The sequence below is a fragment of the Corvus kubaryi genome, unplaced genomic scaffold (assembly GCF_017639235.1).
Source record: "Corvus kubaryi isolate FWS band 111438036 unplaced genomic scaffold, C.kubaryi_AGA036_p1.0 37398, whole genome shotgun sequence".
In the NCBI taxonomy this organism is placed as follows: domain Eukaryota; kingdom Metazoa; phylum Chordata; class Aves; order Passeriformes; family Corvidae; genus Corvus; species Corvus kubaryi.
In genome coordinates, this window is record NW_024581137.1 from 26,783,843 (window position 1) to 26,855,931 (window position 72,089).

The 72,089-nt window shown below is 39.2% G+C and overlaps 3 protein-coding genes across 10 annotated transcripts in view; all 3 read right to left on the minus strand.

The window, feature by feature from the left end:
- Positions 1 to 13,501: 13,501 nt before the first annotated feature.
- On the minus strand, positions 13,502 to 42,055 carry STK31 (serine/threonine kinase 31; the record flags this gene model as incomplete). Its single annotated transcript, XM_042044462.1, is given in 20 exon segments — positions 13,502 to 15,415; positions 19,237 to 19,302; positions 22,101 to 22,113; positions 22,468 to 22,508; positions 22,554 to 22,676; positions 22,678 to 22,686; positions 23,168 to 23,201; positions 23,203 to 23,287; positions 23,428 to 23,434; positions 24,092 to 24,172; positions 26,545 to 26,665; positions 26,667 to 26,722; positions 29,389 to 29,507; positions 35,108 to 35,274; positions 36,127 to 36,241; positions 37,071 to 37,074; positions 38,147 to 38,259; positions 38,262 to 38,313; positions 39,981 to 40,100; positions 41,870 to 42,055. Coding segments are annotated over 20 exon segments (1,794 nt in total), but the record flags the coding sequence as incomplete, so codon positions are not given.
- Positions 42,056 to 47,645: 5,590 nt separating this feature from the next.
- Positions 47,646 to 56,140, minus strand: FAM221A (family with sequence similarity 221 member A). Of its 2 annotated transcripts, XM_042044034.1 has the most exons (7): positions 55,950 to 56,137; positions 54,167 to 54,340; positions 53,516 to 53,706; positions 51,271 to 51,477; positions 50,343 to 50,453; positions 49,605 to 49,693; positions 47,646 to 47,878 (listed from the first exon to the last, which is right to left on the minus strand). In XM_042044034.1, the coding sequence occupies exons 1-7, from the start codon at positions 56,003 to 56,005 to the stop codon at positions 47,816 to 47,818; spliced, it is 891 nt and encodes a 296-aa protein (XP_041899968.1). In that variant the 5' UTR covers positions 56,006 to 56,137; the 3' UTR covers positions 47,646 to 47,815. The 2 variants fall into 2 exon arrangements, with proteins under 2 accessions (XP_041899968.1, XP_041899969.1); XM_042044035.1 differs by lacking the exon at positions 51,271 to 51,477 and having other exon boundaries at positions 55,950 to 56,140.
- Positions 56,141 to 62,892: 6,752 nt separating this feature from the next.
- CCDC126 (coiled-coil domain containing 126) overlaps positions 62,893 to 72,089 on the minus strand; it is a 16,634-nt gene continuing 7,437 nt past the window's right edge. For all 7 annotated transcript variants that reach the window (XM_042043370.1, XM_042043367.1, XM_042043368.1 and 4 more), the window contains 3 exons: positions 67,799 to 67,932; positions 66,776 to 67,179; positions 62,893 to 64,503 (listed from right to left, as the gene is read on the minus strand). In XM_042043370.1, the coding sequence (XP_041899304.1) occupies positions 64,322 to 64,503; positions 66,776 to 67,013 (420 nt within the window). In that variant the 5' untranslated portion in view covers positions 67,014 to 67,179; positions 67,799 to 67,932 and the 3' untranslated portion in view covers positions 62,893 to 64,321. The remainder of the gene's footprint in view (positions 64,504 to 66,775; positions 67,180 to 67,798; positions 67,933 to 72,089) is intronic.

Genomic DNA, 72,089 nt, shown 5'->3' on the forward strand with positions numbered 1-72,089 from the left:
AAAGCACCATAAAGATTGTGTTTACAGGTCTGTCTTCACACACATGCCTTATAGGCTGAGATTTCTCTTCTTCCCTATATTCTGCATTCAGTTCAGCTTCTTTTCACATGGAAAAAGTGACCACAACAGTTTAGACATCCCAGCAGACTTGTGCTTGCTCAGGTAGTGTTCAGACACAGTTCTCATTAGATATTGTACAAAAATAAGCTTGATATTCCAAAGATTAACTCCACAGCTTTTGTACCACTGCTCTGTTTTCCCTCAGCACATCTCCACTCCTGTTTTTATGGTGCTTCATCTGATGTTCAGGATCTGCAGACCTTCAGCATCCTCTCTCTGCTGATTCTACCCATGCATGACCAGTGCCTGCAGCCCCCTCTTTCAGAAGCTGGAGAAATCATCCTGCTCAGAGAGGTTTCTTCAGCACCACAGTCTGTCCAAACCTACCATCTCATGTTTGACCATCTGAATTCCCTCAAAACAGCCTCTATACTGTTTTTTCTTACTGTCTACCATAAACGCTCCTCTCTCATTTAGCTCAGTTCCTTAGATACTCCCTGCATGGGAACCCAAACAGATCTGCACTGGCCATCCAGCCTTTCTTACTAATTTAACTCTTACTCACTCTTCTGTGCATATTCTTCTTTCACAATTCATTTATCCCATTTCTTTTTTTAGTTTTTAGTCTCTGTTTCCAGCCATTACCAATCCAAATTATTTTCTCATCCTTTTAAAGATTTTAAATATTCTTTGATGATTATTTACATGTTGCTCAGTTGGTTTTGGTCAAAGACCCAAATAACAGGTCAGAATCAGCACACTGTAACATCATAGCCTATCCCTCTGTCCTCGTTTGTTAACAAGACTTCTCACCAGCACCGTTTCAGGGTACCAACCCCATTCCCCATTGTAATTAACGACCATTTGTGAACTCCTCCCGCTGCTTACACTCCAAGAGGACTGTGTGGGAAGTCAGTGCATGTGAGTTCTTACCTCCAGCTGCACACAACAGCCAGAGGATGGATGGACACTGGTGTTGAACGTTCTCATGAGTGAACAGTTTTGACTTCTCCCTGGAAACCTCCCAGCTTCAGAAGAGATACCAAGCAGTCCTGTCACCTGGAAGAGTTAAACACATCACGGCAATGGGTAGCAGAAGGTACCTCAAGTACCAGGAGGGAGAAAACTGGAAAAGGGGAATAGAAACAAAAATAAAAATCACTTTATCTGAAAGACTCTTAGTCAAAAGCAAACCTTAACAGCAATGCCCCAAAAGCACAATGCTCCTTCAATATCATGTCCATGGTGGCAATTAAACTGAAGGGAAAAGCATGATAAAACATTTGAGTTTGGAATTGTAACAAACCTTTGCCTTTAGGTCTGTACTAAACCCAGTTTGCCTGCATTCATACAGGAAAAGTAATCAAGGATTGGAATTACCTCTATTCATCTGTTTGGGTTATTCTTGCCTCGTGGTGCTGTAACAGACACAGAACTCCCTATTCATTTTTCCCAACAAAACCAAATGATTGCCAGTTTGTTTCCACATTCAAACCTGAAATAAAAACAGGGATCCCACACACTCCTTGTGCAGCCTCTACAAAGGGACTCTTTCTTGGAACAAATTACAGTAATATGGATCTTCTAAGGCAGGGACTCAGCAAACAAAAAAAAGCAAGGGTTATCATCTTTTCTTTTTTTATGTACTGGAAAGGCAGAACAAATGGTTTGTTTTGCTGGATGTAAGACTTCTTTCTGTATAGCAATTTGTTAAAAAAATTTAGGTATGTGAAAAATGTTACATCTTCACTCCAAAACAACCCAGAAATATCAGGTAGGAAATAGGGTTCTGCATGTTTAGCATTGACAGCTTTTCGTCCATTTGCCAGGACTTTAAGATAAATCTATTTTATAGACAACCTACAAAAGAGAACTGTAAACAGTCTTAGAAGAAAGAATCGGCCTGCCTCAAACCAAATTCATTTGTTTATAATGTATGATCCTACTAGTACTCTAGTCTTTAACAAAAAAATGGGGTAGGCAAGATAATCTCACATTACAAAAAGAAACAAAAGCAAAAAACTCTAGACATCATTTTAGCACATCTTAGAACAGCAACAAGAAGCCCTACTTTTTCTATTTTGCAAATGATTACATCAGTAATTTAGGAGCTGCACCATCATTTCCAAATGCATTATCTACAACAGGAAGCCTCAATTAAATCAGTTATTAAACCTAATTAATTAAAGTTGCATGATTTCTTCACAGGTGCACTTGTTTTTGTTCAAGGGAGTCTTACTCACTCTTGGTCTTTTTTCTAATCGACCTAAAAAAGATCAATATATGAGAGTTGATACCACCTGTTGGTAGTTGAAGAATGAATTCCAAGTCATTTAGTTACAATTAATTTGGAAACACTTTCTCTACGACGGAAAGCCTACTGAAATTGCCTTTCTCTGATCTGAGAATCAATCATTTCACTTGAAGATGGGGAGGGTTGAGGGGATACAACCCTTCACTCTGCAGTATTAAATGACCAATTAATGTTTTCTAGGTAACATTTGAAGTTAAGAGGAAAAGGAGAACTTAGATGATAACAACTTGTCAGAGCTTGAGGAAAAGCTCCTCTCACACAAATGGCCATGGCTGTTTAGCCAACACCAAGAACTCCCACGAGCTGCTCCACACAAGGCATAACACAGGAAGGTTTGCCGTAGTTTTGACTCATCTTCCCTCTCTTCCCACTCACACCCCGCTAGCTTTTCCAAGTATTTTTCATTTAGCTCTTCCATTCAACAGCTCCTTCAGATTTTTCTCATGGCTCCTACATTCATTTCTTGTCCCCTTTATATTCTCTCTTCTCTCCCTTTGTCTCCTACCTTCTCCCAATTTTTCTCCTCCAAGATAATTCCCAGGCATTTTAAAAGTGACTGCTCAGCAGTCAAGCAGAAAGGGAAAACCCAGGCACCAAGGGAACCTTACTGGCTAGGTCTAACCTGAAATAGACTGACACGGGAGCAATTAGAATGTAATTTTATGTAATAAGATGATTTATTCATTAGTACAAGGCAGGGATAAAAGCTTACAGCTGATGAGAGAAGCAGGTTTGTTACAGCTGTCAGTTCCACCAGCAAAATGTATTAGTCATTTAATTTCTTTTTTTTTTTTTAAACACCAAAAGCATCCTATAATTACATGTATGTGCCCTGCCTTACAGCAGGAGATTTTGCGCTGAGTTCTTTATTTTTATAATGAAAGAAGAACAATTAAAATGTCATGAGATGATTTGTCTGTCAGTGAGTTTGATTGACCATGTACTACAAAAAAATGTATTTTTTAAATAAATAGTAAGATATTGGAATCAAAATACCCATACTTTTTCATAGAAGGAAGGTTAATAACTACCAGGTACCTTATCCAAGAGACCTATATGAAGATTCAGATGGTTTCTTTTCAAGGACAGCTGCTTTAACAGGAGTCAGCTCTTATTTCTTTACTGCTTTCAAAGCAATTTCAGTATAGAAGTCTGATTATCAACATCCAAAGCACTTCTAAAGTTGGGCTTCCAACCCATACTGATTAGTCCCAGCAAAGATTGTCATGGAAAGCATCTGAATCCTTGATGATGTCGAAGAGAATAAGATGGTCAAGGCTTTGGTTCATCATCTCACACACCAGACAGAAGGCTTGAGACTCTGTAGAAAGTAAAGAGCACTCTGCTTCATCTCTCAGTGATCAAAACTGGAGAGCACACTTGCCACTTTACAGTACCTCCAGGTAGAATTTATGGTGGATAGGAGTACTCAAAGCTTGTCCCTTTCCTATCTCCTGGAGAACAGGAATGCTTAGTCCTCAGCAAAACCATAGCTGAACAATGATTCAGTACTTAGTGGGACTTAGCTGGCAGCAAAACATTGCAGAAAGGACCCTTGCCTAGTACCAAGTTTCCCAGGTCCCAGGTCATTCCACTCTCCCCCTACTTCCCTTCTGCCCTCCAAGGACTTGGTGTTCTTCAGAATATGAAATTATGGACTAGACACCAAAGAGAGGTGCTTATCACAGAAACACTGGTGATGCTTCACTTTAGGCAAGATTCCCAACCTGCATCAACCAGATCCTGCTTCTGCTATTCACCACCCAGCAGTGGAGCAGGAGCACCACCACTGTACTGTTGTGGGGGGATTGGGTTGTTTTTATGTGTCAGGTCTCAGTAATTATATTAGCATGTGCGGCCCTGTTAACATTTCAGGCACCAAGATGAAACCACAAAGAGCCAGTCCATGACAAAAAGGAAGGCTACTGGTGTCCTAATCCTCCCCAGGGCTGTTCTTTCTGGAGTGGGGTGGACATCTTTACTCCTGTTCCCCTCCATAGTTTGCCAGCACAAGCTGCCAGCTCATGGTGGGACCTTGAGCTTGCCTGGGGTTTTCCTGCATCAGGAAACTGCCCCCCGATCATCATGATCCCCCTCTTATCTGCTGAATGTGCCTGCAACAGAGCTGATCACCTCAGCAATCCCTTGTCATTCAAGCGACAAAAGATTTTTCTTTCAGTTAAACTACACCAAGTATTTTCAGATTCAAACTTTCCCCCATCAGTCACCAAGATCACGAACACATACAAAGTACTTACACGTCTGCTCAGCTCTGCAGGTGTGCAGCAATCCATTCAAACACCTCCTCCAAGACATCTCAGGTGGGATCTTCCCTTTACTGGGGCAGAGGGGAAGCACCTGCCTGTGCCAATCACCAGCAGCTCAAGAGAGGTGATCCTTCCCCTTTACTCAGCACTGGTGAGTCCTCTGTACCATGAAGTCCAGTTCTGAGCTCACAACTACAAAAGGGACATGGACATACTGGGGGAAGTGAAGCAAAGATTCATGAAGATGCTACATAGATGCCACACCTGGAGAGGTGGAGAGCTCACAACCTGAAAACAGGAAGGCTCAAGGGTGATCTTACCAAAGTGTATAAATATCAGATGAGAGGGTGTAAAACAAAGTGAGCCGGACTCTTCTCAGTGGACCCCAATGAAAGGACACAAAGGGCACAGACTGAAATACAAGAAATTCCATTTAAACGTAAGAAAAAGCTTTTTTTTATTGTCAAGCTGGTCAAATAATGAAACAAAGTGCATGGAGACATTTGAAGTCTGCATCTTTGGAGATAATTCACTACCTAACTGATCATGGTCCCGAGCAGTCTGCTGTAGTTGATCCTGCTTTGGGCAGGAGAGAGGACTAGACAATCTCCTGCTGCCCCTTCCAACCTTGCAAAGAGTGAGGTGGGTTTCTTTACCTTCCTCTGGTTCAGCATTCCCCCTCAGCCTCTGATCTTCAGTTTCTATTAGAAAGACGTTAATAGCAAAAATACAGTATGAGCTAATGGTCTGGAACGCTTTGCTCCCTTTAAAAAACAAGTCTGCTTGCATCATACTTGTGCATTATTATTAATATTACTCCTACCAGGAACAGCTGAACAAAAGCAGGAGGTGTATTTCTCAGAAGTTCCCCTCCTTCTGCTGCTTATTTCTCTGTCTGAAGGCAGCTATGACTGGATCAACATAAGTACCTCCGCAGCAGATATGCCAAACAAGCACAGTAGAGGGAAATCAACAGCAAATTATGACCTGTATAGAAAGAGACACTGTTTTTGTAGTCAGGTACTGTTTGTAGAAAAAGAAGAGGCATAAGAACAGCCTGTAATATTCTGGTAAATTCTCTCGAGGGACAAAGTCAGTCGTGTTTAAAGCAGATATTTGGGAGGCAGTTGGGTCCCATGTGAATACTCATGTAAATGCAGTTTCCTGCCCAGCCCGATGACAATTTTCCAGAGGGCAGTGTGTTATCTGGCAAATGCTCCCCTGTGAAAGACCTATAGGCAGCACACACTAAATAGAATGTTTTCCAACAGGGTGAGGCACTTGTGGGTATTTTGAGCCTTGTATCCAAACAAAGCTCAGTATCTTACTAATCATCCACCCATAACAGTCTGGCCAGTGCAGCTTGCAGCAATGGATTTGACAACCAGCTGAGGACAACAGGCCTTTGCATAAAATAGATTAAAAACTTTTAAAACTGATTTAGAGATGTACTGAACAAGACTTTATAATGGAGAAAGCCTTTGTTGAAATCATCCTTGCAAGTAGAACCTATTAATTGGAGTGCTGCAGGTCTCTGCAAATGTCAGGTTGCCTTTGGTACAAAGCAACTTGTGTGCAGCTTCCAATGAAGGAAAAATGTCAGCCACTTTTTAAGCTTTCTAGGGCTGACAAATCTCAATTGCACACAGTTAACCAGGGCTCTGTTCCCTACCATCTGCAAAAGAGAGTTTATGACACAGGTTTCCTCTTTTTAATTTACCCACTTCAAGGTATGTCGAGTTCACACACTTTTTTCTTGCTGATACCAACCTACCTAATAGTGATGGCTTAAGGCAATGTGATACATTAAAAAAAAAAACCACAAAAGACAGAGCCAAGTAGAACAGAAAATATAGTTCTCCAGCCCAGCTTCCACTCAATACTAACTATACATACCTATGTCACTCTGCCAGACAGTTACCTTATCTCACTACTAAGCCATACATTCCAGAGTTTAATTATGCTGAATTAGAATGGGGTTTTTTTCCCACCAATATCATAGAGTCTTAGAATGATTTGGGTTGGAAAGGATCTTAAATATCATCTAGTTCCAACCCCCACCAGCTATCACTAGACCAGGTTGCTCAGAGCCCCATCCAACCTGGCCTTGAACTCCTCCAGGGATGGGGCATCCCCAGCTTATCTGGATAACCTGTTCCAGGGTCTCACTCCCCTCAGAATAAAGAATTTCTTCCTAATATCTAATCTAAACCTACTCTCCTCCAGTTTGAAGCCATATCTAACTTTAACTTCCTTTGCTGTAAAATTCAATCTATTAATCCCCAAAGCAAAAACATAAGAACAACAACTCCATTTTGTTCAGCTCTGTTCTAGGTTTCTGCCTCTTTGAAGAATTAAACCTTCTCTTTACCCAAGTCTTTTTTCTAGCCCATAGATCCCAGTTTGTAGACATTTGACTTTCTTATACTCCTCTCTAAACTGTCTCTGGTGAGTTTTTATTCTTCTTTGGTGACTGATGTCAAAATCTGGAAAAGGTACCTTGGCTAAAAAGAGTTTCTCTGTTATTTTACTGAAGCAAGAGATCATAGCATTGAGGTCACTGCCTATGTTTTAACTCTTAAAAAATTCTGTCTTCTCCAATTGTTTTTGCTGGATACTTGGCATTTAACTTGATGAAGCTAACTTAACCTGGTTTAACTTAACATGCACTTAACCAGTGCATGGTCAAAATACATGATTTTGCATACTCTTTAGAAGTGACATAGTCTTGCACAGCAACTTATGAATGGAAGTTAGTTATCATACTAAGATTGTTCGTAAAAACAAGGAAAAAAATTGTAGATATTACACAGTGGCTGATAGTTCACGGGTTATTCCAGAATTAACATAGCTTTTCTAATGGCACAATTGAACCACTTTTCACAGAGCCCCACAGAGCAGAGATGTAGGCGAATGAAATGAAAACCAGAAAGTAGCAGTCATAGAGGAATCTAAATACAAACACCAAAATGCATACATGTATGCATGCCAGTGCAGGATAGTTTCAGCTGTCATGGACAGACACGTGGCAGAGAAGGACCCTGCCAAGCATTTTAAAAACCCAGGGTTTGGGGCAGTGAAAAGTGCTGCCTCTTCATGGCACACTGTGATTGTATTGTTAATTTGCCAAGAGCCAATGACCCAGCACTTTCAGCTTGTATGACATTTACCTTAGCATAAGCTTATTTATTTATCAATGTCTATCAGTATCTGAAAGGAGGATGGCAAGAGGATGGAGCCAGGCTCTTCTCAGCAGTGCTGAGCAATAGGACAAGAGGCAATGGGCAGAAACCGATGCACAGAAGTTCCACCTGAATATGAAGAAGAACTTGTTTACTGTGCAGGTGACTGAAGACTGGAACAGATTGCCCAGAGAGTCTCCCTCACTGGAGATACTCGAGCTATCTGCACATAATCCTGTGCCTGTGCTCTAGGAAGGCCCTGCTTGAGCAGGGAGGTTGGACCTGATGACCCACTGTGGTCCCTTCCAACCTCATCCATTCTGTGATTCTGTGAACTGAGGATATTGATTTTATAATGAATGACCAGGGCTTCAAAGACCCTGGTCATATATTTATATGCCCCTAACTTGTTTCTTCTTGCCACACTGGTTCCTGAAAAAGCAACATTATTAGAGCAAACTCATTCTCCTGAATTAAGGTAAGTTCTGATTTAATAATGTATCTCCAACTACCTATCTATCTAAAGACTGATCCTTTCTGTAGGGCTTTTCAAACTTCAAGTTTAGTAAGTGGCAGGTACTGTGGCTGGCATGGCACCTAGAAAGAGGGGACATTCCAAAACAAATCACATCACTTGAGGATTTTAAATTGGAAGTGAATCCACAGAGAGCAATGGGAAAAGCACAGTTTCTGCAGTTAAATTAGAGACATCAACTATTCGAGGGCCTGACAGTACTTCTGTAGTAGCACTGACTTAACATTAAGCAAATGCTGATCACTTCCGGCTTAAGTCAGCCCAGGATCACTTTGTGTGTGTCTGTGCACTGATCCATGGTGGAAGGTCACCTTCAGAAAATGAACAAATGCACTTCTAAACAATTTGAACAAAGTATAAATTTTAGGTTGAGGTAGTGGTCATTTGATAATCTGAAAGCCTTAATGAGCTAGTGCTCCACTGAAGCACAGGAAGCTGTTTTGCAGATTTAAGAGGTCAGAGGGACAGATTTACTATGTTTGTATAGGAACAATTAGACCTGCCTTCTCTCCTACAACCGGGGTGAGACAAGACAATTCTGCCACCTTACTGTTGAGCTGTTTATCTGACGACACGCTAAAAAAAGAAATGAATAGATTTATGAATCATAAAATTATACTAACTGCAGCGGATGATGAAATTCATGACTCAGGCTACTAAGATTACCATGTTCCAAATTATACTACTTGCATTTCTTTTATTTATTGCTTTGCATCTAGTATAATTTATAGTTATCATCAATTAAATGACAGTCATAAACGAAACTTTTAAAAGATAAAAAAATTGATCATGATGTTGAACGGAAAAGCAAATAAAAATGTCAAAAGATTAACTTTATAAATTGCCTGAGGTATTAAAATATTAACGCAACTTGCTGGCCTGTCAGTGTGCTCTGACTAGAAAATTTTCAATACACCAAGTGTTCAGGTTCAGCATTTTGGCTCACCTAACAGCACACACAGGTTGTTTCCTGACACTGTGTTCTTGCAAAGGACTAAAACTGTAACTTCTGATAGAGTTAGGAGCAGCAGGAGCTAATACTCCCCCCCCGTGTTTGAAACAGTGTATGGGTGATATGTATAGGCACTATCAAGTACACCTCATACGAACCACTTAGAGCAAGTTCCAGTGCATATTTATTAAGCTTCCTATCAGAACCTGTCTTTTTAGAGAGGCTTTCACTGAAACAAAAATACCCAGGAAGGAAAAAGAGGCATTCAAAAACCAAGTCATTGGTATCCAGTATCTCCCCAAGTTCCCCACACCGTTTCTGTCTGCAGCAGTAGGAACAGAAGACTATAAATAAGAGTGAGATTTTTGATCCTATCTTTAAAGAATAGCTCTTCCCTAGTAAAACAGTGAGAAAATCTGCAGCACACATGCAGGCAAGGCTGGATGTCTATTACTAAGTTGGAGGGGAAAAGGCTGCTCCGTGGAAAATCACTACAGAATATCCAAATGTTCAGGCTCACATTTTATGCACATTAGCAGTCACGTTACTTGCAAACAGCACCATCAAATAAATAACACTGTCTCTAAGAGAACACTAGCACCAAACCATTCTCAATCTACAATAATAACATTTGTAGAGGCAACATAGAGAATTCATACTGAAATACAAAGTCTGTCGAGTCATAGTGACTGAACTATAAATCCCCAACAGCAAAAGGTGTCTCAAGAATGTAACGGCTTTGCAGATATGTCCCTGTAATACAATAAAGTCAGGCTCTGGTTAACAAAATACTTCAAAAAAGTATTAGGAAAAAGACATTAGTGTAAACATACTGTTGTCCAACCAGAACAACTTTGAAATATTTCTTTCTTTCATGTGATATGTTGGAAACTGTGGCCTTAACTGTGCCTGCAAGTCACAACCAGCCCTGAAGGAGAGCTTGGCTTTACTTTCGTGGAATCACCATTTTGACAGTTATGTTAAATTAGGAGAAGGAAGAAAAGTTGCTGTGGAACAGAACTGCCTTTCCCAACTGCAGATTTCAACTTCAAAGTTCTATGAGGAAAAAAGTTTTTGAAATAACACCACTTCTACTTCCAGCAGCCTTCACCTGCATCTCCTGATCTAGAGGCCAGTGGGCTTTTCCTTTGGACTATTCACCCAGCTTTCATCGCAGTAGCTGACCAAAGCATCTTCAATCTGCTTTCTCCAAAAGAATTCTCCCCGTTTCTCTCCTGAGGGAGAGTAAATCGATCCTGCAAACTGAAATGCTTGTACACAAAGAAATCCTCTGAGTTGTGCTGGCTGTACAGATTCACACTGCATGTGACTTTTACGCTGCACAAGGCTTCTTGTGTGTTTATTCAGTGTTTCAGCTGGTAGGACTAGCACAGCTTGCAATTAGTACAGTTCATGCAAACACAGCATAAAAATTTGAAGTGTGTTAATTGCCACTTAAAAATCCTTCTACAGAGCTTCAAGACACTGGAAATACTGTCTACTGGATACATAGCTCTTATTCTCCTTCAAGAATTGTCCTTGTGTCTACTCTACTGCTGCCTTGGCAGGCCAATAACTTAACCCACCCCAGGGTACATCAGGTAACAATATTAAGAACTTGGATTTCACAGATTTTCAGATTCCAGTAACATCACAAGAGACTGTCTTTGAGAGCAACAGAGAAACTTTATTACCAGAGTAGGGAGAGAGAACAGAAGAAAAGTTCTCAAGAATTTAGTTAGAAAGAAAAGCTGCAGCAATGCATGGAGAGCTCAGTAAGTGATGGAGAGGAGGGTGTATATGTTCACTTAGCACTTGCAGGTAACTGCATGCAACCAAGGCTGTAACACACACTTTTACACCACAAGCATCCTAGGCCACATCTGGGAGAAGAGAAAACCCAAGACACACCTGATAAGGGCAAAACCTGCTGCTGAGGAATCTAAAGGAATGTCATCTTGCATCTCAAAGCCCCAAGGCTCACATTCACCATCTTCTTTGACTTCTGACAAGGACTCTTTCTCCAGAGCTGTGAAATCTGTCAGTATCCAGTATAACAATGCCAGGCAGTACAGCTCTTGGCTTTGCTGAAGCACCAGGCCATGGAGCTGGAAAAGGAGGTCAGAAAGAAGCCAGAGGGCTGCTAAGATGACAGATTAAACTTGCAATACCATATTCAGAATACCAGAAAGTTCTGGTCCACACTTGGACTGCCAAGATGAGACAGAACAGATCTGGTCTTCTTGACTGCGCTACCGATTGTTAAGGCTACAGGAAAGTTGAACAGCTGAAAGTTCACAAGAGAAGAAAGGTATGTCAGGGAGTTTTGGCAAGCTTTCCCATCTCTGCATTACAGCTAGTGGAAGGGGGTCTCAGCCACAGGCCTCAGGCAGCTAAATAGCTACTGGCAACACAGCAGGTGACAAATACAAAACAACATCACATCTTCACACAGCAGAACAAATCTTGTTTCTCTCCACCTGTTGGTAACATAGCTTACAGCATTAACACAGAGATGCTAGACATATATAATATACTAAAATACAATTACAAACAGTCCAATTCATCATTTTAACTCAGGCTTCTACATGGTGGGGTCTTGACATATTGCAGTCCCTGAATCTAAAGCTGCCAAAACCCAATTCCAACACTTGAGCCCATGTGCCACCACCACGCGTGGTAACAGCAGATTTAGGACAATTTGAAAATTGCTTATCTAGCCATGGTGTGTCTGCTGTGAAAAACACACAGTCCAAGACAACTCCTGCAGGAGCTGTGGCACAGTGCATTATCTTAACGTCTGTCAGCACACACCCAGAAATCTGAGGAAAGTTTTCACCAGAGTTTTAAATTATGTGAATGAAGATCAGGGTCTCAAACATTCATCAGTCTAGAAAGTCATAAACTTGAAAGCTATTAGACTCCTGATTTGAAATCAGGATAAATTCATGCCAGTTTGCTTGCAGATTAGGCGACTGGAGATGAAATCAATCTTTGCCCATTTAGGGGAAGTTCTTGAGGCAGTTACCTATGAAAGAATACAATTTAACCTGCAGGCTATACATACTTGCATGAAAAAATGGTTAAATTCCCAGTGAGTGTTGGTAAGAAGGGTTCTTATCTAGTAGAAATCTATTTTGAGGTACAAAATACCCGCCCCAACCCTTCTCAAAACTACATAGGCACAAGTGTTAAATATTAATGAAGCGAGCAGCAAACTACCTGCAAAGATGTAGTAATGTTATTATGGATGTAGGCACGAAGATTAAGAGGTATTGAACAGAAGAGCAGGAGTCTCCAGAACTGCGCAGAGGTGCAGCAGTCAGAACTGAAATAGTTCCTCCTGCTCCACCCAAACCATGGAGATAAGAAATGCTGACATTCTCCCAATCTGATGAAAGAACTCCTATTGCCAAAGAAAACCAGCCCTACCGCAGGGCTGCAGGCTGGGTCAGGCAGAGCCAGAGGAAGTGGTTGCAGGTGTCTGAAGAGAGCATTTCCTCCGAGGTAACTTTGTTACCATTTCTACACCCCAGAAGGCAGCTGCACTGGCCAGCTGGGTATGATGTACTGAGCAAAAGCCAAGACTGATACCAAGGCCCAACTGGTGAGCATCAAGGTGAGGAGTGCGGAGAGAACACAACTCTGAAGAAGTAACACGGGTAACAGTCCTGACGAAAGAAAGCTGCCAGTACCAGGGCTGGAACTGCGGGCCTACTGTTAAAGGCTGTAAGGAGCCTTGTGCCCATGACAGCTGAATACCTTACCTCCAAGTAAAGCAATAGCCAGCCCCTGATGGGCCCTCACCATCCTGGTGTGTGCAAGGACACTGCTCAAAGCTGCAGGTTGCTGATACCAAGAAAGAGTGAGGCAAGTTTCTTTTGGGCTTCTTAGAAGCAGCAGCAAGTGAGCAAGGAGGCAGACGGTCCCTACAGGATCACTTCAGCCTCCCTTCCCTATCCTCCAAGTACCCATTTCTAGCCGGAAGAGACACAGCTGAAAGAGATGTCTCAAACTACACAGCAGGCAGTCCATTACCATCGATTAGTATTCAGCTTTGGCAGGAGAGCTGTGCAACTTGACCCTGAACCAACCTATTTTCTTAAGGCCTCTGGCAAATAAGAAATGAAAAGAAAGCCAGATCTACAAAATTACCATAGAAAATATCAATGTAGAAACAAACAGAACTGGTGACACTAAAACTTTAATCAACATTTAATTCAAATAGAAAAGGCTCATACATAACAAAAGGTTTCGTAATACTTACAGCTGGTGAAGAACTTTTGAATAATCTGCAATTTATTTTTCTTTAATCAAGCATATATGAAGACTTCTGGTTCCAGAAAACCAAGAAGGTTAACATTTTGGGAATTTAAGTACACTTTAGTTTGCATGGACTCTGGAGCAGGAAAACCAGGCAAAAATTTATCCTAATATTTATTACGGAGCACGATACAAACAATCAGGTTAGTCTAACCTCTCTTTAGCGTTTAACATTCACTGAAATTAGAGTTAGCATTTTGTTAATAGTGAAAGACTGCAATCAGTATTTGGAAAGCATTCCACAAAACTTCTAAAATATTTACATTCATTGACAAGGTATTATTCTTCTGTGATTTCTGTAATGAAAATATTTATCACATTAACCAAAAATTCTACATAAAAGTACTTTTAACAAATATTTTACTGTCATTGGTTACACACACATTACTGAAATCAAAAAATCAGCATCATTTAATGAAAAGAGGATGAAGCATCTTACAAACTATTCCATATCGAAAAAACTAATTTCGGTTTAAGGATAGATATCCAAGTCTAATATCAAACAAGAGCCTGCCAAGGGTATCTTCTATCCATTGTGGACAGTATTACTGTACCTGAGGGCTCCCCAATTTCCCTGGTGCGGCTGCTTGCCTATTACATACTGCATTTTGACATTCTTCATCCAACAACAAGCAGCTTCAGTAATTCTTCTGCAAAACAGCAGTCTGCCAACAGCGCTGTCCAAGAGCAACACCCAGAGGCTAAATATACTGCTACAGCAGCACTGCACGCTCTGACCTGCTCCTTTCTGAGAAGAAAGGAAAACCTTCATAAAGATAAACAACCATTTCCTGTAAAGATAAAGAGCTGACAAAACTTTTCAATAGAAATATCAACAACAAAGTGGTGCAGGCACACAAACCCATTCATGAAAATCACAGCCTCATAGCTATCTCAAATATATACACAGACTGATGCAGAGCAAACAAAGAGTTGGTTTTGCAAAGGTGTGTGTAGAATATTTGGGTTGGCAGCAGCACAGCAAAGGAGCAACTAGAAGAATTACTGCTCTCTAGAAAGCCAATTGCATTTTTCAAAGGCAAAAAGACAGAAAAGAGGAAGGGTGCTCACCATTTCTTTTACAAGTTGTCAAAGCAGTGTATTGGGGTTTTTCCTTAAATCCTAAAGGCAGTTGCTGTAAGAACAACTGGTCTATGCAATAAAAACAAACCTTCAGCAAAAAATAATGCCCTAGAGCATCTTTAAGAGGAATATGTTATCTGGAATCAGAGCATGAAGAGGGATAGAAAACTCAATAAGAAACCAACTCACTAAAGCTTCATCTTAATCTCTGGCATCTAACAAGTCTAGTCTCTGTAAATTTAAAGCCCACACACAAGTAAAAGTAAAAGGCTGACAAATCAAGAACACAATCAATAAAATCACACTTATAATCCCAAATACTTAATTAAAATAAAATTTACTTTAAAAAAAACCAAAATGAAGACTGTATAATCTCAAAAATGAATGCACCTACCAAACCTTTTATTCTTTGATATTTCAGATCAGGTCAATTATTTCAAAACAAGTCTCAAACACACATCTGATGGAAAATTTTTCATCTATTGAGTAGGGTTTACTCCATTTCCCTTGGTAAATCACTTCTTTTTTTCCATCTGTTTTCTCAGAATTTTGTTTTTCATGTGTCTCATACTCTTCACCTGGTTGCAGTGAAACTGGAATCACACCAACTGTGAGGAAGCAATCATTTCTCAGCACCTGCTCAGGCATCAGTCTGTTACAGCAGAACAAATTCAGGAGAAGAGATTTAACTTTATCATCCTACAAACAGAGGAAGAAGGATTTCATCAGTAAGCAAAACAAACTCAATTACAAATAACAACCAAGCATTTGATGAACACATCTTGTAAGTGCTTAGGGCCCAAAGCCTTCACAAGATGTTGTGCCATAGCATTCCCAATGGACAGCAACACTTAACATCATAGTGCTCATTAACAACAAAATTCAAGCAAATGTTCAGCACCAGCTCTGTCATCCCAGTGGCAGCCAGAAAAGTATGAGGTTTTGAAATTTTGGAATATGAATTCACTGAACTACCATAAATTACAGAAATACTCAGTTTGGTCTTTTTACTAAGAATGAATGAAATAGGTGCCATTCACCTTCTATAACTTCATCTTTTAACATTTGTCATATTGTTTTATCTCTCTAGAGGAGCACAGGGGGGGAAAACCCAAAGTAACTCTAAACCAACAGCAGCTATTTTGCTATTAAACCATCACTTATACTTAGGCTCTTTGGATTTATCAGAAGGGATTACATGCCTAAATACTTAGCACATTAATAGCACTAGACTCCATACACAAAACATAAATCCACAGCTCTACACACATGCATAAACATCAGCTGTTGAGGAGGAAGAACACACACTGGATTTGGACAAAGGGACTACTAGAAAGACAATCTCAAATGCTGATCTAGAAATCTAGATTAACAAAACTCAACAGGAACAGAATCTTTCCATAAGAAGGCTTGCTTGTTCACAGTCTCCAAGCCAGGAACTCCTCTGACATGGGTCAATATTAACAGCAAAATACAAGACAACTGTACATCTCTCACCTATCCCTATTTCACACAGACAGAAGGATATGATGTAAGGGATTGTACACAAGTAGTCAAAAACTTGAAGACAGAAACAAGCGATTTCCAACTCTCACTAGTTATCAGAGTGACTCCAGAGAATTAGTCACTCCCCAGGTAACCTGAAATCTGGGTTAAAAGATGAGATCTGAAAACTGTGGATCTTGCAGGCATAAAGGATTGTTCAATATTTATAAAACATTTTAAATAGTCAAAGGAAAATCTCTAGCAAAGAGGATCCAAACACATGCAAAGAAATACAAGAGTGAACCACGGCTACACACGTAAAGTGAAGAAAATCTGAGCATCTGAAGAGCTTGAAAAGCTTTGTACTTGTGTATTTGCATTTCAAGATACTGTCAAATGTCTGTCAACAACACATATCCCCTTCTCACCCTAAGGAAACTGAAAATTGATTCTACAAGGAAAACGGCTGTAGGACAACATTTCATCGTGTTTACTCCATTTCATTGTGTTTGATCTTACTTGCTTCTTTTATTTTTTTTTAGTACACAAAACTGGATGCTGAAACACACTGAATATTGAATCTTGGTGTGGCTGAATGAGTGGCTGCAAGATCTTACTGCTAAACATTGCTCTTGCTACACAGTTACCTAACATTAATATCCCTGTTTTAAAGCCCTATGTTATTTTCCTGTGGCAAATTTGCATTTGCTGAAAACAACAGAAATTTTGCTAGTTACAAGTATACAATTCCTCTGGGCATGAGATTGAGATGGAAGGGAAATTACCAGTCTGTCAGGAGCCTGCAGATGGGCATGGAGATTAATTCCGAATAAGCTGATTATAGATAAAGCACTTTGAAGCAAAATAGATTTTCCCCAAGAACTGGGACAAGGATTAACAACCAGAGGTCTAAAAGATTCCCCAAGAAACAGCTGAAAGATATTTATTAGTATTACAGTTCTTGGTAAAACTCTCATCTGTATTTCTGTGCGCTGCAGGCAGCACAGATTGCTTTCTGGTGGACTTTAGTGGTTGGGGCACGTGCATCACACACATCCGGAATGAATCCTTAAAAACTGCCAGCAGTGCTATATTGATTAGGATTGTATCACCTGACAAAGTCAAGATCAAGTACTTCTTTTCATCAGGTAGAAAAAGTCAAAGAAATTTGCTCTTATTAATAGCTGTAAAACGTATTAATCCCTGCTAAAAACAATACCAGCTAAATTCATTAATGGTTCTTGAGATAAGAGCAGCTCTTTGCACTTCAGAGGGTACCTGTGACAGAAGAATACAGAAGTATAATACCCTGAAACTGGCCATTAAAATTTGGATTTGCATACTTCAGATCTTATTTATAAAACATTATCACAGCAGAAATTTTATGGAAAGCAAAAGTGAACCAACTAGCTTTAATGTCCCAAGAAATCTTTTCTACGTCCTTGAAGTAAGTTTCATTTATGCATGAGAGAAAGTTTGGGGGGGTTAGTATCTAAGGATTGTTATGCATTATCCTGACTGCTGCTCTGGGCGGATGGTTCTGTCCAACTTCTGTGAAATAAGTTTAAAACCCCCTAGCTGGACTAATATTCAGTCATGATGTACTGAATCTTCTTTCCCATACTATTGCGTGTTTCATGAGATTCACTTAATTTTTAATAAAAAAACCAATCAACTATTATGAACTATGACATACTATTTAGAGGACAACCTCCCTGCTCAAATGCTGCATGTTTTATTCTTCTGTTTTCTGTGGTAGAGCCCCATTGGAAATAATTTTGTAGAAGGATTTGTTAGACAGTCCTGCAGTAATGCAGACTTTCACCACTGCAGAAAACAGTTGAAGTGAAGCTATTAAAAGACACTGTGGAGAAGTCATGTAATAAAACAAGATTACTTAGAGTACTGTATCAGTGATATGCAGTGGTACAGTGCTGGGACACTGGAGCCACCACAGTGGTGTTGGCCTGGTACTGTATCATGACACTTTCTTAACCCAAACACAGTAGACAGGATACACTAAGCTCATAATGAACACAACTCTTGTAAGTTAGCTCTATGCTTAAACAGTCACCTCTGTAAAGCTGGCAAATCATTAATAGACAAGTATAACTAGGAAAGAGGGATTTATTTTTTGGTCTTAACTCGTGACCAGAAGACTGAAAGATTATAGGAAATAGTTACACAAGAAAATGAACCCAAGGAAAGACAAGCACTCAGGTAAAGAATGCATAGATATGAGGCTCTAAAATGATGTGCTTATGATTAACATCCAAGAGAAAGATAAGTCAGTGAAGATTGACTTCAAAGCTGGAGAGCCAAGCTGTGAAGCATGAAGGTGCACAGATCTACTTCTTATTCTCCAAGAGTCACTGAAACACTGGGCAAACATAAGCTTCAAAAAAGGGTCTGCAAACAGAGTTCAAGGAGACACCAGCTGCAGTTGTAAGGCAGGCGGAGAATAACAGTCGAGAGTAGAAAGAATGAAAACATCAACAACAATTTGTATCATGCAGGGTTCACTTATACTTGTAGATTTGTTTCAGAGGCATAGGAAAACTTGCTTCACAAAAAAAGAAACCCAAACCAAAGACTAAAGGGCACAGTACACTTTTTCAACTGCTTTTACGTGATTAAAATTGAATTTGGTGGGTTTATTAGTGCTCAGACACTGTGCAGTCATTGTGTTGTAAGACAGACGAAAAAAGTCAACTTCCTGACTTCAGAAAAAATAGATTTCTAATATAAATACATCTTTTGAGGCTGAATCTCAATGACTTACTCTCCAAGTCTATAACATGGTATCATTCAATTTGTAGTTGCTCCTTGTGAGATCTGAGTTAAATATTAAGAAAACTCTGGGGCTTTCTACCTTCTCAATTGTTTTATTTGTCCAGGCTATCTAGAATTATGCAAACAGGCAATCAGGAACATTTTCTCAGCCCAGCACTTAAAATGAATATTTCACTTTAAAATCCAGTCAACCACCTCTAAACAAGGACAATCTTATCATCCTCATCTGATAATTGACATACCATGACAATACCTACCTCAGGTGTTCCATCTTCTTTTATGCCAAATTCCTGGGTTTGAATGCAAAGCTGCAAATGAAAAGATATATAATACATGACACTGGTGGGTTTTCCCATTTAGTTTAACAAAAACCAAACATCAGTCAAGGAGATTCACCAGGTTCCAAATGAAAACAGATTGATATGAAAAGATGGCAAGGAAAGATTGTTTTCTAATTTTACAATAGGGTAAAACATGCAAGGGGCTCAAGTTTCCCTTACACAGAAACAAGAGGGGAAAAATAATGAAGAAACTTCTAGAGGTCAAAAGAAGTAGGCTTTTTAAAATATGACTGAAAAGTCCATGCCCAAGTTGTATGGTAAAGAAATGCTGAGGGGTAAGCACACTCTGACAAATGTGAACTTTGTACTCATAAACCAAGTAAAATCCCCCCAGTCTTCACTATTGCCTAGAAGCACGTTATGGGTACATCATTTTCAGACACTGCCTGCAGGTTAAGCTGAATTTGCCTCTGTTCTGAGAGATTACATAAACAGCAAAAGGAAATATGTTTAGTCAGTGCTGGGGTCTTGGAACACAGATCAGCAGAGATCTTGGAAAAAATCACTGTCTCCATTTTAGAAGTGCCACTGCTATTGAATGAGGGAGAGCACAATTTCAGGTTCCCAACATGAAACTGGCAACTGCTGAACACAATACTGAGAATTTTCCATCAAATGATCGATGCAGCACGAAGTCTGAGCTGAACATCAGTTACATGTGGAGCAATCTGAAATTCAACTGGCAAACTTGGATGAGGTTCCCGAATGCCTATCTCTCTGTATTCCAGATATTCTCTTCAAGAATCAGTCATTTGTAAAACTGTCTTTGTTTCTTTTGGGGTTTTTTTGGTTGGTTTTGGTGGGTTTTTTTACATTTTCTTTTGTCCTCAGTTGTATGTGAAAAACCCTCTAGCACAGAGCAAGATCTGAATAATGGTAGCAAAAGTGTTCTAACTAAATCCTACCATGTTAATAATTTATAAACATCCATGATATCAAGCTATACATTAGTTAATCTATTTCATCACTCATTCATCCAAATAGAAAAATTACTTAATTTTAAGCAACTGCTCTCTAAATGGGGAATAAAACACAATGAAGAGTGACTTCTATATGAATCAGCTTCATCCTCTCAGCACAGTGGTTACTGTAATGGACAGTGGTTACTCATCACCTTGCAGTCCACATCTCTGTTAGGAATTGTTCTTAAAATGCGACAGCATTTAAGGAGAGGAGGATTTACTGAAGCCATTCTTGTAGAGATGATGGAACTGCCAGGATTTCCCGAGAAGACCTGCCCACATAGCTGGAGCTCCAGCTGGTACTCCCTGAACCAGTTCAAATATATGAATTGCTCATGCAAAATCGCTGCATGGGAACATGAGCACTTACTGGGTAGCTTGTGGCTTTTCAAATTTGGGAGATTTCCTGAGTTGTGGAGGCAGCAATACAGTGCCAGAAGACAGCAAGGAAGTGGAGGAGATGCTGCCCAACACACCACCTAATGCAGGAAAGTAGGCTGCTTTCTCCTCCCTAGCATACCATGCACTAAGAAACTATTAAATCTCATAAGGTGGCAAAGAATACAAATTTCAAAACTTCTCAAATTAAAAAAAAAAAATATAAATACAAAAAGACTTTCAGCAATATTTTGAAGAACTTCAGTTGTGCCAGCTTACCTATTTTTTCTTCTCCACCTTTCTGCTTTTTACCTACTAATTGTTGTTTCCCCCCTCCTGGTTTACAACATATTTTGGGACTGTCTAATGTCAAAATAAAAGACAAGCCCTGAGATTCTATCCCCTTCCATGATGGCAGCCAGCACCGACTCTGGCCAGACTGGAGGAGACTAGTTTGCATATTGGTAGGAGTCCTTGGTAACACGTCAGTGGCCAGCTCCATCCTTTTGTGATCACAGAGGAAGTAGGAGCACTGAGCAGTACTGACACCCTTACAGAGAAGGCCCAGACCTGATCCAGGCTGTGAACCATGGGTGAAACTTCCCTGGTCTGTCACATGAGCTGCTCATTTCAGCACAGCCCATACCTGCAGGGAGGTGTAACGTCTTCCTCAGCTCTTGTACTTTTCACAATTATACCATCTATACCTAGAATCACCTGTCAGAAAAATCAGCTGTCAACAAGTAGTACAATTCCCTATGACAGCTGGAATTGAATTTTATGTGAAGTAAAAGAGGAAGTTTTTTATGTCATTTCAAAATCATTCTAATCATCAGACCGCATTAAGAATAGCAAAGTCTGTGTATAATTCTCATTCTGCTATTATACCAAGCAACAGTAATCTACTATACCAGGATTTAAACCAACTTCCACATAACGGTTCTGGAGTTGAACATATTCTCAAATGCATATTTTACTCAGTCTCCTTTCTGGAAACCCAAGAGAATCTCTGAAAACCTAATCACTGAGAAAGGTGTTCCCTTTATTTAAGTGACAAGCCAAATGTTCTAGCCTTTTGCCTAACTTGTTTCCTAAGTCAAAGAGCTTTTTTAAATTTATTTTAATTAAGTGGTCACATACAAGAGTAACAGCAATGTCATTAATCTACCAGCAACACCAGGTTCCATAATTCATTCACTTTTTTCTCCCATAAGCAGGCATTTTCTTCATGTCACCTCATTATTCAAGAATCCTTTTCCCAATAGGTTTCCTTAGTACATCTCATTTTAAATCCCTTTTGGGAGCTTACTGCCCCTTTACAATGCTTAGAGGCAAAAGTGCAGGTTCCTTTTTTCCTTAAGCATCATCATCAGAATAATTAATGTGCAATCAAGCCAACAGCAGTGAAGATGAAGTAGTGTTTACCTTCTTTAAACCTCTTTAAGGAATAGTGGGGAACCCTGAAAACTGGAACAGATGTTGACTTCTGTCAACAAGGAGAAGAGATACACATTATCAACAAAGTTAAAAGTAATGAGCACACCAGAAAGGGTTGGACAAAGCTGTTCAAGCAGTGAACAACACCTGTCACCAGAGGGAGTTAGTTAAAAGCACAGTGCCATGGCTGGAGACTGAAACAGAAAAGTCTGTGTACTTTTTTTTTCTCGATGGTTGGTTAGTGGAGTTATTTTGTTTTTTAAACCATTCAAGGTTGATCTCGGGGGCCTGTAAAACTTCCACATTGAAAGGCAAAAAATGAATTCAGAAAACACAAACTGTTCTACATAGTTACCGCTTACTTGGAATAGACAGAATTAAAGTTTCGTAACAAATCTGAAAACAACAGACCAAAATACCAACATTATAACACTTTTATACTGTCTCAAAGTTGTTCTTTTCAAACAGCTTCCACCTTAACTGGGCCTTTAAGCTTTTCACAGTTTTCTTAATAGATAATAAGTAGTTAATAACATGTCTTCTATTCAGCCATTCCTCCGCCTGGCTTTTTGAACTAGGAGGAAAAGAAAAAAAATCAGAAATTGTTAAATCTTTCCACTTTAATATTTTACTCAATGCATTAAAGAAACAGCCTGGAGCCTATTTGAATTCAGCTTTTCAGGGTCTTTCCCCACAGGAGTTTTATTTTGTTTCATTTTAATTACATTAACAATCTTCTGAAAAACCAACATTCTCCTTAAAGCTCAATCTCCTTAAGCTACATAGTGCTGATTTGCCACAAATCTAGAGATTCCAGCTTTCACTGCTTTATTTTTTAAGAAAGTATCTTTGTATTTAAATGTATGAAATGAAGCATTGGCTAAGGCAATGTACCACTGGGATTCTGAAGCTTTAACCCAACCAACCTCTCATCACCACTAGACTCCTAGAATTTTCTTCTAGAAAGATAAAGGAACATTTATCAAAAAGAAATGTGTCAGAAAGGGTTGCCTGTACAGATCAGTGTGATAGAAATAAATAAGGCATAAGCTGACCTCAACACTGGCCAAGTATCTTTTCTGTATTATATACTTTGCTCACGGTGAACTTTATATATAAACTTTTATTTTAAGTACTCATAATTACTCCCTTCTATGCTTCATCATGCTCCTGGACTGAGTTAGAGAGAGAGAGAGTAAAGATTGAGAGTCATTCTCCATTTATACACACCCATGTTTAAGATGTAAAACCTTTACTGAGAAATTCCATTATTAATGAAAAAATTAATTTATCTGATTTTTCTCTCTCTTCTTACAGAGATTCTAAGAGGGAAGTTAGCAAGTCTAAGAGTTCATCTAAGAGTTTCAACAGAATAAAACTGCCTGGCACTTCTATGCAGAAGTTCAATTTCATATTCCACATGCTACTAAAGAGGTCCTTTTAAGGCTAGCACTGTTAAATAGATATGGAATATTAAAGCACACAACCATTGAGAGTCACTGGTTTTATCACCGAGAGCATTCACAAGCAGGCTAAACTACTGGGTTTTTGTTAGTATGACATCAAAGGACGGGTGCAACATTTACGGAAGTGGCCATTCTCTGGCACAGCAGGGACTCTCATTGCAGAGACAATGAAAGTACCTCAGAGTCAGCAAAAGAGAATGGAGGAAAAGTTTACTGGAAAACGTAAAAAACTGAGAAAGGCTAACACCAGCACAGGAAAAGAATACCAGTAAGGTAAGAACACTTGTCCCATGCAAAATAAAAGGGATGAAAAACTGTAAATCTCTTCAAACTGGAAAAAGGGAATTTATGAATACACGTGGACCCAGAGAGACAATCCCATTATTCCAAACAGAATTTTCACCTGTATTTCAGCACATGCACCAAAACTTGGTAAAGCTCAAAGAAAGCTTCTCAGCACATAGAGAGGGAAGAACCAGTTTTCCCAATATTTCTTAGTTAAGCCCATTCAACCTTTTCAAGAATTTCATCCTCATCCCCACTGCAAACCTCTTCCTCGGAATCGGAAGATGCTTCTGGCATCAAGTTACCACACTTCAAAGAGCAGAAAGGCAAAAAAAAAAAAAACAACAAACCCACCCAAGCAATCAGCCTTGCAATTGAAAATAAAAAGTTAGCAATCAGACAGCAAAAACAAGCAAGAAATGCAAAGAGTTTAACCTACTGGAAATATAATCAGGATTCATGTCAGATCTCACCTCACACTTAAGTAATGTAACAATTTCTAAAACTAACAGATTTGAGAATCACTAGGCAAAAATAAAGTTAAGCATTCCCTTGATTGGTTTTTATTTTCCTAACCTCATTTTGCTTTTTATCGAAAAATGAAACAGTAGAAGAATCAAAATCCTTCTCCTATTGATTTTCATGTCAAAAATCAACATGTGCTGCCCACGCAGTGGTACATAAGATTTCCATTCCTCTATGGTACCACCTGAGATGAAGACACATCCTGGGATCTATTTCACAGTTTATCAAGTGTGGCATGAGGTTAAAGATTTCACCAGGAAACCGTAAGTATTTTCATAAAAGTCAGAAATAACTTCAAGTTATAGAATATAGAAAGGGACAAAGAAAAATCAGTAAGATCCGCTTACAATTACACTGAATATTGTTTTTAGCAAAATTTGTTGCTCATATCTGCAGAAGAAGAGATATTACACTGGCAACCAGAATTAATATAGAAATATGGTCCTGTATTTAGCATGCAAGATACACAGTCATAAGACAAACCTGCAAACCCCACCTTGTTCATTTACCTATCACACTTGTGTATTCCAGTAAATATTGTGAAAATTTTTGATTGTCTTAACCTTAAAGGAACTAAAAATAAAACTTGAGCAGTGAGTTCAGACAATGTTGCTCCCGAAAACCTGGAGATGCATGCTGGGAAGGATTCGTACTGGCTCGGAAAATTTCCTTGACTGTCACTGACCCGTTTCCTGTTGTATAGCTTTTCATAGATTACAGTAGATGAATTTGAATTCAGGAAGAGGAGTATGTGTCTAAAATAAAGAGAAGGGAAACACTTCAAACAAGCATTTCCTCTACACAATTGCTCACCCCATGTTTTAAAGGAGGTAGAAGTTAAATTGCAACAGAAAAATTGCATAGCAAAAGTTGAAGTGACTAAGAAGGATAAATGAAAATTTCCACCTTGACCTACAAGCCGGTGCTCTACCAATCCATACCAAATTTCTGTATTTTTCCTGTACCTATGAAGCTTTTGCAGGAAAGTTCAGATTTGAAATAAGTAAGCCAAAGTTGTCACTATGTTAACAAACTTCAGCCATGATTCTACATGCAGAATACCACTCTGAATCACAATCACAGAAACCCACCTGCATGTTTGTTTGTCCCCTCTAATAACTAACATGATTATAAACAGCTGTAAGTAATTATATTCATTAACATTATACTCCACTCTAATATTATACAGCAAATGCTCTGGGTACAATGAAATGCAAGAGCAGAAAATTTATTCACTATGAGAGGGCACAACCCTTGTGATTATGTACAACTCACAGGGGCAGGGAAGTCATGCTGACACAGAACATTTACGTGGAATAGTGACAAGAAGGAGATCGAGGAAACTGGGCCTGCAGGAATGGAGAAGCAGCAGCTGACAGTCTTTCCAGGAAGATTGAGTCCTAAACTGAGAAAGAACATAGATATTAAGCACAGAGATAGGAAAGTCTCAAAGTTACCTCCCTACTTTGTGCTTTCCTTACAAGCTGAACTCAATGAATGGTAATCCACTTGCACCATGCACCTCCTTTTAAGACAAATAACCTGCACCCAACTTCAATGCTCCAGACCTCCTACAACTCAGACTGAGACAGAGCATCAGAATGCTATTGCAGAATGGTGTGTGCTTTATTTGTATAAATTCTCCACACTCCGTGTTTCAATGAGGAAGAAAATCTATATACTTGTCTGCAGCCTGTACTTACATCACATCCAGTCAGATTGGCTGCTCTTTACAGTAGTCTTTCATCACCACCTTCAGCAACATTTTTGAACTAGAACCTTTTAAAATCTGAAATCTTTCTATCCAAAAGACGCTTGAAAGGACTAATTAAAGCATTTCAGTCACAAAACCAAGATGGAAGAGCACACCCAAAATAATATTTGCATAAAAGTACTGACATCTGTGTTTTCTTTTGACATCTTTTGTGTAAACTCCAGCTCATTGCACCAAGAATAAAGGAAAATTCACACTCTATTCCTCAATGCATTACCTTTCCCTCTGTATTGAGAAACTGAGATTTAGAGCCATTGTTCATAAGCACAATCTCCCTGCCACAGACAGTTGTCCCTACTAATGCCTATTCCTCACAAACTCGGATAGACAGTGTCATATTTCATCATTTTCACCAACAAGAAAGAAAGATTGTTCATCTTACCTGTAAGATGTCACTGAACCAGTCAGCAAGAATTTGCAGAGTTTCGCCCATATTATTTCTGACACAAATTAATTTCTTTGCTTTAATGCCCTTCCACTCAAAGAACTGTTGAAATACCTCCTGAGTCATCTGCTTCAGAATCTTGACCATACATCACCTCCAGAGAAGCTGTCAGCTCCTGTGTGTCAAGTGAATCAAACAAAAACAAGTTTGCATACCTGATGAATTCTGTGACCACATATGACCTACTAAAATCAAGATTAATTTAACACAGAAAAAGTTAGCACTATCTGGTGGTGTAAAATTACTTTTACTACAAAAGTCTCTTTCTATATCCAGTGAAGTATATTTTACTTTATTTTACATTCCACTTTCCTGTGAGATCAAGTGCCAGTATGTCTACTAGAAAATGCAACAAAGAAAAAAGTCTCACGCAGAGATCATTGACTCTGATTTTTAAACTGAAAGCATGGAAGAAAAATACACCACAAAAAGCTTAACAGCTCATAAGAACTTATTAGTATTCTCATTACTTCTCCCCAGTGGACTTTAAAGTCATACTCATCAAGATAAAGAGACAAATGGGGTTCAGTTTCTAATGCTCCTCAGAGAGCTGCTCAAACTCAGAAAAAAAATTAAAAAATTAATTCAGAAACCAAAGTGAATTTGTACTGAGAAACATGGTGAGCAGCCAAGGAATGTTTCTGAATTAAAGCCTTTTGACCCTTAAAATGCAGAGGTAAGAGCAACCAAGTAGAACACCAAGTAAAATGACTGACACCACCACCAGAGGCTGGACCAGCAGTGGCCTCCCCTTTCTGAGGGCTGCAGGTACTGTGGAGATGAGGACGTGAGTTTAACCAGTTTTGTAGAACTATGCATGATGATGCCACAACCTGAACTGGCACTACAAACACACCACAGCAAAAGTTCAGATTGGGGTCAAAATAATAAGAATTTCCTCACATTATATTTACTAAATACAGTGACTGGAAAAAAAAAAAAAAGCCAACAGTATTTTATAAAAATTATAAACCTACTTTCATAACAATAGCTGCTACAATGAGCAGTATTCATTCCATACAATCAGCTGTTTAAACAGCAATTTCCAACTGAGCCAAGTGGCATGAGCTTTGTACAAATATGCTTCCCTATAAGTAAGTACCAGGAAGAGGTTTGTGCTGTATTTAGAGAGACTATTTAAATCAGTCAAGTTCACAACAGAATCTCCTTGCATTATTTTGAATAGCTGGGATTCAATACAACAGGAGACACATGGGTAGAAAATGGCAGGGCAAGGTAAAAGCCAGGTTCAAATGGAACACTCTGAAGGAGAGAGAAAAAAATCACCCCTTTTAACAGCAGCCAAAAGTGGGTAATAGAGCAGAGAAAAGTGATCAGTAACAGTTTCGTATACAATATCACACTCTCTTTACAAAAATAATAGCACTGGTCACACCAGAAGAGTATCTGCATGTATTCCATCAGGCTGTCCTCGAGGAAGGAATCCTGTAAGTTATGTCCTATTTCTTCCCGTTTATTTTTCATACTATAAACACAGTTCTCTAAAACACTAGCAATTTCACAAGCACGTGGATGCAGAAGCAGTTTCCAGCTCCTATCAGACAGGACCATCAACACCATTAAGCTAAAGCTCAAAATTCAATCAACACACCTACTAGCAGCATTTCAGTACCTCTTCAAATATTTTCAAAACACTCTTAAAATTTCACTGCTGTACAATTAGCTAAAAGATGCTTAATGCCTACCACCTAGTGGATTCACACAGCATAACCTTCGAGCATGCACACAGAAAAAAAATACCCAAACCAACTATAAACCAGAAAAAAAAACCTACAAACCACATGCCACAAGTTTTTTCTCCATCTGAAGGAGCAGGGTGCTCACAGAGCACCAGCAATAAAGAGCCACGGAATGCTACCTATCCAGTATCTTTTCCAATTTGATACCAATCTGTATATCAGACCATTAAAAAAAAAATGTGTATCAAACATTTTTTTAATGGCATTGAAAAATAATTCTGTTGGCAATTGAATAACTCCATGAAAATTTGAATGCTTCAATTCATTACTGCTGCTCCAACCTTACACAAACTTATGTGCAGACCGTAATCTTGGTGATTCCAGAATGCAATCTCATATATGTGCAGATTAATAAGTCTCTGGAATTTGTACAGACAAAGTGCCCAACTACTGACCAAACATCACCTTCTGCACATACACTTGCCCAGTCAAAATTAAGGGAAATAATATTGCTGAGGTAAAAAAGAAGAAAATTAATTATTTCTAAAAGCAAAGGCCAGTAAAATTGTTATTGGCAAAGTCCTCTGCAAAAGTTCTTACTGCTGCTATGGAGCCTGTTTCCCCATCTATATCCTTACCTTCTGTTTTGGGTTGGCTGGGAGGGAAAGAGGCTCTTGGTAGGGAAGAGATCATCCAACCAACCAACACACTACCACAATTTACAGGATAACTGCATTGACCTTTTAATTGTGGGTTCTCTCATTAACACTCGACTTCTAAATATTCTGTGCTTTGTGAAGTCTTGTTAGTCACCAAACACAGTACCATAAAAGAAAAGCTGTTGCTCAAATCCAGGATCTAGATAATAATCTGCCTCTGGAAACAAAACCTCTAGGAGACCAGGATCAAAAGTTCTATTAAGAACCACAGCTGTCAGCTGTAGAGCTTCACTTGGAAGTGTAACCTAAAGCTTCATCTGCTGCTGCCGGGTCTCCAACCATAAAATGTTTGCCATTGAAGAAACACCTTCAACAGGTTCTCAGTGTTTCAAAATCAATACTGATCAGAGCAGCCTCCTCACCTGTAACACTCCTGAGTGCTCAGAGAGGGGCAGTTGATCCACCTCCGAAATTAATTCTGTCGCTACTGAGTACAAGTTCTGCTGCACCTCATCTCACTTGATAATCAATTCATCTCTTTCTTCTTAAACAGAAGGAAAAGCAAGTCAGCAACTCTCACCCAAAGAACGTAGAAACTGATACCAAAAAAGCATTAATCCTTGTGAAGTATGCATAACACAATACATGCCTGACAAGAAATTAGTGAAAAAGCAAATTTTTTTAACCTCTACTCCTATGACATGACTGCCTTGCTTCACAGAGTAAAAACATGACTACATGATCAGACAGCTAAAGGAAGAGTTTCTGCATGACTGCTGATAACAGTGGGAGTCTTAACTGCCACTGAAAATATAAAATGTCCTAGTTGTGCTCCAGTTTTTGATTATATTACAGAATTTAGAATTTGGATTATCCACACTTCCATACATTTGAAATAACATCCACAAAGCCAGACTGCAAAGGATTTCTTGCTGGAAAAGAATTCTCTAGAATAAAAAAAGTCTTGCCTTCTAGCAGGAAAAGTAGGTAGCCTGTGAACTCCCTACTGATTATCTGCAGAAAGATCATTAAACTAAAGATCATTTTCTAGAAACAAAACAAAAAGCTTCATTGAATGACTGTCAGGATTAGTTAGAAGAACCCCATATTCCTATCAGACAAGGTACCTATCAGACTCAGCAAAAACAAATCTTTTGAAATGGATCAAGTTAAGAATCCACACTCAGAAACAGCAACATTCTTTCCACTGTGACTTAACCCAACATGCCCACAGCAATATGAAAATATATATGAACATGGAAGACCAAGCTACAGTTTTACAGACTTGCTGTAAAGATTTGCTGCCATCTCCAAAAATAAAAAGGTAAGTAAAATGGTTAAAGTACCTCTAACACACTGTCCTGGCATGTGTTCTCTTCCCTACCACACACACACATATGCCCCTCAAAATCTTGGAAAGTCTGGCGTGGAGGGCAATTAGTGAGGAAACAGGACACAACAGAAGAGTTAACATGGCATTAATACCAGTTTCACATGGAGCCAAAGAACAATCAAATTAACATCTCCTACTAACAAGCAATATGTAATATAAATATTTCTGCAGATACATTTGAAATAAATATATAAAAACACAGGTTAAAAGTGTTTTTAAATTTAGTTTATCTAGTGAAATCTTTAAAATGGACTTCATCAGGAGTTTTTAAATATCAATGAAAGATTGACTAGAAACCTTTTACCTGTAACAAACAAAGGGCAGAATAAGATGCAGTGGTTGGAAATTGAAAGATGGACAAACTCCAACTAAAAATAAATCCCCAAGTTGTAGCACAGATTGCTTTAAGTACTTAGATTAGCAATTGAACAGTTGCTGTGATTCAGCCAGACATTAATGGGCTGGATTACAAAAACCAGTGGATTAAGTTCTACAATAGGAGGTGAACAGAATTTATTGCTTCAACGCTTAAAAATATGAAACAACAACAGAAAAGATTTAATAAGCACTCCTGCATTTTTGGGAATCTCTGGTGACCAAAAGCACACACTTTTGTTACAGACTTCCGGCGGTTTTTCCTGTGTAAGACAAGAGCTACTTTGAAAAAAAATTACTGTAGCTCACTGCATTAAAAATAATAAAGACCCCATCTCATGAAGAATACTTTCCAAGACAAGATTTCTGCAGGATATTTCAAAAATTAGAGCAATAGAAACTTAATGTAGCAGAAGATTCAACCAGGCAACCAAAATCCAGTTAATACCAATTCAAGCACTAGAGAAAATTTAACAGTCTACACATGACTAAATGAAAATCCAGGAGCTCAACAGATGGCTTGGGAGCCACTGGACAAATCTCCTTCCAGCCTGTGTACATGAGACAGTTCATGGCTCAGATAATGCCCATTAACTGCACAGAGCATTAAGTACACAGGCAGCATTTTAACAGTCTGCTTTATGAAGATGCAAGCTCTTCACGCTTGCAAACAGTAGAATTAAATTCCTTTAAAACAGGCTAGAGGCTTCTCAAACTGCAAAATTTAGTTTATTAAAGAAAAACCCACAACAACAACAAAAACCACCATGCAAACAACCCCACACAAACAACCACCAGAGTCAGTCATACCACCTTCCAAGCTAGCTTACCACCATGTTTCTGATAACTATAGCAATGCTTATGAAAGTCCACAAGAGCAGGTTTTGTCTCCCTTTAGTGCAAGGTACTATTTTGCAGTATACGGAATGCTAAAGCTAGGTCTGGCATCAACTTGCATCCTTAAATCGTTCAAATTATCCCACCCTCCCCCACTTTCTAATTCTGATGAGCAACTGAAGAGTTCCCCTTTTTTAAACATTAGCATGAATATTTTTTTAATTCTTCCCACAAAAAAAAAAAAAAAAAAAAGCTGAATATGTACACTACAGTCTCCAATAAGTTTCAAAATTGAAATCACAAATTAGGAGACACATCCACATAAAACAAGCTATAGTGTCTGAAAAGTCAGTATGTATATTACACCCTATTACTATGAGTATCTACTTGACCTGCAATCAAGGGAACTTCTAATTACCCCTGCTTTTTCATCTGTGAAGCTGCCATCCTCTCAGCAACATTTCATGGGAGAGCTGGTAAAGTGGTCAGCACCATTACATTTCTCTTTGGACACTGAATTTACATCAAATTCTATCCGTTTTGAAATTATTTTTAAGCATTTCCACTCCAGAAGAACGATCTTTGTTATTTTCGTACACACCATGTCCCAGTGATATCCCAGTCCACTGATTATCTCCTTATGTTTCCAAGACACACGTTATATAAATACTTTATTAAGAACAAATGTTCCAGTCACTCATCTTTATTTTTGGGACAGTATCCAGGAGAGGCACAGTTAAACCAACATAAACCAACTAAGAAAGCACAGGCAACGACAACTGAAATAATGCCATTTGCACTCAAACTTTATTGGATTTACTCACACCTGTGATAGTTGTTTGGCATGCACCAGGTTTCCCCAAGGCAAGATGTTCAGTTCCAAGAGCTTCAAAACAAGTGAGGCTTGTGACAGTGAGAGAGGGCACCAGCACTTTGGGGATCTTGAAGGAAGAGTACATTGCTTAGGCAACTGAATAGAAGATTTAACTCAGTAAAGCCAATTTTGACAGTTAGGTTGACAGATTAGGCAGAATTAAACAGTCTGCTTCAGTTTAATAGCCAGCTATCTCATCCATCTGTTTGGGTTCACTGGGCTTCCTGTACAATGAATTTGCATGAACTTCATTTTAAGTGAGCTGGAAACAAAATCAGTGACATCATCACACTTGGTTGCACTATCAAAAGTATTTGCTCACCTACCTACAGTCAGTATCGTTTAAGTGGGTATGACAGGCAAAATACTAAACATACCTTTTTACTGTGTGCATCTTGGACATTTCTTCTGTTTGTAAATACCATAGCCAAGATTCTGTGGGATGGTACAACACAGAAAATAGATCCTTAAAAATTACTCTCAGCAAAATAAAAAGTTGAATCACTACACTGTGCGTTAAAACAGGACAACTTTTGTGGCTCCACAGCTGTAGCACGATGCCAGAAAGACTTGTGTTCTGTATCCTTCACTTACCAAACATTTCAAAATACTTAGAACAAATCCCACAAGAGTTTTAAAATGGCCTGCTTCCAGCTGCTACTTAGTCATCTTGAAAACTGCATTAATTCTGCAGGGAGCTCTACACTTCCACACTCATTACCACTTGCATACCCTTTGAGGCACTCAGGCACTCTGGGGGACACCTGACATTCAGCAGAACTCCTGCCTTCTTCATTGTTCCTCATTTAGAATATTTGTGAGATTGCTATGATAACTTCCCCACTTCAGATAGCAGGATTTCTTTTTTTTTTACAACGGCATATTCTTGAAAAAGTCAGAGGATTTCATGTCACCATTCATTTGCACCTTAGCTTAGGCAACCAGGAATAATGTCAGAATGGGTGAGGAGATGGGGTGAGGGCTGTGGTGTTCCTGAATAAAAATAGTTTTCAAACCACACGAGGCCACACACTGTCAACACAAAACAAGAGGACAACACAAATACATGTGGAGCTACGAGAAGCATCAAAGTGCTGTAAGCTCCTTTCAGCAGCATTTCAAGTATTTTGGCGGTGTAAGACACAATGCGTCATGCAGACATGACTTCAGTGTTAGCACAATTGAAACAGGTGTCAGTGTCCAGACTGTCTAATACTTCAACAATTTAGTACATTACTCAAGGAGTCTTCAAGAATAAAAGCCCTTTACATGATGTTTATCATGGAATGCTACTTGTTGGGATTGAGAACACAAAAAAAAAGGAAAAAAAAAAAGCAAACCCAAAAGCACAACCTCAAAACACCTCACACACACCGTCACCAGAACAGCACCAAAGAAACTATCTCCTCTATCAAATGAATGACCTTGAGACTCCCCAGTCACACCACTGAATCTGTATCTGTTCTAACTCTGATCTGCATTAACAATTTTCTTTCCCTTTATCTCCAACCCAACTGAGTCAAAGCTAAACTGGGCAATGGGGTGAGAACAAGTGCCAAGACAGCTTTGCTTTACCTGTGGACTGTTTAACATGCCTTATGGACCCCACTGAGCTCAATCGCCCTCGTGATCTCCAGAAAACTGCAACTGCTACTATTTCACGTGGCATCAGTAAAGTTGTTTAAAGTCAATCCCTAAACAGCCCTGTCTCACAACCTAGCTATTCTTCTACGCACTACTCCCCCACACAGGATGCAACACTAAAAATGCACCTGCTTGTTAACACTTACCTTAATGTTACCAAGTTTAAACAATGAAATTGGGGCTTAGCAAAAAAAATAATTTCTTTTTTCCAATAGCAATCAAATGTATGTCATGCTCTAGATGTTTTCCCTTCACAAGCAACAAAACCAGAATTTACTTGGGTTCTCCTCGTAGCTCATTATTTTCTAGTCCGCTTCACAAGCTGTTAAATTCAGTATAAAACAGCAAAGCTTCTTAAGCAAACACATTTAAAGTGGGTTAGGTTATAGCTGAAAATAGCCAAACGTATTCGCTGTCATTCTCCCAAATGCACAACTACCATCCCTTCCCTGCCTTTCCACGGCCCCTGCCACAGACGGGGGAACCACTCCGCTCCCGACAGCAGCCCAGCCCCATCCTTACCACACCGCTATGCAGCACACGCCGGCAGCTTTCTTCAGGTCTGTGCCTCCAGAGAAGTTGCACTAGATGGCAGCTTCCCCCTGTACAAATCCATCTTCCCATCCCACCTCATTCCCAGCCCGCTCCCCCCGCGCTTCCCCATAGGAGGGGAGCACACACGAAGTGGTGGCATTGTGCTTTTGAGGACAGGCACTGAAGCTGCGCAGCTGAAGCGGTTTCTAACTGTTGCAGAACAGAAACCTTTTAGTTACCTTGTTCTGATTTCCTTATATTTCTTTACAAAAGAAAGGGCGTCAAGAAGTCTAGGTTTAACACACACAAAAAATAAAACTGCACAAATACATCGGTTGTGGCAAAGGTAGCAAAGCTTTTGATGTTATCTAGCAAAGGACAGATGTTTTCATGCTGTGCGGATGCTGTCTGGTTACACTTATAAAACCAAAATAATGTCAATAGCCGTTAAATTCTGGTTTCTAAAAAAAACAATAATTCCAACATACCACATTTCTGCATAATTAAATCCCCTTTTGAGTTAAGTCATACTCTGTCTAAGTCTTGTGCAATTTTTCCAAGGAGCACAGAACAGTGAGACAAATTTTTGTAACCACTTTTATGGCTTGTTTTGGGGAGAACTGCTCCCCAAAACAATTGTTCTTATTTGTGGTGCCTAAGTTGTAAGGAGGAAACAACATTTTGCCGTGATTTTTTTTTCCACAACTCAAGCAGTTTAAAAATTAACTCTATTCAGGCCCCTTGAACTTACAGATTTTCAGATAACACCTGTCATGTTAATAATTTAGTTTCTTTCAAAAGGTAGCAGCAGCAATCTGTCTCATGCAGCTGTTAAATCATTTGTTTTTCTTTTCCTTTTTTTTTTAAAGCAATGAGAAAGCACCAAAAATACATTCATTATGCCTCAGTATTGACCAGGTTGTACATGGCAATTCCCTCCTGCCCCTAATTACCCTTTTGTCCTATTTCCTCTCTTGGTAATTTCTTTAACTCATCTTTCACACACACACATATTCCAGTATACACTTTCCCTCTTAAAGGAGCTGATGGTCACCTCTATTTCAAGTCTCTTCCCACTGCACTTTTGTCTCTTCTTTTAAAACTAGCAAAGTGATTTGGGCTACCCAAAGAGATACACCTCTCACAGCAATACAAACACCCAAGGAACTCTGACTACCCAGTTACTTCTAGCAAGTAGATGCATTTACTAATTAGCATCTTCCTTGGAGATAGAGTTGAAAGCTCTTCTAGTAAAGGGGCAGAAGGGAGCCGAAGTCATCTGATAAGCACTGAGAGGCAGATAATGCAAATTCCAAAACGAGCTGACAAAAAAATCAGGTTTCAGCCATGCTTTTGGGAAATACTCCCCTCTCCATACATGCAACACTGTATTTTTCTTAGAAAACTAAGAAAATTAAACTTCTGGGAAACAAAAAAGCAGGCATGGCTTCAAGAGATAAGCAAGGCAATGATTAATAGTCCAATTTTAGAAAAAAAACCCCATACCTAGATTTTATCGATGCTTTCACCCTAACAGCCAAAATTCTCGTTTTTATTTTAATATAAGTATGTAGGGTTTGTTCAAAGCTTTCAGCAGTTTTCTTAGATGCTTCCTTCTCTATGAATTATTTATCATTTTTGGAGCAGCATTTCAACAAAGTCAGGGAAAGATACATCAAGAGTCACAACAGCCAACCAGCCCTACTAACACACAGACCACAGTCTAGACTTTTGAAAACTAGAGATAAACACACACAGAGCTCGCCCTCCTCAAAACATTAACAAAATGCCTACAAAGACATACAAACCAATGAGAATAATTTTATTTTCTTTAATAGTTTTGTAAAGGTTAATGGTTGATTTCCTTCCTCTCATTTCAGCACTGCATTTCTCCAACTACTCCCCATTTGCTAGCAAGTCTCCAGAAAACATGGAATTTTTTCTTCCCCGGCTGAAAATTCCCACCCATTAGTTCAGGGATATCAAGTCCAGGGCCTCATTAAACTCCTCACTCCCATCACTGCCACACGCCAAAGTGGTGCAGCAAAACTCTCACTCTATGTACAGCCAGCCTGACGTTCCTACAAGGAATATTCTTACGACAAAATAAGGAATATTCTTGACCCAAGAAAAAGCCCAAACACCACATCAGGCTATATCCCTCAAGGGGCAACCTAAATTTAAAAACTCTTGCTCTCATTCCACAGAGATGTTTTTATAAAGTCCCCTTTAGGTATTGAAACAGTCTTTAAATGTTGTTAGCCTTTCAGGCTCACTTATATGATATTAGAACAAACAACAAAACCAAGAATGCCAACAGAAAAACAAACACACAAAACAAAAAAAGTAGAAGGATTTAAATAATTTTGTAATTTCAGATGTGCATCCAAAGTCTTATGATGGCACTTTAAGTACCACTCAAAGCTGCCACCACCATCACAAATCACCCTTCTCAAATAAATCATTGCCTACCATAGTGTTTTTAGCAGTGAGCAAATATTTTCTCACTTAAGAGAGTATCCACAACCTTTTCATTCAAAGTAATTTAATTGCATTCAAAACAAAATAGTAATTAAAATTTGTAGAAAACAGTCTTTTCAAAACATCATCAGACTGTAAGATTTCCTTCTATCCTAATATTTTTTCTTAGCTGCAAACATTTGTTCTGTGGCAATTTAGTTTGCACAGAAGTGCACAAACATTGTATCTTCAGTGGATGGAGGATCCATGCAATGACAGTCTGGTTTATGTAGAAACATAGATGTTCTAGGAAAAGTTAAGCAGATAGCCAAGCTGGTTATGACTAGTTTTAGTCTGCAAGAAGAAGAAACAGTTGAGTGCAAGTTCAGGTTTGGGGGATGCCAAAGGGATTTACACAGAGGCAGATTTTCCTTTCATATCTGTTGTTTGTAAAACATTTTTCTGAATTCATGCAAACATAACGTCTTTTCACACAATCTCTTCATATTCCTGCTGTTTATCACACTTTAAATCATTCACAGCCTTTTTAGCCATATCACTAACTATTAGTAAGTACTGTGCTTCTCAGATAATGCCAGGAAAGAAACAAAAGCATCCATTTTATTAGGCAGAATCTAAGGAAATACTCTAAAATTCCACAGCATTCTGTGATGCTTAGGAATTCTTAGCCAAACACACAGAAATCTGTTTTTCCCCCTATGTAGGGAAAAAGAAAAAGCCAGGCAAAGATTACGTCCTTACACAAAAGCACATTTTTAATCACAAAGTGATTCCATGGTAAAACTGAACACCTACATCCAAACCAGAAGCTGCGTCAAGTGTGGTGGCAGGCCAGTACATACACCAAGTGGACTGCAAAATATGTGCTAACACACTGTGACTGCATCTCCTGGACCAGGGCAAGACAAGTGTTCATTCAACCAGCTTAATCCTTCTGTGTTCCAAACAGCAATCCACAGCTGAACTGCAGTATGATGAGACACAACACAGAGGTATCAGAAACACTCGCAGTGAGGAGTGTCCACTTTGCATTTCCCCATACCTGAAGTTTACATTTCAGCTCTTGAACCTTCAGTTCTAGCTCCTTCTCCCTCTGCAAAAGATTTACACTCTCCCTTCTGAGAACTTGTTTCTCTTCAGACAACTTCTGATCTGGTGTTTGTGTGCCAACCTGGTCTCTGGCACTGAGGTAGAAGCTAGCATCTTTTCCTTTTAAAAACTAAATCAAGAATAATTAATTTTAAAAATATGTAATTTACAGAAAATCCTTTGTGTTTTCCCAGTCACTAACTCAGAAGTCTTTTTCATCCACAAACTGTCTAACAATACACTTATATCTTAAAATACACACTTATAATACAAGATCTGGAAAAGTCAAGGTCCTTTGTAGCTCAAATCTCCCATCTAGTAAATAAGCCAAAGCACGTTAGGGTTAGTGTGTGGGATCTCTACCCTAAAAGTTGTTTCTGTAACAAAAAAGAGTGATGTGAAGCAATCTGAGTACTGTGACGATACTATAAACTACCAAAACTCCACTACACCCCACATGGACTCCATCCTCACCTGTATGGCTTTGGTTACATCCCAGCTTGTTTCCTTCTCAGGCATGCCAGCCCAAAAATGTCTGTGATGTGCAAAACATACAGAAATGGAACAGAAAGTCTGCTGGCTGCTGCCTGCTCAGGCTAGTCAGGGCAGCTTTGTACATAAAAGTATCTCAACACAGTGCGTCAAAAATAACCCCAAAAGCCCTCTTCCTTTTTTAAAATCAGATTCACAGCACAACTGTAACTCAAAAACCAGAGTATCATAATAATTCAGTATGAGGCATTTTACTACAAATTTAGACTACTTTGAAGAGCACCTAGTTTCATATTAGTATTTGTTAATAGCACAGACTTGCCTAAATGATCTAACTTTAAACCAGAATTGGAAACTGTGCTGGTATGTGGAAGGGTGTGCCCGCAGGTGATTCATTAAAATTTTCAAGAAGCTCAAATTATGGAACATTAGCAAATTCTAAACAAGTGTTTTTGGAGAACACCATACTCCTTACACCATCTCAACTTTATGAATGCCAAGTACCGTTTTTCCCACCCACAAGCATTTTCCTCAGCAGCCTGTTGCCATGGCAATCCTAGCAACTGCAGGACAAGTCTCTTTAAAAAGATTTCTGACAGCAGCTGTATCTGCCAACTTAGCAGCACCTCTTGTCAATGTAATTACAAGTTGCAGAGAAACCGTTATCCCCTAAAGCTTGCTTCAAACTGCAATAGCTGGCTTTATTTCATATAAGCACACATTGTTACATTCCCACCCAACTAAATCACCATAATATGTCTGTCCTGGTAGGCAAGTATGCTTTTACAATCCATATTTGTGTCCAGTGAGTTTTTAACAGAGATAAATAAAGAGGGGAGAGATACAAAAAGCCACAAGGACAAGCCTGTGGAAATTACACAGATGCTAAAATAAGCATCACTGCATTGCCTATCACTGCAAAGTCTGACTAGAGGCCTAATGTCCTACAATCTTGACTTTCAACTAAGCTTCTGTGACCAAGGGAGGACTTCTTTTCCTCAGAAGGGGAAGAAGCAGAAGTACTTTGTTTTCTGGGCACCAAAAGAACTTGGGTCAGCCAGAAATAGACCTGAGGCAAATCATACTCTAAAAATCACTTTCCCAGCACAACCTGAACCATTTTTGACAAAACCATTTAATTTCTAGAGTATGTTCATGGCAACAGATCAGACAGTCCTTCCCAGCCTGCTCTGCTTTCAGTTAAACAGACAACTCCTCGAGGGAACACTGCGCCGGTATTTGCAAACATCTGCTACATGTCGTGTGATCTAAATGCTTTAAAACTTGTTACTCACCTGGTCACACATGTTTAAGTTCAGATCAGCTGGTATCTGCAGTGCCCAGAGCCTGTACTTCTCATCAACACTCGGACATCACAAGTTTGGTGGAATTTTAAATATGTTTAGTCTATTCAGAATTTAAGATTTTCCACAGTTGCCTGATACTGCTTAGTAAGATAATACACAAATCAGCAGAGATTATGCAAACCTCTTACAGAAATGTGCACTGACAACTACTAGAATATAAGCATGCTGCAGAGATCAGAATCTTCCATACTAAGGCCAGATACCCTTCAGAGGAAGGAACTGAGAGGAATCTCTTACACTGGCATTTGTCTAAAAGCTTAGCGGCAAAACTTTAAGTAACAGAACAGATCTCTGCTGGCAATTTTTTTCTCTAAAGGCTACAATTAAGAAGCAGTGTAGAAGACTTTCTTCATGACCTGCAGTGTAGTCTAATGTTTCCATGCCAAACAGCCTGCCTAGACAGTAACATTTTAAGTAGGAACTACTAGCCCTCTGCATCAGTCTCCTAATGCCGATTAGCAGCTCTTTTAGGTCATTTCCATCAGTGCTAACATGTCACACAAAGCCTACCATTTTCATCAGTCAGAAGTTTTGAAATTAAATTACATTGCTTACCAACATTAACTACCACTCGTGAATCTCTTTATCAAGGGATACAAACAGCACTTTGCAAATATGTCATGTTTTTCAGTCTTCTCATTAGAATTTTTTTAAATTACAGGTCACTTGAATTTGTGTCCCACATGTATATTCACTGTTTTTAAATACATTCACGTAGCAGGTTTCAAAAAGAGAAAGATTCATTTATTACTATCATTTTGTATGTAGAACTGAAATACAATTAAAAACTTTAATAAAACAGTTCCTGCCTGTTCACTGTTATCTGTTGCTCTACCAACATCTGTATTCAGAAAAACAGCCGCCATAAATTTGGAAATTAGGGAAATTAGAAATTAGGAAATTAGGAAAAAAAATATCAGGAATACCATTGGGAAAATATAAGCATACCTCAAACTGGTATTTGTGGAATGGAATACAGATCTTATTTTTACACTTTCCTTTAAATATCCCCACAGCACTACGGAAAAAAAGTAATGCATTTGATATCCTATCGCTCGTAAAACATATGCTAATGCTTCAAAAACATAATCCTCTAATCTAAAAACAATAGGTCAAAGAAAATTTTGTGACTAGAAAAACACCAACACGTTACACAGCAGCCTCACATGGTTTTTCTCTTAATGTGTTGCTACAACATTTTATTGACACTGACAGCTTAATACACCTGACAAAGGAACAGGCCAGTCACAAAATAAACATGCAGGGTTGTTTTTTTCCTTTCCCAAGAAGAATGTAGGAAGTCATTTACCTACACACACAAAAAGTTCAGACACATCTTTTAATTTTGGCTTAGTTTGCATTAGGCAGAACCACCAGTAGCTTGCACACAAAACCAAAAGCTGCCATCACCCTTGTTATGCTTGTCATAGAACTGCTGCTAAATATGTCCTTTTTGTCTTCTCAAGAGTACTTTGTCCAGCACATTCAACATTAGAGGTTTTTAAAAGATCTTTTTCCCTTCTTGAGATGGAGCCAAGAACCATTTTTCTTTAAAAAGCATTGCTCTGTTGTTAAAGAAAGCCCATAATGTATATACTGGACAAAGAAAAAGAATTCAGCATTTTGTATATTACCTTCTTGTAGTATTTCCTGAATGTTAAGAAAACCCAAAACAGTGTTTCCATAATTTTACAGAATTGTGGAGTGCAGCAAGATTTGCTCACACAAAACAAGTTTTTTCTTTAGGAGACCCAACATTTCTCAAAGAGAACTTAAGAGAATATAACCCCCAGCACAATCAAAGATCAAGCAAGTACCTTAAAAAGTGGTTGCATAGAATAAAAGCTTTTACATCCAGGTGAAAAACAAACTCCACACATACACAAACTACTTACCTTACTAAAACCAAGTTTGCCAAAAACTGTGTTAGTCCTAGGACATGCTTCAGTCAACGCACAACTTGTTTTCAAGAAATCATTACATTTACTGACATTCAAAGTGTGGAGAGAAAATACAAGTTATTAGCTGTCATTTTTCATAGATGCTTGATGGCTTACAACAGCCAAAAATTAAATCAAAACAGTGGCACTGCTGTTAAGACAAGTAATGCCCCACCTTGAACTTTCAGTCTTTATAACTTTAGGTGCATTTGCAAGCCAGGTCTCATCTTCTTCCAAGAATTAATGAATCGGATCAGGACAGGTAATGTACCTCAGAGAAATAGTTTGCAATGAACATTTTTAGCAGTTTAATTACCAGCTAGCAGTATGCAAATCTTACTTATCAATCCTTTCTCACAAATGTTAGCATGTGTGTGGTATCCATTCTCTTTCTCTCCTTAATCAAGGGAGACAGCAGTTCTGGCACACCCCTCATTCTCCTTACATGCAAGACTCGGGGTTTGGGTTGGCTGAGAGAAGCATCGTTTCTGCAGTTATAACTTGGTATCTGAACCACTGTAAAACCAGGACAATTCCAGAAACATGGCTTTTGGTAGACAACATTCTACCTGTAATTCAAAGGAAAGGATCCAGAGTTTGGAGCTGGAAAGAAAACACCTATGCAACGGAACATTTCAATAACCTTAGAAGCACACTCCTAACCTCTGTACTTTACAATATTAAAGAAAACACTCTGAGTCTCAGAATGCCAGAAAGAGAACCCAAAGGAGAATTACCTATGACAATTACATGTAATTATTAGCAAAAGTTATTCCATAAACAGAGTAAGTAAAGTTTGGCCCACCTCCCCAAATTCCTACTGGGGACATGATGACCAGCATTACCTCCTCCAGCTGGCTCAAAGCTACACAGATTCTGACCAATATGCGCACACCAATTAGCCAGCAGACCAAAGAGGAAAGGCAACCTGTGGCACTCCTGGATTTTTCCCTCTCCTTGCTACAACCCTCACATTAAAGAAAACTGTTAATTTTGGGGGGAATTTACTTTTTCTCACTCCCCCCTTCCAACATCCTCTTGCCCATCTACACAAAAATTGACGATTTTAGGGCAGGAGATCGACTCCCAGCAGGACTCCGACTGCCTCCTACAGTATTCTTCAATCAACAGCAAATATTTTATCTCTCAATTTATTTAATTTTTTGGCTTACCAAATATTCAAGGAAGCATAGTTACAAACTTATTTGTGCAACAGATTCTCATTCATCATGTGTTCATTTGATGAACAATTCTTTGTGACATTTCAGTAAAGAATAACTGATGTAAATTTGAAGGGGAATAACAGTACTTGAAATTCTGAAATCTGAATTAGATTATTTTTCTTTTTCCAAAATTAAATGTTATCTTTTTTTCTCACTTAAACAGAAACTTGATGGGAGAGGGAGGATAAGATTAAACACCTCAGTTAGAATCAAATAGTTTTGAACTGTGCTCAGCCAGTGTGTAACAGGATACTCTGTCTGGAATGGAGTAAACCAACTTTAACACAGCCCTATTTGTAAAGCTATCCGTGCTGCTTTTGGTGTTGAATAATACTGAAAGCAGACTGACTCATTAGCTCCAAAGTTAAACATCCTGAGAGTGAGGTGAAGATGTAGCTGGCCTGGTGAAGTGCCTGATAAAGGAACAAAAAAGTGATACTACTGATAACTTATCTAAAGCTGCTGAACTGACACAGCTGGCCTGGACACATCTGGGTGACCAGTCCCACTCTTTAATGGCAGGGTCTTCTGACCCTTCTTGGAGTGTGTGTGGAGATCCTCTTTTGGGTTGGGGTTGCCTCTCAAGGTTATTTCTCAAGGCTGAGCAAAAGAGATTTGCCCACGGTCTTTGGTGTGACAAATCAATCTCTACTTATTAATTGCTTTTGCTAGCTTTCCTGAAATTGCTCCAATATTGCTTAAAAACAGTGCACTAGACTGTGCTAGTAGTTACAGCTTCTACCCTGTGGAGTAAATAATTATGATTAAGATATTTTCATCTAATTATTATCATAATAAACTAAATATTTTATATAAATAAATCTGGTTTGCCATCCTTAATTCCGCAGGACAAAGTTGTACAAAGGTCCAATTGCACCTGTATAATCCTTTAGACATAAACTGTTGACTGGGTCTGGGGCTAAGATTGGATCCAGTCCCACCTAGACTCCTCTCTGAGGAGTTCAGAAAGAAAGGGGGTCCTTTCTGCACCTCGTGAGTCAACTAATAACCTTTGTGTGAGCCTTCCACTCTGCTTGTGACACAGCATCACACAGGTGACAGGTTATGGCTGAGCCTGGGACCTTCCCTAGGGAGGTAACTCAAGGAGCCCGTGGGATCAGTGCCCAGCCATGCCAGTATGGGTACAGTGAATATAAAATCAGAGCTAAAACCAGTGTAAAGCAAGTAACAATTCCTTCTACCAGAAGAGAGATGCTAAAGGCTCCAAAGCAAGAGTAGGCCTCTAGACAAAAATAGTATATTTAGTTACAAAAAACCCCGTAACAGGCACACCTGTGCAAGGTCTTTTAGACTGGAAAACCTTTGTTGGATTTTTTTCAATTATATTTGTGCTAAGAACAAATACTATCACTACCTGCAAAGTTGTCTCTTTTCTTAGGCCACATGGCTACAAACTACTTCTAGAGAGGCTCGGGGACATACAGTCATGAGACCTGCCAACCATTTAGTATGCACAACATGCTGTAAAGACACTGACAACTTGACAAAGTAACTGCACGGATGCCATTACTGGTTGTGAATTCACACGTCGCGTTCCCCTCGCTCCCGAACCTGAGACAGACAGACGTGGTTTGCATTTAGCACAGAAACACACGGAACGGGGAGGAGCTCCTCGCGCTCCACTTAGGATCACTGACCAGTGTCCACTATCATAAACATAAGGTGCATCTAAGCCTTTCCACAGGATGATCAAAACTAGTGATAAAATGCTGTTGCACACTCTAGGAAAGTTGCAATAATGGCAAAACACTGACTTGAAAGCCACCTATTTTAAAAATAAGACATGCTTAAGCATTGCCCAGGGCCTGTGCAATTAGGCTTTAGCGGCTTAGAGCACTCGTGTGGATGAGAACAAACCCTTTTCCCCGTGCCTGATTCCTTGGATTAGGGTCAGAAACAGTTAATGCTTCCAGCTGAACGACAGCTCTATGCCCGCCCAATAAATCGCACAGATGAATTGGTAACTTATCTGTCCCATGATATTTTGTTCAAAGTTCATGGCTGCTCTCAGGAAAACAAACCATCAGCGAGTACCTGTTAAACCAAGCTCTTTATTTAATGAACACTGCTAATGGCACACACACTAGCATTTGCTCTCTGCTTTCATAATTAAAAAAAAAAATTCTTTTCTAACAGATGTATAAAGAAATTTTTCAATAGAATTGGTGGTTGGAATTGTGATCCTACAAAATGATTATTGGTTTTTAGGATAAAGTTAAATTTCACTTAAGATATGACATCAGTATCCAGTTTTCACAGCCAGCAAAGTTATGAGATATATTGTAGCTGGTTTTTCATGTATAGATGCCAGTAAAATTTCAGCAAAATGTACTATGCAAATACTAAGAAGTCAAAAACATGCCTTCTAGTAAGGACGGAGAGTTTCTTTTCCTTGGACATCATCAACATGAGTGAAAAGTGGTCAGAACTCCTAAGCAATATTTAATGCCATTGATATTTTTATGATCGAACCTGTTTTCCAACTAAAACTAAATATCATCAAATAAATGTGATGACTTTTTTTTTATCTTTAGAGTGGCAACATCAAAAAAAGTTAAAGCACAGAATAAATTTTTTTTAATTACCTTAGTAAAACCAGTTTGTGATGATCAAAGTACAGTTTAGTAGGACTGAATTTGGCAGACAAATAACAGACAAATATTGCAATTCGAGATGTAAAAAATTACATTATTTCCTGAAAGTTATGTTATCAGTATCAAAAAACCCCACAAAATAAAAGCTTTTTGTAATTATTAAAACCTCTCTCTTTAGCAATATTTTGCTGTGAGAAAGCTCACTGCTGCAAGACACGCATAGATTTCCAGAACTGCATTCCCTCATGGGTAAAGTCATGGGGATAAGTAGGAAACTGGAGCGAACTTCCACTATTAAGCTTGTAATAATCTCTTTGAAAAACAGAGATAATTTTTTCCTGTATTTTTATTTACTTTTCTTTATGAATGCTATTTGTATTTGTTTGTTTCTTGTGATTACACTGTGAAAACCCCATTTATTTTCAAGACCAAGCAGGGGATGTGTAGAATGGATTGCCTGCCAGGGCCAGAAGAGGGAGCTCAAATCAGTACTTTCATTTATTAGGCTAAAGCAGCATGTAACTGTAGAATTTAACAGTAAAGGTTACTTTCAAAGCACTAGTTAGACACTTTGATGCATCGTGCATTTAAATTAAAGTAGCAGATTAGCCTCTCTGATTGGCACCTGCAGTAGCGGCAGTATAGGTCAGAGTTAAGGTAAAAGGCTCCCTTAAAACTGAGCCCCGACACTGCAGCTGATACCTGAACAGAAACCAAGTTGCCCTGCAATAAATGCCTTCAAACCCACCTCTTTTCCGTTGCCCATCAGGCACATAGAGGCATTATTTCCAATGGGAAATGAAGCTTTGTAGGCTTCTCCCAATTCTTGCTGTAGAGTCTCAGTACACATCCCCCCACCCCCGTAAAGTTTCCAATCCAAGAGACATCTTCAGGTATTTTTAAGAACAAACTGACTTACACCTCTCTGTTCTCAAAGGAGAATAAGTTAACTCAGGCTTTGCTTTTGCCTCCTAAGCTGCACTCCGTGCCAGTTACTCTGTTCCAAGTTCTTGCTGTGCTGCTTTGCAGAATTAAACCACCACACAATCACTAAATTTTATATTTTCCTGCCCACTACCTTTGATACAACCTATGTTGCCACAGCTGTGAATATGGACAAAGAATACAAAAGCACATCTCCTTGAGATGATCCACTCTTTGTTGGGTTAGACAGGATGAATCTGTTGGATAAATAAGTTTGTACCAAACAGTATGCAATTGTTGCTTTACATGCTATAAATAATATATCCATTTCCACTTAAGGTTTTCAGAAGTTTAGTGTAATAATTGTTATGGACAGTGACAGACAAAAAGAATTGGGAGAATTGTACCACCAAAGAGATCTGGGATAATGTATACCAGCAAGATCCCTTCAAGTAGCTCATAAGTGTGGAAACGGGTTTGCAAGTGTACAGAATGACTTTTTTTTTTTTAATATTTATATGATGGTAGGAACAGAGACTGCAGAAGTGTGAGAGAAGAAGGGTATGTTTGAATTTTATGTCAAGGCAATGAAATCAACAGAAAGGGGGAAAATATTTAAAGAAAATATTAAATTGTCAGTATCAACAGAACAAATCTCACCACATAAAAATCCATAAGAAAGATAAGTTTAAAGGACTCTACAAATAAAGAAAATATGTAATGAAAGTCTAAGAATAAGACATATCTTTTCTTTGCCCTCCTACAACCTAATATTTAAACACAAGGTTGTTCTCTCAGACCTTAAATAACAGTTCTGCAACTCTCTAAATACGCTTCTCCATTCTCAAAGAAATATCTGTGTAACAGTTCTGGAGATTAGAAACACATTGATTAAAGAAACCAATTTTATTACAACAAGATAATTTTAAATTAATTTCAGCAAAGGAACAAAACAACGGAATAAATAAATGAATAAATACAAGTATGCGGGGAGGCACAGAGAAAGATACTCAATGTAATAATGAACAATGTGCCAAATAATAAATAAATATTTATTAATCTCATGGCTTCTTTGATGGCACTGGATTCCTCTCATTCCGTTTAGCAGCTTTCTCCATTTTCAGCTGTAACAAAAAAAGACACCAGCAGTGGTTCAAACATTGATTTGCAAGCTGGCTAGCAATGCAATATTAAATTTCTACATTCAGCCACAAATTTACCAGGGTGATACATGCAGTGGACAAAGGTACACAACATTGTTATCCCAACCTAGCACTGCTTACATTTGTACCACAGGACAAAGCAGCACTTGCATGGCGCTGCAGCTCCTCCCTATTGAAACCAGGGCTGCCTTATCTCTGATAATGGCAATCTAGGGATTTAAGAATCTCTCAAGGCCAGTGTCTCTCACGAATGTTCACGGGTTTATCTCTATGTCAATGAAAGGTAGAGCAGTTTTATTGCAGGTGTCTAACAGACACAGCTAGATGAACCAGCACACACAAAACCACACGGGAACGGAGCTGAACCTTCATCTCAGTGTTTCCCCGCTGACCCACAATGCCATGACTTCCTCCTGTAAGATCTTTCCTACACAGCAGGCTCTTACAGCGTGGTAAAATTTATCAACATGTACATGTTCCACTCTGCCACTTTTGTAGTAAGACTATTAATCCAAACAAATGTATCTGTTGGTTTTAGAAGCTACGGTTTTTCTCAAGTATTGTTACACTAGTAAATGAAATCATATTTAGAGCAATTATATAAAAAGGATGTGGAGACTTTTACATCTCATCTAACACACATGCTGCTATCAAAAATGCAAGAAAAAAGAATTAATATGCTTTTTCCGACCATAAAATAAAATCAAAAGGAAACAAGACCTCATTCAGCTGTCTAAAAATGAACTCACTGCTAAGAAAATGTTGTTGGTCTATACAGAAATGCATTTTAAACCACTTTTCCCTATTTGGAGGCTTGAGGTTTTTATCTAAAATTCCTACAACCTTTTGCAAAGAAAATAAAATCTTGGGAGAAAAAAGAAACAGACAAATTTGAATTCGATGTTTTCTATGAACCAATGTAATATTTGTAACATCCGTCCATATTTTTGCGATTATTTACAAAACAAAGAAAATTATTTAAAATTTCACAAAGCTAGAACAGCCTTCTCCTTTACAAACACCTTGTTGCAAGCCAGCAAGCAAAACAGCAAAACAGTTTAGATTTTAAAAGTTAATTCTGCAGCATTGCCTTATGAAAGGATTCATAAACAGTTGAGACATACTTCAGCTGAGATGGTGGAGCTAAAGGGCTAATGTGGGGAAAGAATAGGTATTTAAACATATGAATAACCTACACTGCAGGGCATTTAAATTGAAGGTAGTCAGTGAGGTGGAGGAGGCACCTCTAAGTGAGTGATACAGATCATTTACCCTATCAGATTTAGCCAAATTTACGCAGACATTCATTAAAAAAAAAGGAACATTATAAAGTTTTAGAACTGAAGTAGCAAACACACAGTCCTAAATGTCACTGGGGAGTTTCCATGAGTCTGCACTGTTGTCTCTTTTTGCCACATAGTAAAATGTTTTGGTTTTCTGTAATAGAGAGTTACCTCAATTAAAATCTGCCTGGTTAAGGTAAATGCTATCCCACACATGACTGATCTCTGAAATCCTGTAATAGCTCATAACTCTATTTAAAAATTTATGTTAAGAAGCTAGCTTTCTCAGGAATTGAGAAGGAATTATATGATGCATTTATATGCCACTTAAATAATACATTTATCAGTTTTAGATATCCTCTTTGAAAGTGTATTTAAATTAAGCAATAAATGTAGTAACTTGCCCGTTCCTGATAACGTTTTTCAAAGTAAGCCATGTCATCAGCTTCTGATTGTTTTCCATGAGAAACTTGCCCTGTGGCCCTTGCACTACCTGAAAAACAAAACATAAACAAAAAACAAAACCCCTTTTTTCATTAATGATACTTGCTATTCCATTAGTTGTTTTACATTTGGCAAAACCCATTTAAAATGGGAACTCAGCTTTACAGGCAAGCACAAAACCCAGCAATTGGGACCAAAGAGAAACCTTTTTAGTCTAGGCTTGCACCTATTATAAATTGTCTTAAAGGAGTTCAACAGCTATAGTAATTGCTAACTTGTTGTACTAACTAAGGGACGTAAGTGTAAGTGATCCACAACCCAACGTAGAAAAAGCTTGCTGGCAGATGGCAGTTTCACAGGTGTGCTGAATATGTACAACCCATTCAGACATGATGAACTTCTAAGAGGAATTAAGAATTTTAAAAATTGATCCAATGAATACATGACACCATTAATGGAAAAGATAACAAACCCTAAGAAAAAAATAATTTAAGGTAAAAAAACACATCACAAGCAAAAATAGCAAGGATTAAGTTATTCTAAGCATTTGAAGCACATGAATGTCATACTAACTTATCACATAGCAAGGCTTCAATACTCATTTCAATGCCCTGAGCATCTTTCAATTCATTAATAAAATCAATTAACTTTATATTAAATTCTTTTTGTATAACAGTATTATCCTACTTATACATCACCTGCTATTTGCGGCATGGTTTGAGCGGAACCCGAAGGCCCCTGAAATGCTTTTAGAAATGGATGATCCATGCTAGTAATAGGGGCTTCTAAAAGTGCAGCAGAAGGAGCACCTGTTAGAAAATAAGTTGAATGAAAACAATAATTAACTCCAGGAGATATAGTCCTAATACACATGATGGGGTCAAAACAAGGTTACAGATTCATATCTACAACTCTCAGCGCAGACCCCATAAACTAGAGTTAACAAAAGCATTACAAGGATGGCTTCAAAAGGAGTGAAAAGTTTTGTTTCTTCAATTACTACAGTAATGTTGTAGTTTCTAAACTTCAGACAAATCCAGGAATCCAGATCAGAATTTTAAAAATAAATAATGTGTATGTGGCAATAATAGATAAAACAGTATTTCAGGACAAAACGTGCGTTATTAAACGACACAAAATCACAGAGCAGAAAAAGTGTCAAGACCAACTAATGTGTCTGTTAAAAAGTTCTACCCATTACCTCATTTTTTTTATGCTGAACAGCTATTAACCTTTGAGTTTGAAAACAAAAATGCTGTAAATATATAACCAAGAAATACCTGGGTAGTATTAGGCTAAAGGACTAACATAAATAGAACGTGGAAGTATTAGGTTACAGGAAGTATTAGAAGTTAGAGGTTCTTTCTACGGATATGCTGCATTTCAACCAGAAGCAACTAGGTTGAACACCAGAATTGCTGAAAAAGAGTTTTTTATCAACTCACTACAGGGAGTGGGACAACTTGATCCCTTAACACCTGAGGACAGCTGGAAAGGAACAGTCTTTCTGCAGTCCTACTCCTATTGATCCAATTTGCCTTCAAACTTTGAAAATCTATTTTGATTTAGTACTTTTCAAAACTTAGGTGGGGAATTAAAATTTCACCTCAGGTCAGCTGTGCATACCTATTCCACTGTCATCAAGCCTCATGTAGCCTTCTGCTAGAGAACTAAAACCAGTCAGTCCTCCCATAGCAGCGTAAGGAACATCATGCCCCACAGGCTTCCCTTGGGCTAAGCGCTCCTCTTTTGTTTCCACGACTGTTTCATGAGCATATGCTGGCTGACCACATGCACAGGTAAAGCAGCTATGAAAGCCTGAGCACCTGGAACCTAAGAAACAAAAAATGAATGAGACGGTGATGGAACTTGAGCATCCAGCTGTATGAAAAGACCGTACAAAAGAGAAAGGAGGACTCTTGGGATTAGATCATGAAGGCCATCCAGTGGCAGGCTCTTACTGGGACACGTTTCAAGTACCTCTAAGGATGGAGATTCTGCCTCTCTGAGCAGCCTGGACCAGTGCTGGATCAGAAATTTCTTTTCTGATATCTAACTGTATTTCCTATGTTGCAACTTGTGTCCATTGTCATTAGCAACACCCCTCTCCATCCACTTACAATGAATAAAAGGAAAAGAAGTTCTGACACTGGGTAAAGCTGACAACCTGCCAGCATTTTGGCACCATTCCCTCCAAAAGTGTATAGCATGTGTCGATGTCACATGGCTAAGAAACTTCATATCACAATTTATTACAGAAATCACAATTTAATTGTCTTTTAAAATTAGCAAAATTTTCTCAGTAGCAAATAGAGACTGTGGAAGCAACAAAACAGGTTCTATACAAGATTATCATTAGACTGACTTTCAGGGGTTAAGCTTACACAGCCACAGGATGTAACTGAAATATTTATACAAATGTCATGGAACATTCAGAAACAGAGTGAAGTGACGTGTCTGCTCTAGCTACATCTAAAGCCGTCATCAAAGCCCCTCTGGAGCAATGTGACCAGTAAATTGAGGAAGTGATGTTGCAAATGTTTCATTATTCAAATTACCCTGCTTCCAACTCACAGTTCATTTTGTCGAGCACCAGGAAAGATTTCTTTTAAGTCTTGTGCCATATGTTGATCACATTTTTGGAAATGTTAAAGGTTTTTTCATATTATTTTGGGTACTCCTCAGAAACAGAACTCTGTGTTTGGACACAGAACACAGTATATGCAATATATACAGAGCAACAAGCAGTTAAGGTTTTCAGTTATAACTTATCTATCATGTTAGATTTATCCACACTGGACAAGACTAATATCATTACATTAAAACAACACAAGTCCAAAAGAGAAGCAATTCTTGGCACTTCACTAGGAAATCTGTGAAGCCCTCAGAAGTGTCTGGTATTTTTGAGAAACAGTAAACAAAAGGCATTATATATATTAATATTGAAAACACTGTGTTCTATGGATTCAGCCTGAATAATCCAGCTGCACATTTAAGATTTTCACATTACTTAGGGCAAATTCTTGAAAGGCTGTCATAAAGATATTTTATGGTTTTTTCTGTGGGATATGATTCTCAACCAGCAAAAGTTGCTCACAGTTTTCTCTGTATAAAATAGAGACATTCCATGAAAGAAATTTAGTAACAGCACAGAATTCTAGCAAAAAAACCCCCTTCATCTTATGTAATTTGAGGTTTCAAACTAAAACATCATCTTTGTGCTTTATTTATTTCCTGCGGTTAATAATTACTGCTGTTTCACTACATTAACCTCAAACAACTGTAGTAAAAAGCTTCCTCTTAATCCCTTCTCTAAGATCTTGCTGAAACTCCATTCCCATTTGCATTTCTGGACCCACAATTTGTATACTCATGAACTGCTTTGTTAGAGTGCTAGCATTAGTATTATTTGGGAACAGAGTACTACTTCCTGCTGAGTTGAGAGAAGATATAAAAATATATTAATGTTATAGTCAACTAGGCAATAGAGGAATGAAGATCAACACTTCTCTCTCTCAAATTACCAAGTTCAGGTAGAAAAGGCATGTGCATGCAGCTGGAAGTGACAAACTGCAAACAGGGTGCTTTCATGCTGTGTATCTTCAGGCATCCATCTCCATAAGGACTATCTGAAGCATTCAGAGATTTAAACTCCTTCACAGGACTGGGGAAACTAAGGACGTTGTTCTAAACCCTCCTGTGCAAAAGCTGCTGTCTTCCTTCCCACTTCTCATCCTTCCTCAAGGATGAAAACGCACAACGGTGACAAGTGCAGCACATACCCAACACCCAGGGCAGAACACAGATCCCTCACTTGCTGTTCCCGTTGAGTTTCCTGGCAAAGGGTGCTGCAAGCCCAGCAGTAACTTACAGGAGTTACAGGGAAACCCAGGTGCTGCACTGTGCTGATCAGCGAAGTGTTTGCAGCGGCAGCGGATGGGCTGGGTGCCATTCAGGGGCACAAACTGGTAGGACTGGCACGGGCAGCGTTTCACTCTGCAAGGCACACAGATAGGCCGCTCTTTGGGAAGCACCTCATAGTCAGTTTTGTGTTGTTTATACCTGTAACAGGAAAAATAATAACTTTTATAACTTAGCATTTATCAGATAGCTAACTGAAAGGCTTATAATTTACTTGACAAGTTTGGTTTTGAAGCAATTTTAATTATATTGTTAATTGTTAATTTTCAATTAAGTGCATAACATCAGATGCTTTTACATCTATTCTTTACATAAATATCACATATCCTTATGTTTCATTTTGAGAGCACTACTAGAATCAATCTGATCTACATTTACTCATGCCTTACAGCTGAATTTATTGAGACTACAAAATCACTTTGGTCTCAAAAATATATTGACATTTACATTTACAAACAGTTCTTACTATTTAAAACCTAATTTTCTCAAGCCTTAAACCTTAAATAAACTTGCCTATGTGCTACTGTAATGTGTCTGGGAATATTTCACATTTTCTTGATTTTTAAAAATATTAAAGTGTAAAAGAAGGGAAACTACCCACCGGTGAGTACAAAAGCACAGTGTCTCTGGTCCTACAAGCTTACAGTCCATACCAGTTGGTGATCTCCAGCTGACGTACAACCTGTTCTGTAGCCGAGCTGGTAATACTTTTCTTTTGTACTCCTCGTATTCCTCAGGAGTAAAGAGCTTTCCTCCATCATCATCACCTACAATTCTGTATACATGACATAAAAAAAGCCATAAGAAAATGAAGACAATAAAAGTAGGTTTCTCCAGATATTTTTTTCAAATAATATATAGCAGCGCTTCTTCTGTAAATGCAAAATAAATCTTTTATTTCCTATTACTGTTCTAATAATTTAACAGAACTATAGCTGATTTTTAGAGAATATTTTTTGAATAATGCTCTTTTAAAAAATTTGTTCTGATGGACTGAAAACCAGTTCTAAGAGAAAAGGAAAAAATTAATACAGCAAACTACCAACGGTTCTTTTGGCAAAAAAAGCAATGAGCATCAAGGGTCATGTAGCCAGCCAACCCTGCTTCAGACTTCTTGACTAACCTCTGACAAGTCACTTCACTCATCTACACCCAACTATACCGCAAACTTGTATCAGGAGACTAATCTTAGTCTAGTCTGAGTATTCAACGGCAAGCAGGTAACCACACTGCCACCAAAGCAACAAACAACACATCCAAGCTGTCTTCTGATTTGCAAGAAGACTATGCCAGTTTCTGCAGCTGAAGTTGGTGGGAGCTGTACCCTCAGTTCAGACAGGCCCATTTGTTAAAGCTATCACTACGTTCAAATTCAAGGGCAATGAATAGCTGGAACTCTGGAGCAGCATCCAAATTCTGCATTTATGGAAACAATTAATGACAATACATAAAATATGTAAAATAGAGTTGAGACTTAACTGCAGCACTTACCTATGCTGAAAGTGATTTTAATAATGTCTGTAAATATTTCAGTTATTCTTTCTTGGATATGCTAAAACACACTGAATGAGTGATTCTTTGCCAAATATTCTGTGGATTTGTGCACTGCCAGCACTGTACAGCACCAGAATAATGTGCCAACACAACGTTATCATTTGCATGTCAACCCAGCCAACACCCACTGAATCACTGCACATCTTATGTAAGAAATACCACTGTGCTTTCCTCTCGTGTTTTACTCAAGGTTTTCCTAAACTAAATTAAGACCTCATCTCAGCACAATGACTGTGTTTATTTTTGTTCAGCCTGTCGAGAGGACTGCTGACAAGATTAGCAAAGACATGCAGCAGTATAAGGGATTTATACAATGCAAAACTTGGAATTCGTGATGCACAGAAGTCCTTGTATTCTGAAAGAGCAGTACGGCTGGCAGATTATCAAATATTGGCTTGGATCGGACGGGACCTTAGAGACCACCTAATTCCAACGCCCCTGCCGTGGGCAGGGATGCCACTAGCAGACCAGATGGCCTCTCACAGCACATCGCACAGACACGCTGCCGGGCGGGCACGGATGAGAGGGACGATGCGTGACTTCACTGCTGACAGCCAAGGTTTGCAACGTGTCCTCTCCAGGGCACACCAGCCACGGCAGCTCCGACTGCGACAGTGAACGGCGGCCGCTGCGTGTGGCTCAACGAAGCCGCCGCAGCCCCCGAAGCAGCCAATTCAGGAGGGCCGGGGGCGAGCATGCCTCCCGGAGGAATCGCGGGCCGCGGGCCGCCTGCGGGGGACGCGACTCGGCTGCCGCCGGCACCCTTGGGCCGGCTGGAAGCGCCCGGCCCCCGCCCCAGCGACCCCACCGCGCCGCCCCTGTGCCCTCACCGCCGGTACTCCGCGTACTCCTCCAGAGCCTGCGCATCCACCTGCAGCCGCTCCATGCCCGCTGGGCCGCCCGCGGCCGGGCGCTGGGAGAGGGCAGGGCCCCGGGAGCGCCGGGCGTCGCCTGCGCACGGAGAGCTGCGGGCGGGAGGCACCGGGAGGCACCGGGAGGCAGGCGGGGGAAAGGTGGGGGACGAGGGGGGGACAGGACGCGGGCAGGCGGGGGGAAGGCGGGAGAAAGGTGGGGGACGGGGGGAGACAGGCGGGGGACAGGCGGGGGACAGGCGGGAGGCAGGCGGAGGGAAGGGGGCGGCAGGCGGGCGGCTCGCCCGCAGCACGCTCCGCACCGGCGGCTGAGAAACGCGCGGATCCGGGAGGTCTGTGCGGCGCCCGTGGGCACGGGCAGCCCCGCGCCGCGGTGTTGTCCCGGGAGCTCGCTACCGGGCGCGCAGCGACAAGTCACACACCGGGGGAGGTGTGCTTTGTTTTATTCTAGTTTGCGCAAAGCAGGGAGCTAGGTGCTAACCCACAAAAGGCTAGATCATCAAAACTTTACACTATTTATACATTTTAACAAAGGCATCAGCATTCACTGACTATAAATTGCATAATTTTTCCGTTAATTAGTATTCAACCCCCTATTTGCCAGTCATATCTCTCATTTGTCATGCTAATTGGTGCATAGGGACGGTTCTGCCCATTTGCGTCTGGGGTCTGTTTTGAGTAGGTGGTCGCGATTGCCCACATCTGGAATTACCTTTCCCCCAGTTACTGCTCAGTTCTGCTGGCTTCACTCGTGGTGGCTTTCATCCAGACAGACCATTCATCTTGGGATTGTCTTCTCTTTTCCTTAAAACAAAAAATTAGCCGAGCATACAACATTCACAATGCAATTGCTCAATCATTACTGTCCAGCTATGGCTACTGATTAACAACTAAAACAATTGCAAAGTTTGATTCAAATCTTGAGGGGCTTGATATCGAGGACAGGACACGTGTGGTGTGCACACACTCCCCAGGAAGGCAGGCACCCCCTGTGCCCCTTGGGATGGACATGCTCCCTGAGCAGCAGTGCCAGGGCATGGCCACACACATACCCACTCACAAGCGCAGTGCCTCAGAAAGACACCCGCAGTCACGGGTGCCACCAGCCACACAGCACAGCACAGCACCCAAGCCCTCCCAGCGCCTGCCTTGCACCCCCATTGCCCTCTGCTGCTGCTACTGTTTAGACCACCACATTTCTGGTGGGTGGGTGAGCGGTATTTTTGGTTGGTCACTGATCCCTCTTCCTTTACACAAAAAAATATATGTTCCATTAGAAAATATGTGTTTTGTTCATAGTTCAAGACTACCTGAGGCCAACTTTGGGAAACATTCCTAACCAAAGATGGTTCTTAGACTGGCAACCTGCAAGTCCCAATTCTTCTCCATGTGCCACAATCAATTGTCACCACATTGGAACAACTCCTCCAATGTGTTTTTAGTGAATCCACCACAGGCTGCTATTTCTGATACTGCACTATCTGTGTAAATTGACTGCTTCCCCTTGATACAAACAGGCTGGCCACAAAGTGACCAAATATGTGAAGAAAAAATATAGTATGTTTTCCTTATCCGAGCTTTAGGAAATTGGTATTTAAATTGGGCTCTGCCCGCTACCATAAGCTACAAGCCTTCAGACTGTGAAATTGAATCCAAGAAGAAAGGCTTTTTCCATACCAGACAGTGATACTTCCCAAAAAAAAAAAAAAAAAAAAAAGAAAGATACAGCTATTCAGGGAAATCTCCACATTGTTTTGAACTGGGCAAGCCACCATCAATGCAGCAGAAGGTGAAGAGGAACATCACAAGGACCATGGCAATGTTTTGCCAAAACATCCCTCAGAGAGAGATGAAACAACAGGGACAGTCTCAGGTTCCCAGCAGTATCCAAATAAGGTGACAGGGCATATGGTCTGGGCATTTGTCCTGTGGCTATGCCACATGTATAAGAAATTTCAGCAGAGCAGACAGCACTGCAACACAATACACACATTCTGTCACACTCAGATCTGAACGTGAACAGGTCACCCTCAAATGCAGGAAAGATACGGGAGCAAGTCCCCACTGCAGTCGATTCATCTTCAAGCAAGCCAGTGGAAGAAAATAAAATCACACAAAAAAAGTCAGGATTGTCTGGGGAAAATCAGGGAAAATTCCTCCTGTGACCAAAACTTCAAAAAAGAAACAGATGGCGGAAAGGGGACCTTGAAAGCAGGACAAGAATCTCTGCAGACAGGGAGTTTGAACATACTGAGGAACACACTGCTGCAGAGGAGCTGCACAAAACTGAAGATCTCTGAGATACCTTATCTGTATGCACATTTCACTGGTGCCAGAGATCCCAGCACTGCCAATAAATGGGGAGGTGTGTGGTGGGGAAGTGCTCTGGCAAGCCTGGTTCAGACAGAATGAGCAGAGCTTCTGTGTCGTGGGTTGATGTGCCTCATCTGTGCAAGATCTTTGTTAAAAACAGTCCTCTAAAATACAGTTTGGGTTTAGAGAGAAGAGCCAGGTTTCTTAATAAGGCAACTTTCAGTGAGGGGTACAAATGTTAGTCTATATGCCACTCATGTCAGTGTTTATGCATGAACAGCCAGTAAGAACTTATGGAGAGTAGGAAATCAAGTCATTTTTTTGGGAGGCATCTGTCCTATGAACTACCTCCCATCAAAATAATTAAGGATCTTTTTACTGGATTAGATCACAGGAAGTGTTTTGCAATACAGTGTTCAGTTTATTAGCACCCAGTGCAAATAAGACCCCCCCCAAGAGCTGCTTGGATTTAAATATGGATTGGTAGATTTGCGTGGGAACAGATATAAAAGGTGAAACACTTTGTAACTCAGAAATGGAGTTCTTAGCTAATACAGGTATCTCAAACACTCTCTTTCTACTGTCATAGCATGAGTATTGGAATACATTTTGAATTTAGAAAACCCATTCCTGTCTTTCATCCCTTCTAAGAGATTGTTAATAGACATCCGAAATAAAATTCATTAGAGACTGCTCAAAACAGAGGGGTTTTTTTGTGAACTACCAAATAATTTTGAATAGCAGGGAAGAAAAAGAAGGCTTTCTGCTATGGTGAAGAAGCCACAACACAAGGTAAGTAAAAGGAACAGGAATCCAGATGGCATGTTTTACCTCCTATAGTTGTGATGTAGCATACGGATACTGCTGGCCCAAGATCCCTGAACACATCAAAGTGGGTTGAACATATGGACACATACTTACAGTACAGCTCTGTGAGACCTAAGGTGCTGCCTACACATCAAAGGCAACAGCTTAATGCTTCATAGGGTGTTGACAGTCTCTCTCAACACCCTCTGTTAACAATAAAATGTGTGACCCTTTAAATTTTTAAAAACCCTTACGAGTTTGACAAGTGCTTGAAATTATTCTCAGTGAAACATCTATAAATTCAAGATAGCCACCTCACTAATCCAAAAATAATTTAGGAAAAACCCGTTTTGATATTTTAGACCTCAAGTCATCATTTTGAAGTAGTAGTCAGTCATTCTATTTCTATGGATCTGGTCAATTACTATCTGATTAGCTCTTCTGAAAACAAGAAGCATTTAAGTGGCATAAAGAATAACAGAAACAGTTTCCATCAAATTGTTTCTTCCCTCCACACGTGTTATCAATATCCCAATATACTTAAAACCAAATCAAGCAGTACTCACTTCTATAAACTTCTAACCATGAACATACACTATGCTACAATAAAAATTAGTTTGTGTATTACTAAACCTAGTTTACAGTATTTAAAAATGCCAACATGCTTCTCTTCAGTTTTGCCATGAGAAAAACAGAACTCTATTAGACACCAACTGACAAGAGTAAGTTGATGAATGCCACAGGGAATATGGAAGCTCATATGCAAGCACAGATCAATTCATAATGAAAGGCTTTTGCTGGAGGTACTGACAAACATAGTTAGGAAACTTGTAGTAATTAAGATCACTTAGAGATAAGATAATTCAGCAGCATGTGACACCACTGCTGCTTAAGAGATGTGATTCCACAAATGTATGCAATGTGAATTTTTTTAACTTGGGTTTCATTTTAATAACCTAAAGGGTATTTTCAAATGCCTATGTGGATCATTCCTAACAAACTGAGATTAGTGAAATACCCATTCAAGTACTGGTGTTTTCCACATGAGAAACAGCAAAAGTCTAATTCACTTTTTTGGCTGCTAGAAAGGGAAGTTTCCATTTCACTCTTGCCTTTGAAGGTGGCACACTATCAGATACATTAAATTGAACCCCAAACCTAGCAGGCTCTTTGTTTTGTAAAGTACAAAACCATGAAAGAGCACAATCCTTAGGTAAGGAAAGTCATATTTGGATTGTTAAATGTATCAATTGACACTCTGTATCACCTTTAAAAATACCACACCAATTTTACGTTGAGTGTTTTAGACATTCAGCTCATTCAATTAGCGTATTTTTAGGAATGAAAATATTTTCAAGAAAACACAATAAACTGGGATCTTAAATTTTATGCAATCATTTTTCTAAATAATCTTCTTGATAGCAGTTCTAAAATTTACTCTGCTTCTGCATTCCCACAAAGGCTGTGATAGCAGCAAATACCCCCAAAACACATACCTGCACAGGAGGTGCTTGGTTGCTAAAGCAACTTACACACATCACAAACATGCCGCAGCTTGGAAACCTCTGCACTACCAAATATTTTTAATTAGAATTCAGATCTATCTAGTCAGCTTCTTTAAATGATTGTGTTATTGAAAAACAAGGATTTAGCAGCTCCTTGGAAAAACAGACAACTGTGCAGTATGTGATGCATAATACTGGGTGCCAAGGATACTGATGTTTCACCACACTAAACACAAGAACCTGTATATCCTTGTGCCATGTTTCTGTACTTTTAAAATTAGTTCATTTAAAACAGATCAGCAAACTTTTGTGATCCTAACAGCGCATAGGCAGTTCGTTAAGAGCTGTCTCAGTGTGTTTCAAAGAGTCTGTACATCCATTCATCCCAAAAGTTCTTCAATGTGGAACCACTCGGCACTTTTTCTTCTTCACACACAACTGTGAGACAATGCTTGGATATCTTCATTATGTTAAGGTTACTATACAGAGATTCAAAATTATTTATTTAGATGAGAAAAGCAACAGAAAGAACAAGAGAATAAAGACAATTTCCCCAAGATTTTTGCCTGCCAGGTATTTAGTTGTAGAACTCGAGGGCTGTATCAAGACCTGTGCTGCTTCTGTCTATTTAGACAGCAATCAGTATACACTCTTTTCGTTCCATTTTTCTTCATTAGAACTTTTATTTGGAAGTGGGTCTTGAACATTTTTGGCTACCTACATTAAGCAATCACTCAGAGGCACAGAAGTACTGCCAATTACCTAGTGAAATCAGCTGATAAACACTCAAGAGGCAAATTACAGCTGGGAAAATTGAAGTCTCCTAATTTACCAAAAGATTTCAAGACAAAAGCAAAACACTCCCCCATCCCCCATATCAGCAGTTCTTTATATAAGAGAGGTCTCCTGCCTTCCAAAGGGCAGTAGGAGAAGAAAAGGAAATAATACCCCAAGCCCCATCCAGCCTAAGAACCAACAAAGCATAAGGCGATTCCATAGACGCACAACTTGAACGAAGTCACTTTGGGGGTCTTTGTGATGTCACCTGAAATGGGAAATACACAGCTGCATCATAAAAACTGCAGCACAGCAGAAACACTACTTAAATACTCCTCAGAAAGAAAAAAATGGCAACACAACCAAATGCTGTGATACTGTCAAGCATTTTGGACCTGGGGGAAAGTTGTAGGCTTTCTCCTGCTTCTTCTTCACAAGCCCTTGGGCTCTTTACACAACCTCCTGTCTTTGCAGGGCTGCCACACCTCTCACATGTCCTATATAGGAGGCTGCAGGCTAGAACATGCAGGTGTTTTCTTACTACTGTTGTTAATAGGAAAGTCAGCTGAGACCCTCCTTTTATCCGTTCCTTACCCTTTTTAACTTTAGTCTGCACACCTTAAGTTTAGTTCTGCCACTCTGAAAAGTGTTGCCATCTCAGCAAAAAGGTTGAAGGTCAGCTTTCACCTTCTGCACTGCTGGAGCACAGTTCTTTCAATAGTATTCATGAATGGAACTTTTATGCCATAAGTGAGGTCGTTTTTTCTCTAAATAACTATATATAACATTTTGTCAAGTACAAACTAATTCCAGTGAGCCACTGGGCTACCACAACATAAGAAAAAAAGCAGCTATTTGCTAATGGCCCCAGGAATTACCATGACTGCATGTATCAGTCTCCAATATAAAATAACCTGCTTGTGCACACAGCGACAAAGACTCAGCTTGCGAGTCTTGTTACGCTTATTTAAGACGCCTCAATAACTTCAAGGTTTCATATACCCTCACAAGAAAAAAAAGTTACTTTTGTCTATACACACAAGAGCTGTGTGTTTACAGCACAAAGGTTTTGGTTTGTAACAATCAAGTATCTAGGAAGTAAACCAGACAGCTAGATATAAAAATCTATTTATCTATTTATCTATCTATCTATCTATATGTTGTCAACATGCAGGTTCAAAAGAAGTTCTGCACGTATCTTCTTCACTCTTAGGTTAAACTCTTCACTCTTAGGTTTGCCATTAAAGATCTAAACCAGTTGTTTTATTTTCATTTCTTTCTCCCCTCACCTCTAACCTGAGGAAAGTTTCAGGGCATTAGAATTTCAAGAATTTCTTAGTGACTGAGAAGGAAGAATACCAGAAAGAGTACTACTAAACCTCAGAGATGTACAACTTTCCAATCCAGAAACAGATAGAGCACATGTAGCAAGAATGACAAGACTATTTAACAAAAAAACCCCACCAAACCCCCCCCCAAAAAAGCTCCAAACAGAAACATTTACAAGTACAATTAAAAATTTATTTTTTTCTTTCTGTATTGAAGTGAGTACATGTTTACACACAATGTGACAAAAAAAAAAAAATCATCTGCATACTAAGTAAGTACTAACTAAGATTGCAATTGTATTTTCCTTTATAACCATTGAGAATATCAGCAGGGAAACAGAAGAAAGAAAAAAAATACATAACTTTGCCTGGTATATTATCGAGTGCCTCAGGTTTTACTCATCCCCAAAACCTCACTCACAGGACACTTTTGGCAGAAGTCCCTGAACATTCTGTCCCCTCCAAACATTCAGTACAATCTAAAAAACAGGTTCAGTGGCACTTTAATATCATTTCAGTAACATTTGAGATACAGTGCACCCACATGGCATGCAATTTACTTTGCTGTAAGGCTGACTTAGACATAAGGCAAACATTACCTTAGCTCTCAAATATTCCATGATAAGACACCCTTAGTACATATACCTCTGTTAAATGCAGAGATGCCTTGATTCCCGTCATTGCTTTTCCTTCTGATCTAGAAAGCAACTCAGGGAGATGGTGTGCTATACTCAACACAAACTGCAAGGCATTAAAATGTTAAAAACAAACAGCAATGAATAAAAATAAACCATATTCACATCTCCAAAACTTATTTCCATCACTTAAATAATTTTATCTGCAATTACAAAATACATACACTTAAATATCTTTTTAAGAAATAATCATCTAAGAGATCACAGATGATGATTTGCTTTTGATAATCTAACTGCCCTATCTCTGGCATAAAGATAAACCTGGACAGTGTTACTACCTAGAAAGTTTTCCTATTATAATAAATTTTCTTAAATATACAGTAAATTCTCTAACTACTCTGACAGATAGTGCAAATAAAGACATTCTTTGGGTCACAATTTAAAAATATTACCACCAATGCTATCCTCAATTTAATAGTGTTTTAGTAAGTAAGTAACAAAATATTTTAAGTGTACACATTTTCTAACGTTTGCTTAGCAACACATTTTCCTCAGTTACCTCGGCTTAATGCAGATCACAAAAAATGAATAAGCTACAATACTGCTCGCCTATCCAAAAGATATGTTATATTCATACTTAAATAAATATATTTAGAAACCTACCTATAAGTTTCTCATTGCTTTCCACATATTGTTATTATCCAATGGTCTACTACACCAAATCAATGATATCAAAATATCTTTAGAGACAACAAAGATCACTTCAGAAGCACTGCTCAAAGGCAATGAAATAATGCTTTGAGAACCTAAGCACGTTAGGCCTACATAGATCCAAGCACATTGTAGAATACAATAGTTTACGCTTGTTTCAGAGTCAACTACTTCTTTGCCCTAGCCAGAGATAAAAAGCTTATCTTAAATATTATCCATCAATGACGTAGAAACACACAAAGCAGCCCTGTTTGCTATCTAATGTTGCTTGCTGGCTTTACACGTTTATTTGAAGTCACTGGCACCTGATGATTAGTTCCATTAGTGGTATTTGTTGCTGAGCCATTCACAACGATGTAATCAACCTTGTTTTCCAATTTCACGAGGCGTTGTAAGATGTCATCCAGAAGAACAGCAATTGTTCTCTTAAGATCAGCTGAAGATAATGGAAAAAACAAATTACAGCCTGTTATTTACTACGTGTGGAAAAGAACTGCTATTTCAACATATTCACATCTTAACACTTGCTATCCTCCCTACCACACTTTTTGGAAAGGAGTACAGGTTGGTATACAAGTACAGAATTAAACAGCTGCTTGATTTTTCTTTAATACCATTTCTTTGTTATTTTAGGGAAGGGAGATACCACCATAACAGGGAACGGTGAAGGCAGCCAATTAAATATTAGAGTGTAAGAACAAAAACACTAGTTGGAACATTAGAAGTGACTGTTCAAAGGTATTGCTTCAAATTTCATCCAGACAACAGCATTGGAATACTCAGATATGTCATCTTTTAGCCTTGGATGCAAGAGACTATATCTAAATATTTTCCAGCATAAAGAAGGTAGTTAATAGCTTTCCCCTAAATGACAGATTTAGCCCATAGAAAAGCTGCTATTAGAAGGTATCTTTTTGCTTCTTACCTAAGCTACAAAGCAAGGGTAAAAAAATCTATTTACATATTTATTGACTGAAAAATAAGAGAAAATATAGGAAAAAAAAATCTCATGCTCTGGAACACAAAACCAGTAACATCTTTCTACAGAAGCTAATTATGCTGTTGCCAATCACCATCTTCTTTCAGATTTGAAAAAAATTAACAAACTTACCAGATTTTACAAGGTGTCAAGACTCCCATTACACATGAAGACATCTACAAACTCTGTCTCTACCCCCCACCCTCTAATTAGTTCTTAACTAAGCAGAAAGATTGGGGAGAAAGATCACAGGCATCAAAGTGAAAAAATAGGAGTAAAATAAATAAAATTAAAAATCAGTAGTAAATTAGGTTTAAAAAAGAGAAGTCTCAGGTCAGCCCCTTCCTCTAAAATTAACTAGTTCTTGTTTAGTAATGTTAACTTTGAGAAAATAAAAAATGAATTGCTTATCAATTCAAGCCAGAGCAGGGTCTACTGCCAGTAACAGAGGGTGGGTCATGTACTCTGTAATATCATTCTGTGCTCAACAGTCTGAGGGAAGGAATTGTCAAGTTTTAATTCTGATGATCAGCCTGTAGATCAAGAGATTACTTCATTTTTTATTAAATTTCAGACAAAACCTCAGAAGACAAGTCTCATTTGGAAATACACTGTAAGACTTATAGAACAGGAGAAAGCTACAGTACAAAAGGATTTTTCAGGGGTTTTTTTAATGATAGAAAAACTTAATTACACAGTAAAGGAAGGAAGTCCTTGATGACAAAAAAGAAAAGTGGAAGGAGAAAACAGGGAAGAAAAGAGAAGGCAGTCTCTTGCTGTCATAAAAATTAATTTTAAGAATGAAAGGATTGAAGGTTTAAACACTTTTTACTGTCCTACTCCTCTTGGGTTGCTCCTGCACATCTTGTCATCACAGACTTGCTTCCTTCTTCCTGAGCAGGAGCAAAAAGACTTCAGACACATTTTTGCTGCTTGCACTCTTACCAAATGTCTATAAAGGGCATCCTACAACAGGCAGAGGTATTTAAGGAAATCTTAAGAAGGGGATCAAAGTACATTACTACACATCTTTTCAGATACTACTTTTTAAAAATAAACATTTTTAGTTATCTTTTCAATATTTCAGAAGGTAGTGAATACTGGCCACCTATTTATCAAGTTAGGTACATATTCACAAGACAGGCAAATCAGACAGAGAGATATGATGCAGCAAGTATTAAAGCTCACAAGACAATAAACCTTATCTGTTACGGCTACTTCTAAAACAAGGGGAGATTCTGCTAAATTCATAATTGTCTTCCAGTCTCCAGACTACAAACTCAACTAGTATGTTGCTTTTTCACTGCTTTTTTAAGGAGAAGAAAATTCAAGAAATAAAAGTGAGAAATTAGCAATGAGGTACTAGAACCTGGAATGTCGAAGTGACAATAGAAAACTTTGTCCCTGTATCAAGCACGTGCTTATTCCTCAGAAGCTGGAGATTCAGAAAAAGCATAATGTAACTGTTACTTCTGTAAGTAACTGTATTCATGTACCTGGAGAGATCTAAAAAAAAATCCTGGAAAGCAAAAATTTCATGTCTGAAGCCTGATTTTGCAACTCATCTTAATCTTCAAGTTCATTGAATAAACTAAAATCAAATCAGTTATTATAAAGAGGTTTTTTCTGCTGAAGAGCAGCATATACTACTTAAAAAAAAAAATTATAACTTTACAGTTTTCAGAAAAAGAATATATTCAAGTAACTAGTATGGCTTTTTTCCTCTTACCATATCCTGCCACAGAGGCTCCACCACCACCATTCATTAGGTTTTTATTTTCTTCTGCCAGTGCTTTGACATATCTTTTACTGAGATCTAATATCTGTCCACGCAGCTCAGCACTGCTTTGGCGTCTTGGATACTGGAAAGTGTAGCGTAGCAACATCAAACCCCAAATGATACCAAAGACTAGTAAAAACATACTCAGTTTCTGGGACATATTTTTTCTTGGAAATGTTAGAAACATTTCTGATGAAGGCCACAGGCGTGTCCTAATTTCAAGGTAAGTAACTGAATTTGGCTTTGTCAAATTATATTACATATTAAACAAAAATAGTATTTCTGTGAAGTGAAAAATCTTCTAGCTGGATCATCTTGAACATATCTTCTCATGTTTTAGTTGGTCGTGATTCCTGAAATTTGTAAAGTACCACTTGGTTATTCAAAACTGCTACAGTTGTTGAGATCAAGAACAAATATCAGTTTCCAAATACAGTATCATTGCATAATCTAGCAAACAATTGTGGGTTTTTATCTGCTTAGAGGTTCAGCTATCTTTCCATCTCACCTGTTATTCACAGGGTTTCCTCCTCCTATGTTTACCTATTTTTATTCTCCAAAAATCAAAACTTCTGTTCTTCCACAAATCACCTTAAGTATTTTAAATACCGGAATTTAAACTGACATTAAACTCAAATGCATTTCAAAGAAAATGCAGTATCTAGAAGAGACCTGTAAAACATTTCTATACAACATTGTGATGAACTATACACATACATCTACACACAAGATCTTGTTCAATGATTCACTTGATTGTTACTCTTCACTTCGAGGCACAGAGCAAGTATGAACAGACAACATGGGGAATGATGTTTCTTGATTGGTTAGCTAGTTCAAAGTTTCCTCTCCTGGTTTTGTACACCATTAAGATTTGTTTTGGTTTCTTACTACTGAATAAAAGATAAAACCAAAATAAATTGGCACAATGCACCTACCTTCAGGATTTTGCTACGACTTTAAAAAATATCTTACCATAGTACCCAATTCTGATCCTTCAATAGACTAAGGCTTCAGGAGGAAAGCAAGTGGTAGGAAAGCTTCAGCACTTAAATAACAAATGTTCAGATAGTTTGAAGCAGTTTGAGCCACACATCTTCAAGGATGTACTGGGGAAAAAAAGAAAAGATTTAAACAAAAAGTGAAGATATCTTCGTTTACTTGTGGAGTAGTTGCAGTTGAAGGCTTCAAGCTACATGCTTTTAAAACAGAAACACATTTTAAAACCTAACTTCAAGCAACTGTTAGGGAAGAACATAGAATTCATTTCCATTTTATTATGAATGCATGCATTTGAATGCCCAGTAACTGACTTCAACTTTTACTTTTAAAAGAAAGCTTGGTAAGAATCTCACTCAGCATTTCCTTCTTCTTGCGTTATAAGACAGTGACAACAGATGTTCAGGATTCATAATATATGTACATGCACATATATTTACATATTCATCATTCTTTTACTAATTTTTACCCCTCATATGTATCCCACATTTTCAGACTCTTTCCATGTGTACCTTGTATTTCTCATTTTTCACCCAGCTCTGAAACTACTCCAATTATTCAATACCTTCTCAAAAGAGAATTTCTATTATTTAACATAGTCCAGATAAAGCTACTCATTTCACACAATAGTTACACTTTTCCTCATTATTCCCAGTTCTTCCCCACATATTACCTGACACAAGCACTTTTTAGACTGATATTACACATCTAATAGGGTTCCTCACCAGACGTTCTGTAGTGGCACGTTAGGCCTTGGTTTGTATCAGAATATCGATACCGAGTATCTCGTACTGCTGAGCTCTCATCTAAACCTGACTCTGTCTCCATGGCATTTTTCGTCCCCTCCACTGACCAGTTCCACCAGCCTTATGCCAACACCCTGCTGTCTGCTGCCTACACAAGTGTCACTGCCAGCAGGGCCCCGAGCCCTGCTTGTCGCTTACCCTTCACCTTCGCTCTTCAGGTAATCCTCTCAACAAGCAAGCCAGCGTGCCTCATTCAAGTGGCAAATTCTTGAAGTGCTCTAAAATCAACATGCATATCTCAATTATTCTGAAAATGATTAACCCAAGGCAGGGAGACATAAGGACTTGGACACCAAAGTTGCTGTAAAGTAACAACGTGCTGTGTATAAAATGCCCTATGGTAACCACTGCCAGTACATAAACTCTTACTGCTGGGTGCACTAATGCAAGCGGCAATCCCAAGTCACTGAATGAGGAAAGCTCACTTCACCCTCCACTGTGGGGCATGATTGTGCACAAGGACAGACAGTCAACACACAGTAATTTGAACCCCCACTGTAAATGCAGTGGGATGTATTTTGTTCAAGAAATGTGCTTATCCCCCCCTAAAACTGTTTTAAGATACAAATTTGTCTTAAGTACATAAAATAAGAGAGAAAACAATAAAAACTTACATTCCACAGCATGAATATCTGGAATTGTGTGGTTTAAGATTTCCTGAAACAGATCTTCCCTAAACATGCACTAACCAAAACTTCTTTTCCCTAGCTCTTTGCCAAATCTATGGCTCTGCACTCAGACTTTAAAGAACAAACTGCACCCACATCGTTATGTATCTACATAATCTCTGAACAGTATTAAATATGATGGAAGACATTTATGAGGTCCAGGAGTAGAGGATTCATGTGATAGCTGAGAAGACCAAACAGTATCCCTCAAGAAGAGACCATAAGTTTCAACCCCATTCCCAAAAGTCTCTACTTCTTCTATTAATCAAAATAATAATTGAAAAAAAAAGAACAACCCAACAAAACTGAAAAGAACAAATAGCTCTTACAAAACTTGAATTTAGTTCAGCTCTCCACATATCTCCAACCATATCTCATCCTGAAGCATTTAGACAAGATCACTGCAGTCCTTTGGAGCAGAAATAACTCTGCCATCACACTGTAAATAAGACCACAAGCCAGGATAAGAGGTCTAGCCAAGAGGAACAGATTGAATAAACTCCTGCCAAGCAGCAGCAGGAATTGCAGACTGGGCCATCGCCACGTATATCTGATCCACAGTGTACATGCTGACTACCGAAACTAATGGAAATCAAGGACTTAACCTGCTGGGAAATTGCCTAACACCCAAATACTGACACTACGCAAAGGAACTGGGAGCAAGGTGTACCAAAATTAAGAGAACTATTTGTATTTGTCACTTTTCGTACAAATTTTTAAAGGCCATTCCCCCTTAATGAATTCCAGTGTAATCTCAAAGTTCTGGAGATTTGGTCTCCTCTTTCCCCCTGAAGCATGCACTTCTAGTGACCCATAACATACTCCCTGCAAGACCCTTCCAAGGTTACATGGGGCGGGGGAAGCCCAAGCTTATACCCACATGATTTGGAAGTAGGAAAAACACAGTATCGGAGCAGCAGGAGCACATATTAGGAAGAAAATAGCACAGTAAAATGGATGGATTGGAATATTCTTGTACCTCCTGTTGCCCTGAAGGGTCACCACTTCTCTATGAGAACATTATAGTTTAAACAAAACTTGGACTCAGAATGGACTTTAATTTTCAATAATTCAGAGGTAGTATCCCATAAGGTAAAAGCACACATGTAAGAAGGAACATTGCCTCTTCTGATCTTTATTACTCTCATTCTCTCAAAGTACAGAATTTGCTGAGTTGGAAATCCTCCCTGAGCAGGAAAAAAAGGAAGCTGAGACATCCTTCTTCACACTGATTTATCCTGGAGAGAAATGCTGGCATACCACTCTCCCAACCACAGCTGAGGGACTTTTGTGGCAAAGGCAGTCAAAGCGCTGCAGAGAGCAACAGGAAAAAAGGGTGCATCTGATCTACACCTTCTTGGAATTCCTACCATCCCTAATCACGGAGACTGAGACAAAAGGAAGACAACCATGACAATGAAGGAGTACGACCAGAACAAAATTTGAGTATGTGAGGAGGGAAAGAAAAGAAACAAAACCCAAAACCAACAAATCCAAACCAAAACAAAATATTCAACAAAACAAACCCAAATCAAACAAAACTCCGGCAAAATGGCAATCCAAGAATCCATGAACATGCTGATTTGGCATGGCCTGGTGGCGATGCACCACACCCCCACCGTTTCGGCAGCCCACGGCGAGCCTGGCCTGCCTGGCTGCCCCATGCCAACCATGCCGCGGCAGCCGCCACCGCCTGCGTGGTGCCAGCAGGGCCGTCTGGCTGGCGGGGGAAACATGGCGGGCGAGTCCCCAATGCAGAACCTGGACGAAATCAACCTCTCGGCGCTGTGGGATCCTGCAAGAATCTTTGAATTGGTGGTAGCAGGTTTTTTTCTAGCTAGAGAAGAGGAGGAAGTGAGGACGTGTGAAGGAGAACAACATGGCGGCAACAGGGTCAGTGGAAAAAGAGGGGGAGGAGGTGCTCCAGGCGCCGGAGCCAAGATTCCTCTGCAGGCCGTGGTGAGGACCATGGTGAAGCCCTGCAGCCCATGCAGTCGACGGGGGATGCAGAGATCCACTTGGAGCCCGTGGGAGAAGTGCTCCCACCTGAGCGGGTGGATACCAGAGAAAGCTGTGATACAGTGGGAGGCGCGGTGGAGAGAGGGGGCCCCTAGTTCCAAACTAGAGGAACCTATCCTTAGTGGACTGCACTCTGTGGACGAGTGACCCACACCGCAGCAGTTTCGGGAGGACTGTTTGCCCATGGGAGCGACTCACGTTGCAGCAGTTTTGGCAGGACTGCTGCTCGTGAGATTAGAGCCACGCCGGAGAAGTTCACGGAGAACTTGTCTCCCGTGGGAGGGACTTGCAGCATTGCAGAAGAAAGACTCCTCTCCCTGAGCAAACAGAAAAAGATCTCAAGTGACGAACTGACCAAAACTCCCACACCCTCTTTCCCTGAACTGTCGGTGGGAAGGAGGAAGGGGCTGGGGGGAAAAAAGGTGTTTTAAAGGCTTATTTTATTCTCATTATCCTCCTCTGACTCTGTTAATAATAAATTTACTTTATACCTTTAAATTTGAACCTGTTTTGCCCTTAAGAGTGTTTTCTCTCAGTCCTCATCCCAACGCATGAGCCCTTCATTAATTTTTTTCCTTCTCTGCCCAGCTGAGAGCAAGAGAAGGTGAGTGAACAGCTTTCATGGGTGCCTGGCATTTGGCCAGTGTCAAACCACGACAATGAAGAAGATAATATTTTCCAGATAATCCTTTCAATAAGCACCGATTCAAGTGCCAGTTTTCTGAAGTTCTTTAAATCAGCATGCATATTTCAATTATTCTGGAAAGTACAAGC

Bases quoted from the DNA above. Each gene is read 5' to 3' on its own strand.
- FAM221A (XM_042044034.1), bottom strand. From the start codon at position 56,005: ATGGAGCGGCTGCAGGTGGATGCGCAGGCTCTGGAGGAGTACGCGGAG. The intron at 53,707-54,166 runs GTGGGTAGTTTC...TTCCTGTTACAG, and splicing joins CTGTGCTTTTGTACTCACCG to GTATAAACAACACAAAACTG. The intron at 51,478-53,515 runs GTAAGTTACTGC...TTTGTTTCTTAG, and splicing joins TGGGTTTCCCTGTAACTCCT to GTTCCAGGTGCTCAGGCTTT.